A 72,089-nucleotide genomic window follows, 5' to 3' on the forward strand; every position below is an offset into this window, starting at 1 on the left:
TCACAGAAAGGTAAAAGCTGTCTTCGTGAAGGCGCCAGGGAGTGAGCAACCCTATGGGGTGGCTGGCTTATATTCATCTTGTTCAGAAAAAGCCTCCTCTGGAGACAAAAGACTGGTGAGTGTACATATCAACCCAGAGAGGTCTGGTGGTGTTTGCATCTCTGCTAATCGAAGGGAGGCAGCATTGAAAAAATCCACCAGTTCAACCACACCTATGTTTCCTCCTTTATGAAGATCTCTCTACACCGGAGCTCAGGAATAAAGTAGAGATCATCTGAAGGATAAAGCAAGCTCACTACGTTGCTAGATTCTCCTTGCTTGCCTTCACTTTATTCCTAGAGAATAGGCTGACTATAACACCTTGTTCCCTGCTCCACTTTTCCTCTCCTTGACCTGTTTTCTGGCAGCTGTTATGATTTCAGCAATGAGATGCTTCTAGCTGAATGTTTGTGCTTCAAAATGTAATGACTGAGATATTGCCAGACATCTACAGAATCCCAAGTCTAGACACACTGCTTAGTAACTGGATTGACGAAGAAAAAACAAAAAATTTGTGTTCTGTTCCTTCAACTTTCTAAAATAATAAAGCTTCACTTAAAGATTATGAATATTTGAAACTTAGCTAATGCTTTTTGAGTATCAAATATTTGTGTCTGTGTAGTCTATAGCGGTCTTTTTTGTTACTAAGGATATGGTGAAATATCATTGAATGATAAATAAAAGTGACCGATAAGAGGTTTTTTCACCTTTCATTGCAACTCAAGAATTAATCTCCAGTTGTTTCTATTGCCTGAACAAACAAGTTGGGCAGTTGCCAGTGACTGTTTTAATATTCTTAGAATTTTCAGTGCACGATTGTTTTAATATCTTTTGGTGTATATCTAGTATAACTGCTTTTATGGGTCTATTCTATTGATCACATGGATAACATTAGCATTTTTAGTGTTGTTGTTATGACAAAGCACTGCTGAATAAGCAATGAAGTCTTTTTTTAAGGTAGTATATTATTCTTTCTATTAAATTTTATTTCTTTTTCATGGATATTGTTGTGACCTGTAGTCATTCTGCATTTTATACTTTGTAGCAAGTTCTAAAATTAAATAAGGAAAAGGAAAGGGAAACTAATTGAAAAGTAGGGATATCTCAGAAGTACAGCTGATGAAATAGCACTGTAAAACTAAAGAGTATATAAAAGACTAGTAAGTATTATGGGAAAAAATATCAAAGATTATATGAATAGAGGAAATTTTTAAGTTGAGAATATTAATGTTTGATTAAACAAAAGTACTGTAGTATTGGTTATAGTAGCTCTTTTGGGATAGGTTGGAAAGGAAATGTGATTTTGAACTGAAATCTTCTCTGCCTAAATTATATTAACTTCAAACATTCTTCCTGCCACGAACATGCTGACTGGCTTAATTGCAACATTCCACATTTTTTTTATAGGTGCCAGACTTAGAAAGGAGTAAAGATAAAGGCTGTCAAAACTGTAATCTGTTTGCTATCTGGACTTCCAGATCTTAGGAGCTCTATCCTAGAATCAGTCTTAGAAAAAAAGGAGAATAATCTGTTCTTTTTCCCTCATTTCATTTTTTGAAAATCTGTTTATGAATTCTATACATGAGTGATAGTTCCTGTTTGCTAGCATATACTTCTTCAGATATGACTCGTAGTTTGCATAAAAAGCTGAGCATGCAAAGGTTTTGCTGCTCCCAGTGATGTTTAGCTGAAGAAAGGGGTAAAATCTCAGAAGTATGATGTGGGCATTAACAAAGTACTTCAACTGCATAGATATGATCACAACAAGACTACCAGTTTGCTACTTTAGAAACTTGAAAAGAAAATTTGAGTATTGCAAGTCCTCAGATATTTTTTTACACAGTAAAGAACTTGTATCTTAAGTTTGAAGGGGATTCTGGATGTAGTGCATGGGATCAGACTCGGGACTATTGTTTGCAGAGTAGCACTAGTTAGTGTAGTGACCATGACATGGACCCAAACCAACAGGGAATCTGAATCATCTGTTCAAAAGAAACGAGCTGGTTTTATGCACTTTGTCAAGGCACAATATTTCTTGATATTGTAATTCTCACTACGTGACCTATCCCATGTTACCACGTCAGCAACACGCGTTCTAAATGTCCTTCTGTGGGGTGATCATGCCCGGTTCACCCATCTGTCAGCTTCCAGCAGGCTCCTCTCTGCAGGGCTCTGCCACATGGCACCTCCTGCCCCTAAGGTCAGGCAGAGACAAGCCTCTCTGTGCTGCCATGTGCTTCTCTGTGCTGCCTGCCACAGTGATCTGCTGGTACATCCCACAGCCTGCAACTCAATTTTATCCTATCTCTTCCCACAGGTTAGGTAATCCCAGATGTAATTAAGAGCAGGTGGAATATTTTTAGACATAGGTAACTCATGTATTGAGCATAAAATCTCCACATTAGTTAGTCCTGACTGAAAAATACATTTGTTTTACTCTTCTGTAATGACTTAGCTTTTCTTTAGCCTTCATACTCTGAAGAATTGACACATTTGCACATTTTATTTCACTTTTTAAAAAGATTTATGGAAAAGTGTTATAATTTATGTATTTTTGTAAAAATGTAAATTTTCAAGGATTTTTGGCAAAAGCTGCAAAGCCCAGATAATCAAGGCTGTTCCTAAGGCTGTACCTGTAGGTTAAGTTCAAAGTGCTACTATATGACTACTGCTACAGCAGATACTACAGTAATTAAAATACTTGAATGACTACTACTGTGAATGCATTTCATAGGGCCCACAAAGTGCTAAATGCACACCACTAACTATTTATAAAAAACTACGCATTTGTTTTTGTCTGACTCAGTTTAGGACTCTCTGGACTTATTTGGAACCCAAGAAAAATGGATGACAGAGTTGCTCTTTTTATTTCCATCGATGCAGTGCAAGCAGATGGGAGTCAAGTTGATGATTTGTTTTAATGATTTAGTTGGCTAATTTGTCCCAGATTTGCTCATTTTGTTCACAGTTTGAAGAACCTGCAAGTATTTTTCCTTTGCAATACAGAGTACAGTAAATGCTAGCTGGGTCATCCTGGTAGTTCTCTGAATTTTATCTTTAATACCAGCAGAGAATTCAATCTCTCCTGTAGTCACATTTATAGAAATGGAGTTTAGCTGTCTGCTTTGTCTAATTGACATTATAATTCAAAGTCAGCCAGCACATTAGTGTTTCAGTTTCCTATTGAAAATCATGACAAAACACACATAAATGGGCTGAAAGTTTTATGTTTCAACAATTATATTTTGCAATGTGTAACCAGAAATTATTATTCTCTCAAAGAGATCATTTACATGGGAAGAAATTGCCAATATTAAGTTGGATATTTTCACATTAGAGAAAGAGGCCTTTGAAATTCATCCTTTCATCCAAAGTCTCAAACTGGTATTCTTTCTGTCTCTCCTTTGTGGCCACTCCTTTTTCTCTCACATTCGGTTCTCTTCCAGTCCATTCATTTTGTCAAAGACTAGCTGTTAGTACATCTTTTCTTCTGCTTTCCCTCCTGTTGCCTCTTTCTGCTGTCTCCATCCTTCACTGTCTAGTCCAAGCTGCTGCTTCACAATCAGAGTCTATATAACTCTGCACTGGTCTCTGTCTCTACTTTGGTAGATACTCTATTAGTCTTGCTCTCTAATTATACCTGTTCTTTTCTTTCTTCATTGGGTATAAGATATAGTTTTTCTTGAGCAGCTAATATGCTCGTGTACTAAAGTCCAGCCTGATTGTGAAGTGCTTCTGTTGAGACTTTTTTAGCACTGTGTCCACTTGCAGTGGTCTAGCAATGAATGTGTCTATAACTAAACATGAGACTTTATTTTCAAAAGTTGAAGAAAGGAGGTAAACTAAATAGGTATACAGGTTTCAAGCTTCAGTGTGCCTCATCATTAAGGGAAGAACATGTTTTAAGTCATTGTTAATGTGTGCAGATAAACCATTTTGAATTTGACTACACACTCATATTTCCATTCAAAACCAAACACAAGGAAACTTGTTAAGCTGAAGTGTGTGACCTGAAAAAAAAGGCAATAAGAGTTTTTCAAAATATTGTTCAACCCTTATGAAATGTATCAGGCTGACAGATGGAAAGGGAAATTTTCTATGAACATCTTTGATCTGAAGAGAGCAGTGGTTCATTCATCTTTGGCAAGAAGAAATGAGAGCTACTAGACCTCTATTCCCTGTACTAAGAAGGCTAATATTTTAAGTGGCGGACTGCACGCTCAGTAGGAAATCTGCAAGGCAGTGGCAGTCACATAAATCAGCCACCAGTTAAATCAGTAAACAGTTTTGCTTTTAAATAGGAAGGTGTGATATAGAACCACTTCCTTGTGCTCAATGAACAAGCCATGACAAAGCAGAAATAAATGTATTTTCAGTATAACTTGTCTACTACAAATTTTTCTTGATACCCAATGACATATTCAGGGTGTCAACATCTCTGCCTGGTGCTGTCAAGAAGAGAATGAAATTTATTCTGCGTGTTGTGTGAGAATGCTTTTCAGTTTTTCAAGTTAATGTCTTCTTAAAAATGAATCAGAATGAAATGGGGGGATAAAAAAGACTAAGCAAAGAGCAAGAGGCAGATATTAATTACATTTTTATCACTTCATACAGATGATCTTTTGGCTCATTTGAATAAGAAGAATTTCTCTAATTACTTTTTGTTTTAGCATCTCCTTGAAGCAAGAGCATTTATTGAAAGCTAAAGCATTTTGTAGGGATGTTTTTAGTAAAACTGATTATCATAATGTTTTTGTTTTTAAGTGATGAGTCAGATATTTCCCAGTGTTGCCCTTTTGTTAGCCTAAAATAATGAAAGAAGTTTTTTTCTCTGAACTGTGTAAGTGTATATGTTTCACTGGAGTATGCTGCAAACGTGATTTATTTTGGTAAATAATAGTTTTTACTTTTTAAAAACTTAATAGATTTACTTAAATATATTTTATTATTTATTTATATTTTCTCCTTTCTTCTTTCTTACAATTTTAACGAAAGAAAAAAAAAAAAAAGAAAATCCTCTGCTTAGTCACTTGGTTATTTTTGTCTCTTTCTCTTGTCTCTTGTTATAGTTGTCTCTTTCTGCTCTGACTAAAGTCATGGGGAAAGCATCAATTAATATCAGATGCCTAGGGTGTGAGGTATATGCTTCACCTGTCCTGAAATTTGTCTGACTCTTCATCTGCTACTACCAGGGCTGAGTGTAACCAAGAATTCCAAGATCTCATTTGGTTGCTGGCTCACAGTCTGTTACATTGATGTCTTACAACTCTGTTGTTGATGAGTGAAAGGCACCTCACGCAAAAAAGGCAAACAGAAATAAATTTTGTTGAGGCAATAGTTTGACACAGTTCAATATAATCAATGGAATTCAACAAAGATTAACAGTGGTTTAACATGATTAATAAAGTTTGATGGAAAAGTTCACTTTATTAATTACTGCATGGAAGAAACACAAAGGAACATTGAGTTAGAATGTGCAGTGAGGGTAAAGTGGATGTATCACACTCCCTCTCTGACTAGAGTCAACTTACTTCTTCATGTCATAGTGTCCTGATATTGGCACCTCTTGTCTTTATGCTATAAACACTATATATCCTGTTGACACACTTGAGTATCCATGGTAATAAAACAGCCTGTAGTGTGAAAAATAACTATGAATTTTATGGGTATTTTTTACATTATTGTGTGATATCACATGATGAATGCAGAATATTTGCTTTCTTAAGTACCAAAACTTTGCCTGGAAAGATTTTAAGTAAAAATCATCTTATTTTTAGAGCTAACAAATTCAAAATGGGATGAAGGCTCAGAATCAAATTTCTTGTTGCTGTTAGTGATCATCTGAATAAGTTATCCCACCAATTTTGTTTTCCATCATTTGCGGTCTTCAGAACATGACATATTTATTTTGCTTCATGACGAGCAGTAATACATGATCTTTGTCCATTTTCCTGAACTTTTTTCTGCAATGAGTAGAGATCATCATGCTGTAATAGCTTTCTTAACAATGCAAGTTTCATTCCAATGGAGTTAGATAGTAAATCTTGATACAATGAAGAGTTAGATTGTAATAATTGATGAGAAGTGTCAGGAGCTGAATAGTTTAAGTCACAGCCTATAATTTCAATAAAATTAAATCTACAAGCATTTGAGTGATTGCTTCTATCTACAGTGATATTGCCTAGAAATATAAAATCACAGAGGGTTCTCATAACAAACACATCCATTTCCAATATACACATGTACAGTTTCAGAGGTTGTGTCAGGATATATTTCAAAACGGAAAATACTTGTTCAGTGTCAAGACAAATGTCTTAGGCTTTAACAGCATTCATTGCATTCACAAATCCTTTCTTTTCTCACTCAACACATCTATCAGCATCAACAGTCACATCAACAATCACATCAACTTGTTTCCCTTTTGTTGAGCCCATATCCTGTGTTCTATTATACAGAGTGCAGTTCCATTATGATTTAATTTCAGCCCAATGATGTGGGATGTATATACCAAAGCATTTAATATTTATTCTAAAAGTTGTGGATTTACTGTCAGTACAGTCATAGGTAAAACTGACTAGACACCACCAGGATTTGAATTGCCTTTCAAACTCTGTTGCACTATCCCAGATTACCTTTTCACCTTTTCCTACAATTGCTGCCACAGTAGATTGTACCCACAACTGAGCCTGAAAAACAATGAAGAACGAGACAGACATTAACTTGGGTTGCATGTAGTGCACTTGCAATTAATTGGTAGTCCCTTTCCTTCTTTCCCATTGGGAAAATACATCACATAAAAGCCATTGGTTAGTTTCCAAAGCAATAGCAAAGATTGTTATGAATATTCTAACTTGTGTAAATAACTTGCTGCAGAGTTTATTTGTTGGCTAAAACTTCAGCATTCATGCTGTTTAATACCCCTAATCCTAGTTGCTAGATACCAGTCACATATCTTCTTGATTTTTTTTTGAGAGGTGAGTGTTGATCCATGCAACTACTCCAACTATCTTGCATGGGGACATACTTAAGAATAGTGAACAAATAGGTTTAATTGCCAAGATATTGATAGTTTCACTCATTTGAGGAATCATGATTAATTAAACAACACCCACTGTTGACCTGTGTATTTAATTGAACAAGGTCTAATTTCTGTAATTTGTGGGAATAAGGTTTGGTTGTTTCTGGGATTAATATAGTAGGAACTAGGTTGATAGGCAGTAGGTGTATTGTAGTAGTGTTGTGGGAATAAGAGAAATAAGAGAAATAAGAGAAAGTAGTGTTGTGGGAATAAGAGAAATATTAAACTTCCCAGTGCTCAGTGTGGCACCTGAACCATGATCTTGACAGTAAATTGGCACACAAACTCCAATAATGAATCCAAATGTCTCCATTCCTCTTGGGCATTGCCATGCCTTGTTGGGTTTACCTTGCTATTGTTCCCCATGTGCAGTTGTATAAAAAGACAAATTTAATATGTCCTTCAGCAGAATCATGATCATATTGTAGGGCAGTTTCTCCATCTATAATGCAAATGTGAATGTCTACAACCCATGTCCATATTCGTGGATACAGAAGATAAACAGGCAAAATGTAAGTTTGATTTGTGTGATCAGATTGATGTCTTCATTCTTGCTGACCGCTTTTCAATTTTGGATATGTTTGGCTTCACTAGACTTGTTAAGGCAGAGGTTACCATGTCCTGTGGGTTTGTTTCATGTCCTGGGGTGATTTGATGATGCTTTTATTCCCAGTCTTCTGTTTATGCTGGATACTAAGTTTTGCACCTTTAAGACTACTTCCAAGAGTGCAGGGGTTGAGAAGAAGCACACGGTTTGTTTTCAGAAATGGCACTCACTCCCCTGCATGCTTCTCTTGTCTTCTGTCCTTGTCTTCTTTCATCACTTGTTTGCCAGTGGTAATGTTCAGTGCAGCAGCCTTGTTTAACCTTTTTGCAAGGTCCCAGGGAACCAAATGTCTTCTGTTCCCTCACTGAAATTGCTAAGGTGAAGTTTCCCTCACTGATCTGGAAATTGGTGAGATTTCAAAGCTTGTATAATATTAATGGATCTGCATTTAAAAGAATCTTTAGTTTGGAAACTTTAGTGTGTCCCTTGATTACCTGCATTCCTCTCCAATTCTTGTCAAATAAGCCAACTATTTTCTGCCTGTGTGTTTTGGTGAAACTCCTTCTCAATGAGCAGTCCTCTCTAGAACTGCTTCTAGCAAGTTAAATGGTCCTCTGCTTTGTACAGTCTATCTTTGGTATATTTTCTCAACTTGTCTCACTACTTTGAGTAAAGAAAAAAGGTCCTTTTCCTATGCAGAGTATCTAAGTCCATCTATTTAAGCACAGCAAAACTGGACAATAAAAGTGTCTTTTGTCTCTCAGAACCAGTTTGAAATAAGTAAGTACCATACTCAGTAAAACCCTATTCAGTTCTTATAAGGTTATGAAGGTGCACTGATCTAAATTACTAAAGTGTTTTTAATTCTTCAGTCAGAGTTTTTACCTCCTCCTTATATTCTAATTTCCACATCCAGGGTTTGCCCTTATTTAAAACTTAATATAATGGATGAACAATTGTAACAAGTCTGGCTATATGCCTTCTCAAATATTCTTAAATTCCCATTAACTGTAGTAACTCTGTCTTAGATTGGGGTATTTTCAGCTGTTCCATTTTTTTTCAGATAGCTAGAGGAAACACTGCAGTGACCACTATTCCCCAAGTACTTAAATACTTTGCTTTCTATTGGTTCCTGATATTTATCAGATGGGATCGCAACTTCTGCATTATGCAGTTCTCGCCATGCTGATGCTGCTGCTTCGCTCACATTTCCAGGGAAAGAACCTCTGACTAGAATATCATCTATATGTTGGTGCAGTTCCACATCTTGAGAGAGTGAGACTCTAAAACTTTAACAAGTGCAGCATGGGCAATTGTAGGTGAACGTTCATATCCTTGGACTTTGTTAAAGATATCTCCTCCAAAGTAAAAGCAAATTCTTCTTTATCTTCTTTTTGTAAGCAAAAAGAAAAGATGTTTCTTTCACATCTAGCAGTGCTGTCCATGACTGTGGGGCTGTTTATAGTGTGGCTGCTGAAATTGCGATGCTGAGTACTAAAGTCATTAGCAGCATTCAAGCACTGATAATCAATTGTTAAATTCTACTTCCTATCTGGTTTTCAGACTGGCCAAACCAGTGAATTGTACAGGGTGTAAGTTTTTGGAAATAATATGCAGTTTTTCCAAGACCATTCTTACCTCAGAAAACCTTATTTGTGCTTCAGCAAAAATCAGGTATTGTAGTACATTAGTAATCTTTGAATCAGGTAGTGCAGGGGCTGGATGTCACATCTAGCCCCTCAAGGTTTGAGACAAATTTTACCATGAAGTTTTAGTTGTTAATCACTAGCTGTGGCTGTGGTGTTATAATTAAGCAATTGCACTGTGAATGTTTTTGTTTTAAGGAAAAGGGAAGAAAATACCAAGATGAAAGGGTTGTCTGGATGATATCCACCAGGAGTCAGCAGAACTGAGCAGTAACTTAGGCAAAAGTAATTCCAGCAGAGGAAAATCTCAATGAATGATTCATTGGTTGTGTTCACCACCATCTAAGGGTCTTGGGTCTGTTTTTCAGCTTTGCCCTGCCCTATTTCATAAGCATGTGTCTTGGTTTCATAAGCATGTGTTTGAAAAGACAGGTGTCTGCTATGGAAGGCAGAAACCTGCATTGATGTAAGAAAATGTAAACCAGCCCCCTCTGAATTATTATAATCTTGAAACCAAGGGGCTTTCAGGCAAAGATATGGCAATATGAATAGCAGTTCTTTATTTGGAAAATTAAAATAAAAATGCAGTAGTAAAAAACCCCCAAAAAACCCCAAAAAACCCCAGTGTCAGAGTCAGACTAGAACCTGGCACCCTGTTGGTCAGGGTGCTGGTAGCAGCCTGATTAAATGGTGGCTGCAGTCCTCCTGGAGTGACAGATGTGGTTCTGTTGAAGCAATGATCCTGAAGAAGAGTACATTTTTCCTCTGGAGGTCCAGTGGTGGTGTAGATGCGTCTGGTCTTCCTCTGGGAATCCAGTGGAGAAAGGCTGCCTATGGTGCTCCAAGTCTTTGATTGTATCCCAGTAGGAAATCTTAGCTCCTCCCCCTGGGTGGAGCGTCTCACAATGGGATGATGTAATTTTATCAGTCATGCAGTGAGACTCAATGGCCCATTAACAGAAGATATGCCCCTGGAGGGAGGATGGGTCATGGAAGAGACAAAGAACATTACCCCACTTGGTTTCAACAGATGGTAATAGAATACATGCTTTCAGTTATGTCTTACATTGCAACCCAAGACAGCATGGTTTGCAATGCCATGCATTAATTCTTCCCAGGTAGGGAGTGGCTTGCTGGGATCATTATCATATAACCCCTCATTGTTTTCTGAGTCTCTTTTAATGTCATGCTATTTTGCAAATAAGTAGGTTTAAGAACTGCTAGGACTCCTCTAAATAGTAGTTTCAGTATCACATAATCAATTGCAGGAGATAATAGCATATCACTGGATTCTTGTTTATGCACGTCTTGTATGCAGGCAAATTTTGTGATGGCTGTAGGAGAGCTCATTGAGACATCTTATGGGTTCACCTTGCTCCATACCATCTATTTTCCCAGGTCAGCAAGCTGCTCTGCTGGTGCATTAGCATGGCACCCCATATGCAGGTTTGGGTCCTATATTTAAGAGAGGTCCTGGATCCCAAATCTTGTTTGATTCATGTCAACTCAGCATTATTCAGTGAGGGATATTCAGAAACCTTGCCACAAATATGTTTCAATTTCACCTTCTTTGCCATATTTTTTCTTGTAAATTTGTCAACAATAACAGATCCTGGAGTGATTCACACTGTTTCACAGAGCACCACCCTGAGGTCTGTCAGACTGTTCTGTTTTAATGATGGTTCTGGCTTTGGAAAACAAAGAATGATCGTCTCCTTGGTTGCTATCATTGCTGTCACTCTATATGTTCCCATCCCATAGTTCAGAGAATTAATTTCTTAATCTGCACAGTCTCAGGTTGATAAGGAGCCTCCATAAGCATAATCTTGATCTTTTCTTCTGAATTTTATTCTTTCCACATTTCTTCCTGTAACAGTTTCAGCAGCTGTTCAATTTTCAAGTACAGTATTAACTCAGCTGCCTTTTTGTCTTCTATTTCTTTCTTTAGGTCTTACTTATTTTTATTATTATTCCTCCTATCCTGATAAGCAACTTCTTAGCAGATACCTGGCATTTTACAAATAATTCCTTTCCCTTTTCCATCCTTTATATGCCCCCTGGCCACTTTTGGCTGCTCTTCCACAGCTTCCCAATCATGCCACTTATCACAAGTACATTTTTCTGAGAAGTTGGGACTCAGGTTTATTTCATGACTCCATAAATAATCTTTGATACTACTTGCCATACTTTTGACAATCCCAATTTTTTGCAGATGAATGAAGGCTCATTACCCAAAAGAGAGAAGCAGAAATATGTTTTATAAAGGTAAAATAATAATTTGCCAGAATTCAATATGTCTGACAGCTTTCAATACATTCAATGGAATCTAACAAAGTTTATTACTGTTTTATCAAGGTTCAATTAAGTTTCACAGTGAGGTCCACCTTATTAATTACTGCATGGAAGACACACACAAAGTCACATTGAGTTAGAATTGAGTTTCACATAGAGACCAGAGATACAAAGGATAAGGAAAACCATTCTTTTGAGTCATGAGGGTCAGAATGGAACCCATTGTTTTCTCAACTTCTTAGACAGCCTAGTTTTGGCTAGGTCCAATCTTAGTCACGGATTAATGGTTTATATCTCATGAAAATATCTGTACAAAGTTTATGTTGGAGTCTGGAATACAGAGTGTGTGCCCTTGTTTCTGATACTTAGTTATAAGATCCAGAAAAACACTGAATTTCATATAAAATGAAATTCATGAGCATGTTTTCATGGTGATGAATGAAAACAAATGTTAAAGTTAGATAGAAAAAGCTAAAAATGTAAGTGTGTAGATTAGAAAGTTTTTTTAAATCACTGGGTGAAAAAGTTAGTTTAGAGAACAGGAGACAAGATGGAAGATTTAGGGCTGTCTCTTGTTCCTTCTTCTTTCTTTTTCATGTTCTTCTAGAGGTTTTTGGGTAATAGTAAGTGATTGGATAAAGAATGCCGCAGTGCATCATAGAGGTGATGGGTCATTGGGTCATTAAGAAAAATAGACATGTCTTTTGTTAATTGGGTAAAAATAGGTATAAATATAAAAGAACCGCATATTTCAGGGCCATTTTGTGCATCAGACACGAAGTGTGCCACAAGGCCTCGTTTGTACCATCAGAAGAAAGAAATGTACCAGATTGCAAAGATTAACCTTGTGTAACCAGCCTGGAGAGACCTGTTAAGTTTTGTGATGACCTTTTAATAAACATGAGAAACAAGATTCTAACGAGCTCAGGAGTTTTCTTCGAATAATAAGAACTGAGATAAGCAGGGCTCCCCACGAGGGAGGATCCCAAAAGAATTCAGTCCCAAGGAGGCTGAGAAATCCAAGAATAAAAACAAAAATACAGAAGAGATGCAGCAGAAATAGAGAAACAGAAAAAGGAATTTTTTAGAGAAAAGTTACAGTTTATGGTAATTAATTAATATTGAGTTGATACATGGATTGGTAATGTTTCATTAGCTCTATTTCAGTGTCATCAGTCACTTACCAAAGATCTGTTGTGAGTAAAGGTATATTTCCATCTTGGACAAGGAAAAACTCTTAGTTTCAGGTAAGGGATCTCAAACCTCGTGAGTCGTCCCTACTCAATGGGAGAGTAATTGGCATGCTGTACTTCAAGGGGAGCTCAGAACCATGCTCATCCTGATGGGAATATTTATAGAACGAAGTAGTTGGCTGCTAGTCAGTGATATAGAGACGTTAAATGTCTTTATTTTAGCTCTACACTCTAGTTTTGTACTTTGGTTATCTTGCATTTTTGAGGCTTCAAAGCCTGGTTACAAAATGTTTTTCTGAAGCACCTTGACTTCTTTTACATGAGACAGAAACTTTCCAGCTCAAAGGTTTACCACAGGATGTGAGGTTTGTTGCTCCTTAGTCAGCCTGAACAAAAATACAGCATGGGGTTAAGTGCATCTGTCACAAACTCTCACACTGTTTATGGACTAAAGGATTTGCACTGATTAATCACTGAAGTGCCTGGGCATCCCGTGGGTCATGCCACTGTTCAAATCAAGATAAATATCAACAAGAAAAGTGAAACTCAAGGAGAAGGTGGCTAACTGAGCAACAGGAAACTAGCAGGAGCCTGTATGCATGGTTGGTTCTTCAATGGCTGCTGAGAGATCTACTCTGAAATGATTAGCTTCAGGTAGGAATAATGTTTCTCTGGTGTGCTCAGCTGCTGCACTTACTGCTCAGAAACTTGTTCAGGGGAACTGAGACAAGCCTGCTTTCTCAGTATTCTGAGACTTTCTTGTTTCACATGCATAGAATTAAGTCAGAAAATGTATTCTTCATTTTCATAACATATAATCCTGATCTACTTTCTTTTGCTACTATTCCTCTGCAGGACATATCAGACCACCAGTACTTCTAAGTTCACAATGAAGATGATGTTCATATTTCTGTTGGCATTTTAGAGTTGAGTTAATTAACATTTTTATAGGAGCAATAATTAACATTTTATGAGCTGGATTCCCTTATCCCTTGAACCCACTTTGGCTTCACTTCATACTGGAACATATAAGAAACTAATGTTGCAAAATGCTAATGTTCAATTTGGGTTTAAGGGCAAAATGCACTTCATAAATGCTGCTGAATTGCAGTAATAGCAAGAGCTCCATTTGAAGAAAAAGAAATGGCAGGAAGCCCTGAGCACCAGTCCAAAATGCTAAACTAACACTGAATGATAATTATTCTATAAAAGTTATTCTGTTTGCTGTTGTGCTGGCTAATATTGTCTTAGTGACCGTCCCTCAACTATCTGAATCAGCATCATTTTATATTTAGATAGTAAGCAAATAGGGGCAGGCTTTTGTGCTCTCCTGACACTTCTAGCAAAATGGATTTGGAGTAAAGTGCTGAAGTGCTATGCCAGGTCAAAATGATAATCATAATAATTGATCTGTCAAATTTTTTGAGGAGATGTCTAGGAAAGCAGCAAGTTTTAATGCCATAAGTTTTACTCAATAGCACTCTAAAGTTTATCCTCTCAGTCTGCAATAGCACTGTTGGCTACTGCAGACACATAGATCCAGATTTCAAGAAATAATAGCAAAATGTACATCAGTGCCTTTTCAGACAGTTACTTGCATTGTAGAGAAAATGCAATTAATTTGGTGTATGTTATATTTTCATCAGTTTCTGCAGTGTCTGTGGTGTATTTCTGTGTAAGGTGTCCCATTAATTTAAAAAGAACAATGATTGTCATTAATTTGTCACAGTCAGCTCGCTGTGACTCTGGGTCTGGTCTGGCTGGGCGGGTGTAGCAAAATAGAAGGATGGGAATGTTGGAGTTACCCAAAATACTTTAATGGTGGTAAAATAACAAACCATAGAAACCACACCTTCTGGGGGCAAGCTCCAAAGCCCAAGGGCGTGGTGAACTTAACAATATATATGGGTACCTGAGGGCAGGGATCCAATCACAAACACAGACCAGGGACATGACCATGTGACAGCTCCTGAACCAACTGAGAGCCAGAACCAGAACCATGGCCTATTATGGAATGACCCACTAGCATCCTAATTTCTATCCTCTCAGTATCCCTCCTCCCAGGTCTCAGGTTTATGCCTTCTGTTCAAGTCACCTGATCTAAGCCACTCTCCATCCCAGCCAGTTCAGTTCCTATATTAGCTCTCTTAATAAAGAATGTAACTCAGACAAAATACTATACTACACAAGTGCAACCATACTGTGTTCTTGTCCTAGTTTTGGCTAAGACAGAGTTAATTTTGTCATAGTTGCTGAGGGGAGTGTAGAGCCTGGATCCATGTAGGCATGTCTAGGTTATTTATTCTATATCATGCACATCATCACTGGGGGACATGGCTTCTGGTGGAAGAAAAAGGGAATGTGATGCAGAACCACTACCATTTTTGTTCCTTTTTTGTCCTGGGAGCAAAGTGCAGTACAGAGTAGTGGGGTGGCATCATGAAGATGGTCCAGCTTGGAGGGTTTGTCCACAGGTTTTCCTTGTTTTGGGCTTGGGGGAGAAGTGTGAGTATGGATGATTTTTCTGACATTGTTCTTCATTGTCTAGAGGGAGTAAAACACTGGCTGTGGTAACTTCCACCATTTTCTTCTTTGTCTTGGGAACCCATGTGTTGCTGGCTGCGGTAGCATTGAGTCAGTTGAGCATCAGCAATTTTCCATGGAATCACTCTCTTTTAAACACTGTTTTTATTAGTATTCTTGCTGCTAGTGTTTGTTTCCTTATCTTATTACTGTTTTTCTAACAAAACATTATCCCTGACCTTTTGTCTCTTTCTTATTTGAGGGACAGGGGTAGGCAAACATCCACCTGGAGCTTAATTTCTAGCTGGTTTTAAAAAAACAACTGTTCTTAATGGTTTTGTGAACCAAATAACATATTTTATTAAAATTTCAGTTCACAGAGATGTGTACTGATAGCTATGATCTATCAAATGTTCTTCTTTATAAATACAGTATTCCAGTACCAGTGTTTTTAGCTCTGTGGATCTCAGTTTACTTGTGATGAGTGATCTGATCTATGTGCTGCACAATATACCTTTCCTTGCTGCATGAAAGAAGTATCTCATTAAGGAAAAATCTTATTTTTTCAGCTTTGAGATTTTAAAAATAATTGAAGTTAAACTGTTGAGAATTCTACCTGTTAAAGATTTATCTACCAAAGATTTAAGTCCTTGCTCTTACATTGTGCAGAAAACCTAGAGTAGTACTGGAGGTTGCTCAGATACGCCAAGTTTTGCATCAGATGTCTCTTGCAATCTGTTTTACCTGTCTCCTGATACTCTTTGAAGTAGTAGGAAGACTGTGTGCATAGAAAAATGTGCAGACTGCAGCACAGTGGAAAACAAGTGTTGTCTGGAGAGATCACATAGAATGGAACATTATGTCATTTAATGTGTGTGGTTTACGACACTTTCTTGGCTCCAGCTGGCTAGGACAAATGTTCTCTTTCAAAATCCCCTTTATCTAAGAAACCCCAAGGGGGCTAGATGGCACAGCAAAGAAAGGCAAATGCAATATATGTCCTTATTTCTATTCAAAATGTTGCAGAATAAAAATCAATGTAGTTTCTGCAGCATTACTTCATGTGAAAACATTGGATATTTCTTCAGCTGAAAAATAAAATAGTTAACAGGTGTGATTGCTGGTGACACTGGGGAAAATTACTGACTCACAGACTTTGATGAGTAATTGAATATTTCAAAAGTCAAGCTCTTTAATCTTCACCTGAGTTGTAATGCTATCTTAAGAGGTAACTTTTTAATGCTACACCTTTGACAGACAACATAGCATCAGAAGCAAATGCATGAATGCTGATAAAACAGAAAAGCACACATTTTGAAAAGAAATTTAAACCACTTTGGACGCTAGAGAGAAAATACTATAGATCACAAGTAATTTGTGACTATAAAAGTTCAAGGAGGTAAAAGTCACCCATTTCTAATAGTCATATGAGGTCTAATAAATACTTTAGCTGTCTTTTTGTAGCTTAAGATAACAAACTTAATGACGTTCCAGTAAGTAGTGATAAAAATGGAAATGTAGTAATTTTTCTACATATTCTTATGACAGAAAAGAGAAGTAATGCTATGTTTATGGAGGTTGAAGGTATCAAAACACACCTATTTTAAGATATTGAACTGTAAAATTCAGGAGCAGTTGAAAAAATATGCTATATGTAGTTTCTTATTCTGATTTAATATTTTAACACTGTTGCAATACCTAGGACAAACAAAGTAAATTTGCTTATCATTAAAATCTTGATAGACTTTCTCTGGGAAGGTAACTATTCTTTCAGGAGAGTAAACACTAATGCTAGAACTGGCCTAAATGCCCAGCTGTTCACAATCTGATATTTATAATGGCTCTAGAAAGATATATTTTGTCTCCTGTAAGTTGCCTAACAGATTACAGAAGGTATGATATATAAAATTTTCAGCATTTTGGCTGGGCAAATAGGCTTTCTCCTCTTCCATCTCCAGCTGGTGATTATATTTTGAGCATTTGCTGCATATGTAGTGATTGTTGTGAGATCATCCTTTCCTTAAATATTTCTGTGCCAATTTAATGCTGGTACAAGAGGGCTGGGCAGCCAGTTGTTATTTTGACTGCTATACAAGTTGGCCAAATTTAAATGGCCCATAGAATGTAGAGATAGGTGGATCTATTAAACATGTTTGAAAGTGCACCATCCATGTGAAATCAGTTCTGTTGTCTTTCACCACAGAGAAGGACTACATCTAGGATACCTGGCAATGGAAGAAGCCAACTCAAAGTATCTTCAGGTGGAATGTCTTGAGGCATGACTTAAATAATGTATAAATTAGGTAGAAAGTCTGTAATGGATATGGGCCTTAATCTCTTATTTCCCCCATTTCAAGTTAGATCTCTTAAGAGTGTAGAATGGCAGTCTTGTTATTGTTCTTATTACATCTGTGGATTAATTACTAATCTCAACATTGCAGGAGCTGTAAATTGATTAATGATGTCCCTTTGAATCAGCAGAATAATAAAGTCTACTGCAAGAAGTGTATAACCTGCCGAACTTATTACTGTGTTTTCACTCTGTCTAAATAGATCAAGAATATGGTCATCACACAGTTTTCAGAGAACCATAAAAAGATCCTCTGGAAGTCATCTAGTCCAAACTCCTTTCCAGCTTTCCAATGTTAGATTAGTTCAGCTGTAACTACATCCCTCCAAGTCTTGGCAATCTGCAGGATGGACATTCTTCACCTCTGAAACTTGTTCAGTGCTATATTATGCTGCTAGTAAGGAAACTTTTACCTGTGTTCTACTTTAACATGCCAATGTGCTGCTTATGGCCACTGCTACTTGCAGACTGGCTTGGAGAGAAAAAAGCTGTAATGTGCATACTCTGTGGTGAATGATTTTCCATAATCTGTGGTGTGTGAACTGTCAACTGAGGGTCTTTGTCCTTGGTCAGGACGGATGCTGTGCTGAGCTGAACAGAATATCAAGTTGCAACATCCAATTTTGTTAATCAAAAATGTGGTAAGATCTGGAGAAGCTCACCAGATATACAGGTTGACTGGTTAGCAGTGGATTTCATTACAATATATCCTGTTGGCCCCAGTGGTGTTTCTGTTACGAAACTAAAGATCAGATAGGAATGTGATTTTCTCTCTAACCAAAGAATATGTCATGAGTTTCCTTCATACCATATTTTCATCTCTTTAGTGCACCGAATCATAAGCTGAGAGGAGTGCAAAGCACAAATACAATATAGACACGTAGCAGAGACATTGTGAAAGATTAACCTTTGAACAGACAGGCTTAGATTTTAGATTGATGGGGATCAGTTTGAAGTGTCCTGTAGAACACTTGTGTTATATTTTGTGGGACTCAAGCTTAAGACATTCCTACAGACAATGGGGAAAATATTGTGTTTGTTCATAATTGTTATATTTTATGGCGTAGAATTTAGTTTAGCTGGTATTGTGAAGCTCTACTAACTTTGAAAAAAGAAACTGCATTTTTGTAAATATAAAAATACATGCACATATGTGTATGTACAGTGTCAGCAGTTTTCATTGCCAAACTTCATTTTCTAGATTTATTGTGCATCTTGGTGTTTACATAAGAAATATATATATATATGTGTGTGTGTGTGTTTGTGTGTGTGTGTGTGTATTTGTAGTATGTTTCTTCACCTATGAATCTGACCATCTGTCTGTCATTTCACTGTAGTATTCTGTGTATTGCAAAGATTAGCTGGTAATAGCTGTGCCTTTTTAATTCTACCCCATGGCACGTCTGTAAACAGAATGCACTTTAATGTAAAAATTACATCTAAAATTTAGGTGAGAAGCCACATTACCTTGGTTTTATAGATCTATTTTTGAATGTGTCCAGGACTTAGTATTCTAAATGGAGTGTGTATTCAGTAAGAGCACCTTTATTATGTAGTTGGCTATTGCCTTGGCAGGTAACAAAGCTTTCCCTTTCGTCTCTTTATGGGTGCTAGACTAATACCAGAAACACTTTTTCTCAGTTCATTAAATCTAGATAGATCTAAATGGTTTTTAAAGCCATGCCCCTAGTAATAGTAATAATATTACACTGAATTTTTTACCTTATTGCTAGCTAACTGTAAAATAAACTTACTGCTCTTACCTTATATAAAATTATGTTTTTTAATTTGAATGTAATCTTTAGATGAATTCCCTGATAAAATTAAATTAAAGTAAATCATGCCAGAAACACAGAAAAAAAAAGCGCAACTTAATTGCTATAATGTGTTTTTGGGATTTGTTTTGGTTATTCCTTGGAAAAGAAATGGCGAGAGTTTACTGTATTTGCTGAGAATATTGTACATTACCAAAGGATAATATTATTAGGAAAGAAGACACGAAGCCATGTTAGTTATTTCGTTTTTAAAGAGGAAAAGCCCTCACTTTTTCTTCTGCTGATAATGGTAATATTTGAAGCACTTGGATTAAGAAGAAATAATGAATGTATTCTTCAACAATGCCTTCCTGAAGGGTATTGTGGATATAATACAAGGACCACTATCACATAAGCCGTTATAAAAATAACTAAATAAAATCATGTTTAGTAATCTCCAGATAACTGAAAATTAACTCTGGCTTATTTCTTTCATAGTGTTTGCAGACTGGTAGGCTTGTGTAAATTACATGAATATTCAGGATGTGAGATCTTGAATCACAGAGCAAAGCATTAGGAAAATTATTCTTGTGGTATTATATGCACCTATTTATGCTTCAAAATAATCCAAGTACCTATTGCTTTGAAGGCAATAACTGTCTTACACGATCAATGAAATAATTGCTGAAATAAGGGAAGGTGTGGTCCTAATTGGACACCGAAAAATTCACTTGTTGAATTGAACTTTTCTGTAGGTGATCCCTTAAACTAAGAAGTAACCTTTTAGGACTGACATGAAAAACCTGACACAAAATTATTTGTATTTGTTAAGTTGCTCATTTAGATAAATTAAATATGTCCTTAGAAACTGGGTTTTTTTTAAGTCTTTGACTAATCATTACTATGTGTAATATTTCTAGTGCAACAGACAATTTAAAATACTGCTGCATACATAGGAATCTTGTTTTTCATTAATAACTCAGAATCTCTCTGACTGTTACAGAGATGAGTCCAAAGTAGCCAGCTACTTGTGCAGTGGGTTGTTTTTTTTTTTTAAATATGCTCTTGCAATTGCAGTGTTTTGTTTGCAGGTATAGAAGTTGATGCTTTTCCTTATTTCTAATAGCATTTTAGCATAAACTGAGATAGCCCAATCCCAAATACAAATTATGATGAAAGTAAATGGACTGCATAGACTACACCATTCCCCTACCTTTCTGCAGAATATGTAGAGCATTGGGGTAATAAACAACCAAATTTGTTTTTCTTTCCCTTGTGAGGTAACTGAGCAACTTTGGTATGATCCCCGGTATGATATCAAAGTGCCATAAATGGGAGTGACTTCCCTGGCACACACTGAACAAACTCCTGGACTTATGTGAAAATCATATAAACTGTTCTGTTATCTCTGTTCAACCATCCAAGAGCACAGACATTTATCAGGACATTGAATCTTCAAGAAATATTGTAGTAGTGGTTAAAAAAAAAAAAGTAATAAAACCATAAATTCTGCTGACAATTGTAGCATGTCTATGACATCAAAATTGTAGGGTGGCAAGAAATAGTGCATAATTTTTAATGACTTTATTTAAAAGAGCTAAATTTTTAATCCATGCATCTCCAAAAATCTCAACCCAAACTCTCAATAAACTTTAGCTCTTGTTTTCTTATTATTCTTCTGAAATTGTTCTTGTTTATTTGCTGAGCAGTACAACTTTTATACTACTTTCCATCAATAACAGCATAGAAAGCAAGCCAAGATTGCAGTCCTATTAACCTACTAAGACTATAATAATCAATATGACTTATGTATGTAAATTCTTGGGTTTTGCCCTGAAAAACCTCTCTACATTAATTCATCTCCTTGCTTTCATGACACAATTTGATGGTTACTGCTGTTATTTTAAAAAAAATGTTAGAAGACTTTTGCTATTGCTTAGAAACAGTGATAATTTAGGAAAAAAATTAAAATTCAATGCAGAAGAAACAAATCTTAAAAAAATGGATACCAGTACCATGCCTTTGTTGGATCCCTGAAACCTTCTGTCTTCAAATGTAGTTAGCATGCTGTTATCTACTGCTTTTTACCAATGTAGTGCCCTTTTAACTGCATTTCATGCTCTGCCTTCATGTTTCTTTTTTCAACATTTATAATTTATGAGCCATTAAAGATGTTGTTTGATGTAGGTGCAGGACTGAACAGATTAACTGCAGCTGTAAAACATGAGTTTTGCCAGTGTCAATCAGATTATGCCTTCTGCATAGTAATGTGAGTTTTAGTGGTATCTATGAAAAATTGTTTAACTCATTACCCTTGTGAATGCCAAATAACACTATAACTAAGATACAGGTAATTGTGGTGAAAATCAGAACTTTGATTCTCATCAGTTGTCAACACAATGGCTCTGACTGTATAGGTTATGCGTATTTGGTGAGAAAAGTATTTTCAAACTCCAGCTATTTTCTTGATACTGAAAATATTCAGAGCTACCAGAACACTTCCTCAATGATGGACAGCAGCAGCTCATGAAAATCAAGACCATTTGCTACCCACAAATAGTTTATAATAGGGGACTTCTTAAGCTAAAAGTGTGTTGATAGAGGAAAGAGTGGAACAGAAGACAGTGGAAGTGGACAGTTACCACTTCAGGATGACCTTGACTGCATCTCTTCCTGAACAGGAGCAGTAACTTGCATCTAAACAAACTGGTTCCCAAGTAACCACTTGTTAGACCAGGCTTGATCTATTACATTTTCACTGACCTTGTTGAAAAGCAGACACTTTTGTCAATCATGTCAATCATGTTGTAGTTCAGTGAGTAACATTTAGAGCTGATCAGGTTAAACCACGTACCTCAAGGACTGCTGTCTTTTTCCTCTGTTCTGTGTGCACTTATCCAGCATATCACTGAAGACATTACCATTTTAGTCTTTAGAATCTCATTTTCCTTGTTTTCTGATGTGTCAGACAGTATATGTCTTTTTTTTCCTTACCCTCAAAAGAAATAAACTAAAACATATACCATAACTAAATGGTAGAGTATTTGGAGAAGTAAGGAGGAGGTTCAGCAGAAGTGCCACACTGGATTTACAGAGGACAGAATTTGGCCTTTTTAGGAGACTGGTCCCTTGGGAGGCAGTCCTGAAGGACAAAAGAGTCCCAGAACACTAGATATGCCTCACAAAGGTACAGGACATACCTTTAAGGTACAGAAACAGGTTGTCCCCATGTGCTGAAAGGTGAATTGTAGAGGAAGAAGACTAGCCTGGCTGAACAGAGATCTTTGGCTGGGACTTGGGGTTAAAAGACAAGAAGTGAGGAAGGGGCAGGCAACTCAGGAGGGTTATAAGGTTATCATGAGGTTATGCAGAGAGAAAGTTAGAATGGTCAAAACCAAAGTAGAACTTTATCCTGATACTGCAGTAAAAGACACCATAAACTTTTGTAAATTCATCAGGAACAAAATGAGTGATAAAGAGAACCTTCATCTTCTACTGGATGCAAGGGGAAATGTAGAAAATGGCTGAGGAATAGGCTGAGATATTTAGGGCCTTCTTTACCTCAGTCTTCATAAGACCAGTTCTCAGAGTATTCAGTATCCTGAGCTGGAAGGCAAGGACAAGGAGCAAATGAAGCTGCCATAATCCAAGGGAAACAGCTTTGGGACCTGCTACACCTCTTGGACACACGCAAGCCTATGGGACTGCATGGGATCCACCCAAGGGTACTGAGGGAACTGATGGAAGTGCTCATTGATCCACTTTCATCATTTACCATCATTTGGCTAGCCAGGGAGGTCCCAGATGGTGGAAGTCTAGCCAATGTGTCACTCATTTACAAGAAGGGTCAGAAGGAAAGTCCAGGGAGCTAGGCAGTCTGACCTCAGTGCTGGGGAAAGTCACAGAGCAGGTTGAGCGCCATTACTCATCTTGAGTGCCATCATACAGCCCATACAGGACAACAAGAGGATCAGACCCAGAGAGCACGGGCCTGAAAGAGAGGTCCTGCTTGACCAATCTGATCTCCTATTGCAAGCTAATCTGCTCAGTAGATGAGGGAAGGGTGGTGGATGTCTACTTGGACTTCAGTAATGCCTTTCACACTTTCCCACAGCATTCTCCTAGAGAAACTGGCTGCTCAGGGGTTGGACAGCATACTGTTTGCTGGGTTAAAAACTGGTTGGATGGCCAGGCCCAGAGAGCAGTGGTGAATGGGGAGACATTCACCTGATGTCTCACCAGTAGTGGTGTTCTCCAGGGCTCAGTACTGGGGCCAGCCCTGTTTAATATATTTGGCAAACATCTGGATGAGTGGATCAAGTGCACTCTCAGTAAGTTTGCAGCCAACACCAAATTGGGTGTGAGTGTTGATCTACTGGAGGGTTGCAAGGCTCTACAGATCTGGACAGATGGATTAATGGCCGAGGCCAGTTGAATGAGATTCAACAAGGCCAAGTGGCAGATCCTGCCCTTTGGTCACCGCAGCCCCATGCAGTGCTTCAGGCTGGGGACAGAGTGGCTGAAAATCAGCCCATTGGAAAAGGACCTTCGGACGTTTGTTGAAAACTGTCTGAACATGAACCAGGGTGTGCCCAGGTGGCCAATAAGGCCAATTGCATCCCAGTTTGTATCAAAAACAGTGTGGCCATCACAAGGATAGTGATTGTTCTCCTGTGCTGAGCATTGGTGAGGCTGCAGCTCAAAACCTGTGTTCAGTTTTGAGCCCTCCATTGCAAGAAAAGCATCGAGGTTCTGGAGCATGTCCTGAGAAGGACAATGGAGCTGGTGAAGGGCTGGAGCATAGGTCTTGTGAGGAGGGGCTGAAGGAGCTGGGGTTGCTTCACCTCTAGAACAGGAGGCTCAGAGGACATTATTAATCTCTACAACTGCCTGAAAGAAAGCTGTACCCAGGTGGGGATCAGTCTCTTCTCCCAGGTAACAAGTGATGGGGACCTGTGGAAATGGCCACATTCTGCACAATAGGAGGTTTAGATTGGAGATTTGCTGAAAAGTTCCTGTTCACTAAAAAAAAAAAAAATTAGTGAAAAATGTTGTCAGGCATTAGCGCAGACTGCTCAGGGCAGTGATGAAGAAACCATCCCCAGAGGTATTTAAGTGACATGGTATAGAGGTAGACTTAGAAGTACTGGCTTAACAATTGAACTCAATGTTCTTAAGGGTCTTTTCCTACCTAAACGATTCTATGATTCTATTCATAACTAATGTGTCAAGTTTTTAAATATAGGCTTGGGGGAAGCAAAGGCCCATGAGTTTCAAGCAAGAAGAAAAGATTTTTCCTTTTTTTAATGATTATATTATGACACACTGTTAAAAAATGTATAAAGAGATTCAGATTAAAACCTGCTTGTGCCAATCCAGTCCTATCTGCAAAAATTGCTATCGATAAAAATATTTCTTAAGAGGGACCTCTCAATATTTCTCTTTTATGTCCTTGTAAGTGTAGATACTTTCATTGTACCATCTAAAAATACAATAAATATCTCTAATTTATTTTTCATGTCCCTTTCCTCTTTTGCATATTTCTTCTTTAAAAATTACTTCCTGAGTCATAATACTAGGGGAAAAAAACCCAAAAAACTGTCAACAGTTTAAGTGGTGGCTAAATATGCCAAAGCAAAATATTCCTTTTATCAATGTCCCATGAAGTTCATATTGTACTTCAAGTAAAAGCAAAAATAACAAATAATTATAAATCACTCCTTAGCAGACTATCAGTGGGAAGGGGGCCTATCTGTATTCTGCCAGCTGTGCACTCTCTAAATGTATATCTTGAGTCATTACAGAGGTGATGAAGATTCCTGTTTCTATCTTTATACAGTGCCCACTCTTCAAAAGTCCAACAGAGATGAGACTAGAACAGGGCTGGGGCTCTGTGATCCACCTGGCCTTGGTCCCTGTAGAGGGACACAAATGTCACAGTCTCAGCCCTACCAAATTAATGCAGCCAAGGCATTGAGCTGATGTTGTCAGTGGCCATTGTCATAATCCAGAAAGGAAAGTTGTCAGAAATCTCAAGTGCAAAAATGTGGAGCAGCCTATTCACAAGGACAGTTTTTCTTACCTCTTTTGGTAAAAGGATGAAAAGTGAGATATAGTCCTTCGAATTTATTTTTTACTAAGTGTTCTCATCTCTCTCTGGTTCAATGCTTTCCTGAATCTTTCTAAAGTTTTACATAACTTCCGCATTTCCTTCTTTTCAGCTGCAGAGTATATTCTTTGGCATGTAAATATATCTCTAAAAATTCAAGCACAGAGAATCATGCATCAGCTGGTCCATGAATTGTGCATTAGCCTTGTGCATGCTGAAGTTGATGGCAAATTGTTGATTTATTATTTATTGAAGTAATAATGGCCACCAGTTTAAAATAGACCTTCAATTTGCATTGCTTCATGTGTCTTGGAAAAAAATCTTTGCCATCTAAATTGCTGTAATGTATTTTAAACATGTCTTCCTATATATCCTGTGTTTCATGTGGAAAAAAAAAGAATAATACAGATGTGCATAAAGTAGTTACAGTATATTCCAGTTTGCTTGATGAGAGGCTAGTTCCTTTATAATTGCTGTGAAGGACTCCATTCTAATTGTATTTATTTTCATTAAATTGATCTTTTCTACTAATTTTATATTTTTCTGATCCTTCAGCATACTAATTATCCTTTCCTGCTAATAGAAGTTTATTTTCTTTTTTTATGCTGTCTTTTTCATCCTATGTAATTTTTTATTACTTTAGAACAAACTCTAGCACACACAGTTTTCCATCTGTTATATTTTTTTGAAATGCAATTTTTTTTTACAATGTGCTAAGTGGTCTTGCTTTCTGCTGTGAATAGTCCCTTATTTTACGTATCTGCTTCAAGCCTGAGAAAAAAGGCTGGTTGATACTCTATCTCTCCTTTTTGCTCCCCTCTCTCCTCTCTTCTTTCTCCTTATTGCTCTCCTCCCTCCTCTCTCCTTTCCTCTTTGCCTTCACCTCCACTTTTGTTTTATTTCATTTTATTTTGTATCTTATTATGGTTTATATTTCAGTTATTAATCTGTCCATAGTTCAACCCCATATTTTCTTACTTTTATCCTTCTAATTCTCAGCCCCATCCAGTTGAGGGGTGGGGTGGGAACTGAATGAAAGGCTATGTAGTGCTTAGTTGTTGGCTGGGGTTGGACACCAGCATGTAGAAATTTTGCTCCCTTTTCAGCTATTCAGCTAAACTATACTGTGCCATGTTTTCAACTCTCTTGAGAACCTGGAATATGAGGAAGAACAAGGCTAGTGAGCAAAATCTTGAAATTCTTTTTGTCCATCCAGTATTTTTCATTCTTTGAATGGGATTAGAAGCTGACCTGTAGTGATATTTATTAGGAAAAAGACAAAAGAAAAACTCAAGCCCAAAACATTTCCAAGATAAAAACTTGAGTGGCAGATGTAGCTTTTTCTCCTACTACAGATCTTTTTCCAGGGTGTCCACTTTCACTAATTCAGGGAAAGATTTGAAATGTCACACCTAATTTTCCATTTTTCATTATATTAAATATATATGCTTTTGTATGTCTTTATTCCAAATTCATGTATGCCAAAGAATACAGGACTGAGTTGTGTATGCAAGCCAATGATCAGTGCCTGTAATGCTACCCTCAAGGATTATAATCTCTCTTCTATTGCAAGTTAGGGAGTAGTGGAACTTTGAAAATAGGAAATTTAGTGGTGTCTCAAGTAAGAAAACATTGCCTTGCCTTTACTCAAGACAGTTGTCTAAGTAACATAGCAGTTGTAGCCAGATGACTTACACAAATGTTTGGATACAACACGCAACCATAAAAAGGAGCTTGTGAGATGGGTTTGTAACTATTCTTGGCTCACTAGAAGGTTTTAAGCAATAGAGAATGAGGAAATTGGTCATTTTTTGTTGTTGATAATCTAACTTCTATGGACAACTAATACTAATTTTTGGTAGATTTTTACTGGATATGCCAGCAGACCAACGATAGCATCCACTCAGGTGGTAGTGAACTACAGCTATTGGGAAATGTATCGTTTATTATCCATATTTCACATATGAGAAAGCTAAAATGTGGAGTGCCAACAGCAAATGTCTCTTTCAGTGCTGTAGCCAAGGACAGAGCCCAGACCTTCTTAGTCACATCTGTGCTTTCATCTGGCCACAGAGTGATGGGAATGTCAAGTTCTTGTCACTGATTTAAGCAACAATATGTTTTTAAATATTGGTCACAGTGGACCTCAGCCTCTCTGTACTGATTAAATAGGTTCTTTGAAATATCATCTAGAAACACTGAAAGTGAGAAACTGGACAAAAGACATGGATATATTCACTCTTGTGAGAATGTTCACAGCTGTCAAAACTTTTTGAGACTTTCCAGGAAACATTTAAATTAGAGTTTTTCTGAGTGCTTGGCATTATGATTATCAATCACTTTGTCTTTTAAAGTTGATCAGTAAAGGAGCTGCTTCCTTGAACTTGCCCCTTAATAGAGACTCGGGTTATAAAAAATTCCTCCTTTATTTCTCTCATTTGATCATGAGGGATATTATCCACCAAGTCAAATCTTTGGTGAGCAAATTCCAGTGTGCAATCACAAGGTGGCATGAATCAATTTATGGGTACTTCAATATTTCAGTTTATTCCATCTGTTCAGTACACGAATTACAAATTCAGTCACAAACACTGTTTAGAGGCATATCATAAAAAGTTAGCTGAACGTGATTTGTATCAGCGTATACTATATGTGCTTTATTCTGCACACCATGCAGCTGTTACATTTCATGATTGTTCCAGATTCAAAATGCAGCCAAGTGGTGAGTTTTATGTAGCTGTTTATTGTAATAAGTGCTGTAATAATTTTGATGTCTTTTGTGGTTATACAAAGACATTTGGGGCACCCTTTGAAGGACAGAGCTATAAAGTGGGACTACATTTACTACATTTACATTTACATTTTTACAAACAGACACAACACAAAATATTTGATAATATCTATTTCTTTACTCTGCTTCTTTTATATATTTATATCTATTTCTTTACTCTACTTCTTTTACCCTCTGCTCCTCCTGTACACAGTCATACCTGTGCCCTTTAACAAAGCAAAGGGCTGGACACATTTTTCAAGGTAAGGATTGGGACATTGAATCCCATAGGGAGGGGTTCACTTTTCGGTAGCCTGCATGAAGTACCTTCACTCTCTAGAGAGGCTGGATTTGTAAACCATGTGTTTTGCTTTTCAGTAGCCATTCTGGATCACATTCAGATGCATTAACACCTTCCTGCAACCACTGCAGGGGCTCCAGGTACCCAATGCAAGACTGCGCTGTAGGGCACAAGCACTGAAGAGCCTGACAGAGACAGCATTTTTTTACTTACTGGTGGATGTCTAAGTTGGCTTACATTTACACTGGAAAGTCCATGATGGGGGTAATTTCTCATGCACAAGCGATGTGTTGTTGTTGCCCTGAGAATCAAACCTTTCAATATTGTTTTCATAATTTCTAGCCACTTTCAACGGAAAGTAACTATAAACATAGGTGTTTATACATTCCATTAAAGATATGGCTTTTGATGGAAGTCTCTCATGGCCAGTGTGATTGGGAAGGTGGTAACTTGACTATCCAATCCCTGGTCGTGGTCAAAAACCTGTAAATACTGAAAGAACAAATAAATGTTTCTTCTTTCACCACACCTTGAGCTACGTCCGTGTGAATAATTTCGTGTCCAACAGTAACATGCTGTGCTCATTTTATTTCTGCCTAGCCCTGCACTAGGCTTTCAAATATAGGCTTTCTATCTGTTGAGTGAAAGTCTCTAATTCTAGCCTATTACATATTTCACAATGGAGTTTGTTAGATATTTCTCAACTGGAAGGCATTCCCAGGCCCAGTAAATATTGAAATGTTCTGCATCTAAACTGAAAATCCTAACTTCAGAGGATGGAAGTGGTACAGCTACTTCATATTACTCTTTTAAAAGTTAGCAAGCAAGTCAAATGTTGAACTTGTCACTTCCCATTTTCTGCCTCAGAAATAAGCTGTAATTGGTGTGTCCCTTCAAAAAATTGGAGGATTTTTTTAAGAGCACTAAACTCCAGCTTGTATTGCATCCCCTACTTTTTTTTCTAAAACTTGCTTATGAGAAGATAGTGTTTTGTGATTCATTATTTAATCAGTTATAAAACATATTATATTTTTAGTTCGTGGTATCACTGCAAAGAATTTCAAATATCAATTTAAAATATGCTTGTCATATTATGGGTACATATTTTTACAAGTCTACATGTTGGCCTATTATATGGTCATCCAAGTGTGCAATAAATATATCTGATTGTAAGAAATTTCTTTTTATCTTGGAAAGAAAAAAAAATAAATAGTTAATTGCCTTCCTGTATTTGGATTAGCTAAATTATCTAGAAGTATCCCAAACATTAAAACAGATTTTCATATGAAATGAGATGATTTCTGTTGTAAACCTTCAAAGTTCAATTTCCAGTTTGTTAGTATTTGTAATTAATTGAAATAATCTCTGTATCAATTATGAGGAGCTGGTATACAAGATACTTTGATAATGAGCATTTATCTGGAGTTATGTGTCAAAATGCAAAACAACAAAAAAATGCTTGATGTAGATAGAAATAAGATGAAAAATGCCTTATTATGTTGGAAAGGTTTTATAGAGATTAAGAAAAAGAGAAATTATCTAAATGAGAACATACTGAAATATGGCTGGCAAACAAAAACGAGTATGTATGAACTTCAGAGAAGTACCTAATGCTTTTTTTATTTGCATTTTCTTCACTGGCAGCTCTATAGATAACCTGAATTTCCAAAGAGCCAGAGAACTTCAGCAGGAAATACTCAGTGTTTAGAGCTGTAAAAAGTCATATAAGAATGGTACATCTTGAATTATTCATATCCTTTGCTCTTTTGCAAAATGTAGCCAACTGTTGACTTCACACTTGTGTTTTATACAGAATTCTTCAACCCTCATGCTCTAAACAACAGAAAATGCAAAAATGTTTAGAAATGGAGAAAAAGGGCAGAACAATTTCTGGAAACCTTCAGGGCAAAAACGTTTGCTTAATTTCTAATATTATTCTGTTCATAGCTTAAAGATGCTGAATCAAAAGTCACATAAAAAACTGGTTCATCCCAACTAAGTGTGGTCGTTTATTCTCAAAGGACTAAAATTTCTGAATAAAGTAAAACGAGTGAAATTGAACCTGTGCCCAAAATCCCCAAACATACATTGTGGAAAAGCTTGTGAAGTTTGTTATCTTCAACTTCAAGTTGAAGATACAGCTGCAGTTGGCTGTGAGGACTGGGATCAGGTGTCTATGCAGTGTGCATTGTCATAATTTCCTAGGGTAGGCCAGATGTTTGCCAGCTGTTCTCCACACCAATGAAACAATGGGCTGACTTGAGACAGGGTCACAGATTGAATTTCTGACTGGCTTACTGAGGAACTATGGTTAAAGGGGACTCTTGAAGTGGGAATTTTAAGCAGTCCTGTAGATTCCCCATGGCATCTCCTGCTGTCCATAAGCTGAATGATAGGTATGATTTGTACACTTAAACATGCTGATTAACATCCTGGCTTGAGGACCTGGCTGTTGCAGAGACTTCCCCAGGCAGTTCCTACTGTAGAATTACCCAGAGAGTACACAGGAAAGCTGCTTCTCAAGACTTTGCAGAAACTGTTTTTGTATTTGCACACATGCTCACATAGAACAGTCTTTTTGCACCCAGAAAATTAAAATATTTTGGTTATAGTTTAAGTTAATCAATATAAATGAATCATGCATTCCCTGGAGTGGTCACATAGGATCACAGTGCAGCTTGCTTATAAAAATTTAGTAGAACTAGCAGTTTGAGAAGTCTCTACTGGTATGGCTAAGGACCCTTAAAATTGACTCCCATCACCACCTGGACAGACACTGACCAACTACTTGGAGATAAAATTCTCCATTTGAGTACCATCTCATCCTAAATATCCCAACAAAATAGTTGGATTTTTTTTTTTCTTGTTGTTTGGTTGGGTTTAGTTCTTTTGTGGTTTCGTGAAGTTTTTTTGGAGGTGATGGATTTTATTTGAACAGTCTGTGTGTAGTTGCCTGTGCCATAGTATATTCCTCTGACCTTCCGAATTCTGATCGGGATAAATCATAATCATTCATCATAATCATTCATCATAATCATTTGCTTATGCTTTTATATCTATAGGGAAGAGATCTATACTTAAAGGTAGCAGTTGTGGTGGTCTGCAATGAGTACTGATGTGATGGACATGGAGAGAGGAAGATGAAACACCTGCACAGGGTGGCTCAGACAGGTGGTTGTACAGCTCACTTAATAAGACTACTACAGAAAGGTTCCTACCCTCAAGAGAACAGTTCACATATTTGGGACAGGGATGAGCTGATGGGAGAAATTGCAACTTTGATAATGAGTGGAAAAAACCCAAAATTGTCCATCTCCTTGGGTCAGCAAAATTTGGTTTTGCCTCCTGCCAGCAGAGCATGGAGCATGGACTAGCAGCGTCTGAATCAGAGTGCCTCATCAAAGTGGCTGAAATTATGTGAGTTGTGCCAATGCCTTAATGAACCTAAGGTCGTATTCCATCCTAAAGCAAATCTTCCCTCCCTTGTAATCTAGCAATTTATGGCAGGGAAATCTGAAGATCGTCTGCCTACATAATATTAATAGAAATATTCAGAGAAATATTCAGATACCAAAAGAGGACATTTTGTGTAGGAAAGAACTAGTCAAATTAAATAAGAGCTTCACAAACATTTTTCAAAGAGTAATGCAAGTGCTGTGGGTATTTTTTATGCATTGTCCAAGAATTATCAACATTTCTAGGATTCCAAAGTGTAAAGAAGTCTGGAGCAAACATTAATCTAGTAAGAAGCTCAGTAGAAGACGTGCTTGAATGTTTGCAGTTTAATTTGTCAGTGCACATCATCCTACTCAAATATTTAAAAATTTCAAGATCGGAGAAAAACGAATTCATGTGACCAAAAGCAGTCAGTAGTGAACTATTAAAGCTGACTTTCATGGACTATCATAAGATGGTATTTATATTAATAAACTACTTGGAAGATGTTTACTTGTCAAAAATATCCACAGAAATCAGAACTTATTAATTAATCATATGCAAATAGAAGATAAGTGCTACATTTACACTGTAATATAGTTTGACTAGCTCTAAAATAAAGCCTGATATCTAGGGGGTTTTGGAAGAGGTTAATTATGAAAAAAAAATAAAAAATAAAGAGAAAAAACAAGGAATAAAAATCTCTTAGAGAAACTGAATTATTGTAGGCAAAAGAAAAATAGAGCTCCAGGTTAAATATTGTACTAATGCCCAGTCTGGCCCCAATGCCATAATTTCAGTAATCAAATACTCTTTATCTGTACCGTGTCTCTTTTGCATTAGTCTCATGCATACTAAATATTTATAATTCAGTTTTCAATTTATAGCTTTACATTGGCAACAGCTTTTTAAAATATTTAATAAACTCCTCTACTTAGCACTTTATATATCATCTGGGGAAAATGCAACAGAATTGCTGGCAAATTACACCACCTCCTAGGGTGCTTCTTCATTGCAGAACAAACCAGACTGTTATTACTCTAATCAGTATTATAATCTTATATGACATCTGAGAGCACATTGAACCGTGTTGGTCATATCAGTAGATTCCCTATTCTGATATACTTGTGAGTGGTATGGAAAATGGCTGTCAGATTAATATTATTTTTTTCCTTAAGCAAATATAGACCCTGTTTTTATTAGAATAGATAAGATTCAGACTTACACCTGGACAGTATCTTTAAAATAAGATTCAGCAATATTTCAGTGTAGATTCTCTTGAGTGTTAGTTTTGTATGCAGAACCTTGAGCTTTAAAAATTGTATAGACATTATTAATTGAGCAATTGCAATAATAAATTTTAACTAGAAGGAAGCACTTGCTAAACTCTTGAATTCTGTTAGATTGCTCGTTCTTAATGGTTTCTTTTCTAGAGCTGCAGCATGAATTGAAACATGGAAAGTGACAGAGCACCATATGCAGTAATTTAACAATGTAAAGGCACCTGTCTTATGCCTTGCTGTGGGGAACAGCTGAATTTTAAAAGCAGAAAATCATCCAGCTCTCAATACTTGCTAATTGACTGAGCATTTGACTGCTGGTCCACAGGAAGAAAGGAAAAAAAAAAAAAGGTGCAGTGGGAAAGACTATTCAGAAAAGACATATGCAAATCAACTACAGCCTTTAATTTGTTGGAAGCAGAAATTTTAATGCTCATGAAGTATCAGCTCTACAGTATTCTAACAGATCTTGCAGCTGTAAATTGCTTTTGCCATGAAATCATTTCAGAGCTCAATATTTTACTTGGAAAAGGCCAAATCACTGCAAAGCTTTGTTGTCCTCTGCTTACTTGGGAGGGGAGGGCCTGAGACTGCAGATATTTTGTGCCTACCAGGCTGTGGAGGAAGTAGAGTAATAATGAAAACCAGAATCACAGACTTTAAAAAAGTAAATTTAGCCATTATTTAAAAGCTTTAAGAAGCTTGATTTAGCCATTCTTGCACATGTTGAAAACTGGAAATCTTTTGCATCTGAAATATTATTTTGGTTCAGGCTCCTTTTAATAAGTAATGATGAATGTTTAATGATGTTTCTTAAAAATATCCACATTAACTAACCACGACCCTTTATCTAGGGCAAGAAAAGAGAACACTTAAGTTAATGACCCAGTGCCTGGGGAACCCTACATTCTTTAAAGTACAGAACAAGTAAGGACATTTATAGATCTGGTGGGACATAATAAAAAGTGCACAATTTACATTGAAAGTCAACAGGAGTCCTCTTCAGTCCTCTAAAAACCTCTCCATTTATCAAGTAATGGGAGTGCACACAGGTTATGTCATAAAGTTAAGTGCACAGATAAAGGCATTTGGGAGGAGAAAACGTATCCTACACTCTTCATAGACAAATTTTGACTTAGATGAATTTTCTGCTTCTCTATATAAATATATATATATATAATAATATATATATATTATTATATATATTATATATAATATATAATATATAATATATATATTCTCTATATAAAATGCCCCATCAGGTGTCAGCAGAGTAATTTAAAATTGCTCCGTTTGTGTTCTGAGAACACATGTAGCATGGTTGATTACTCCTGCATTTCCCAGAAGTTTTAGCTTCTCAGTCTTCTCTTTGTGCAAAACAAAAGCTGGTACTTTTGTGGGGAGTAATCATAATTATTTATTATTATTCCAATTTCAAATAATTATTCTAATACTATTACTATTACTATTACTATTACTATTATTCCAATTGTGGAATCATAAAAACATGATTCTTTGGGGTTACAGGCAGCCTTTCCTATCCTGAGACACTGTTGTCCCCCCGCCTGTATTCCTCACACTTGTCTTCAGGCACTTTGTGACGAGGTCCAAGCTAGGAGCCTGGTTGCCCCACCTAGCTGTTGTCCACTGGGGAGAGAGAGAGGCTCCTCAGTGGGCGCTGCAGCCCATGGGCGAGTTGTAACAGCTTTTGTGCATGTCTATCACTCTGGCTTGTTGATGGAGGACTATTGTGGCAATGGCCATGGGAATAAGTAAGTTGCATGTATGTATGATGTGGGATGATCCTGGGCCTGCAGTTCCTCTCCTGGATGACTATGGGGAAAGGTACGAGTGACTGATTCAACTTCCTGCTGAACTTTGGGCTTTTACATGTTCAAAACAAGGGTTTAATGGAAATTTACTTTAGAGAACAATACTGTAACTCTGCTTCTTGTTGTAAAGCACTGAATAAAACTAATGTTTTATTCATCAAAGTAACAGCAACCTTTTGTATTTTTTGTCATAGAAAACATCTTTTCTGCTTATAGCTTATGAAACAATTGGAGATTCTGTGATTTTAAACTCGTTGCATTATTTATTTTGAAGACATGCATATTATTGCTAGTTCCCTTTCCAATAACTTTATTTTTAGGTATTGTTATTTCTTACTGATAAATTTTAAGATTGTGGTTAACTTATTCAGGAAGTTCATTGTGATTTCTAAATGCTTTTGAACTTTTTGGGAGATATCAATACCCCATAAAAAGATCAAACCCACAAAATACGGTCAAGAGTATTTAACCTATCTCACAATAACTTTGCTCATGAAGGGCAATGAGAAATATACGTAAAGCAATTGAGGGATTTCTCTTCATCTTTATGATCTTGACAAGGTCTATAAATCCATTAGTGTACAAGTTCAACAGCCTCTTTTGGTCACAATGCATTGAATGGTAATTTAGCAGGACAGAATCGTTTCTTTAAGAGATATATAAAAGGTTTTTAGGTTTTTTTCTCATTCAGAAAACAGATGTTTCCAGACAGAAACAGAATGTTAAATTTCATTAGAGACCTATGTAATAACTAAGCTCTTTCAAATAGGTGATTCATAGCCAAATAGACCGTGTGTCTCTTGTCTTGGCAATGAGACATTTGGGGGTATAATTTCAGAAATATCTTTAAAAACAGAACAAAAAAAGTCAGCACAGGCTGCTTTGTCAGGGCAGTTACTCCCTTTCTAATAGTTCATTAGAAGTCAATTATGGGTGCACTATTCTGATCAAATGGGATTCATTGAAAACTTTGTCAAAGCATTTTCTTCTTAATGATAAGACATACAGCTTATTTTTCATAAACATGAAATTTCAAAGCCAGATCTCAAAAATATTTACTGCTTTTATTCTAGCAATTGACATCAATGCATTATGCATGCACACACTTGCTGGTATATGTTAGCATATATGCTAACACACATGTATGTTATATATCTCTGTCCAAATATATGTAGCACATGGGGACCCTCTTCAGGGTTTAGAGCTAGCGTTATACTCAATAATTTAATGCTCTGTTTTTGAATGAGTTAAAACAGTGCAACATGATATTTTGTTTTCTACATAGAAAATACACATGGACAGCTGCATCCAGCTCTGAGGTCCCCAGTACAGGAAGGACATGGACCTGTTGGAGCAGGTACAGAGCAGGACCACAAAGGTGATCAGGGGACTGAAGCGCCTCTCCTATGAAGAAAGGCTGAGATAGTTGAGAATGTTCAGCTTGGGAAAGAGAAGGTTCTGGGAAGAACATAAAGCAGCCTTCCAGTACCTCAAGGGAAATGACAAGAAAGTTGGGGAGGGAAAATTAGCAGGGACACATAGTGATAGGGAAAGGGAGAATGGCTTTAAACTGAGGGTGGGTCAAGATTTAATATTAGGGAGAAATTCTTTACTATGAGGGTGAGGCACTGGAACAGGTTGCCCAGAGAAATTGTGGATGTCCTTTGCCTGGAAGTATTCAAGGCCAGATAGGATGGGGCTTTGAGCAACCTACTTTAGTGGAAGACATCCCTGCCTATGGCTAGGGATTTGGAAACAGGTAGTCTTTAAGGTCCCTTCCAACCCAAACCATTCTATGACTCTACAGTTCTGGATGGTTTTCACTTTCATTTAGGTCAGTTCACAGTTAAAAAAATTGTTTTAATGCTAACTGGTATCCATGGAATTTAGCATTCCTTTTAACAAGGCCTGTTTGAATTTTCAGGATTTTCTTCTCTGTCTCTTTCCTCTTTTCTATTCTGTTGAAGAGAACATGGATATGATGATATATGCAGCTTGAATAGTGCAAAGATGAAAAATCTGTGAGAGAAGCTCTGGTGAGTCAGACTAAAACCTCATTTGTTTTCTTTGGTATTTCATCTCTGACCATGGCTATACATAGATGACCAAAAAAGAGTAAAAAGAAGAAGGCAACTATATAGCAAAATTTTTTTCTAAATGCTTTCTCAGCCTCCATGTACATGTATCCATATGGTCATATATTTAATAATTCCCAATGATTATAATTTTTCTGAATCCACCTATCTGCCTGCTACCCATGCACAAAGTTAGCAATTATTATATTGGTGTGAAAAGACTACCAGATTCATTTCACATTAAGTTATAAATATTTTGAGGGCATGTTCATCCCTTCCCTGTAGACAGTCTGTAATTTCCTTCTCAAGGGAAACCAGATAGAATGTCACATTCTTGCAAGTCTAATATACTGTGTAGATAATCAACATGTCCTTTAGAAAGCAGCCAGAGCTAAGGCAAGAGCTTTAGTTAAGGTATTGTGAGGTAATCAATTACAAGGTCATTTTCTGAAATGTAATGGGTTTGAAATTTTTCAACTGTTTTAATGTATTTATATGGCTTACAAAATTCAGTTACTAGATTTCTATTCATTTAGAGGTCGTTAGCATAATTTCATCCATTCCATTTACTAACATTTAAAAGAATACATATGGAAGTTGCCAGTACACTTAGAAACTAGTACAAATTCAATTAGATGATGCATAATGTAATTATATCATTTACCTATTGCTTTTTTGTTCCTTTGGGTCCCTTTTCCTGCTCCTCTACTTTTCAGCCTAGAAATTAAACACATTCTCGCTCTTTTTTATGTGAATAGACTAGACAAAGTTAAAGAGTGGGATATAACATATTGATAAATTTATGGAAATGAGAGGAAAAAATTATAGAATTGCCTGGGGAAATCTAAAGAGAATATAAAGGGAGTTTAGATTAGTGCAATATGCATATTAATAAGTCAGAATAAGGTATCCATTTATATAATTCCAATGCCTTCAATCCATTTCTGAAGTCGGTCCCTGGTGAGGAGGCTTAATTTAAAACACAAAAATGCTCTCCAAGTTCCTGAACGCAAAGAGAATGCAATTAACATCACTTGCCAAATGAGTCCATTGCTATTTTTGAGACTTTTGGCAGAAACACAGGTGCCTATGCTGAATCTTTGAGATCAGAACACACTGAAAAGCATTCTGTCCACTGCTCTTTTCTCAGTTACTGAATATGTTTTGTGGTCAACAGCTTTTACATGCAAAATATGAAGTACATAACATACTTATTTCTATGTAAAATATTAAGAAATAACACTAACTCTTTTATTTAAACAAAAATTACACACACCATAATATGCAGTGACAACTACTATTATAAAGTAATGGCCTACAGTGTAACCAATGGTGTTTCCATAACAATTTCCCATGCTAATGAGAGATGAAAACATTGTTTCTTGTTTAAAGAAAACTATTGGAAAATTTTGACATTGCAGTATTGACTTCCATGGCTACATTATCAAGACTTTGCATTTAAATTAGAGACATAATTCCTCATATTGGGAAATGAGTAATGGAATAAATTTTCCTTTTCATCTCTCTGTTCCCACTTCCAATAATGGTAATTCATACCATTAGTAAGTTCTGAGATGTTAATGCCCTGTTTAAAAGAAGTCTACAGCAGTTACTTTAAAGCTAGTGCAAAAAATTGAGAATGCTTTTTTTTCATTTAATCACTTTCATATTGTTTGTTTTTCTAGAATGTTTCTGACAGAAGTGCTGCTGGCTTGAATGGAAGATGAGTTGTTATTCAGAACATTTTTGTGAGTAAAGTTTAAGCTAACTCCAAATGAGAGCAATCATTTTCACTCTGTGATATCATTTTTGTTTCTCCAGTTTATCTGAGATTTCAGTCATTTGGTTGAGTAGCAGAAATAGTACTCTCATTTAGTTAGGTGGTGACCTAGGTTTGGATAATCTCCAGTTTAGCCATCTATCATGCAATATCTCCACAGCAGCTGTTTCTATTCAGTTTCCTTTAAAATTAGAGGAAAAATATATTTAATTTTAATAGAGACATCAACATGAGATCAAGGTAAAAATGTTAACTAGCCTAAGTATAATAAATAGATATCTGTATAGACCTGCATTTATTCATCCAGGCATATTATTACAAGAAATATTGAAATGGTTTGTTTGTAATGCTTACCAAATAGAAATCTTATTTGCATAATGTGTTTAAAAAGTTATACTCAATATTTGCAATGATGTCAATATTTTTTGCAGGATGATTTGCACAAATTAAATAAGATTAAATTGGTTAAAATGCTTGCTATCCTATAGCATAAAGCTTCTGCACATCCTTAGCTATACCATGTGAACTGGTAATAATCAAGAATCTCAGAGCAAGTGTCAAGGACAGTATAGATATAGATTAAAGCTTACCCATTTTCTGTAACAGTGATTCCTTTTCTTCAAGCTTAATACATACTGGAGGATTAAGGGTGTTTGCAGACTGTCTTTGCATTAATTATGTTGATGTCCTTCATGTCATTATGAATCCTCATGTAATTTTTCCTGTGCAGTACTGTCTCTTTTCTAAAATCTTCTCTTTTGTCTTAAGGCAACATCTTGAAATTTGGTTTTATTTTTTCACAGAAGACAGAATGGGTAAATTTTGAAATTATCAATTTCTCTGCTAGGGCAGTGTCATCCTACAGCACATTTCAAAGGATCATATCCAGTCAGTTCTTGAAGATATCCAGTGAGGGAGATCTCACAACCTCCCTGAGCATCCTATGCCAGTGCTTGGTCACCTGCACAGTAAAGAGGTTCTTCCTCATATTATAGTGGAACTTCCATGCATCAATTTCTGCCAGTTGTTTCTTGTCTTACTGCTTGGCACCACCAACTTTCACCGAGTTTACCACCTTTGTTATGTCTGAGGTGAGAAAATTCTTTCTGTCCCCAGCTGTTTACATTGAAGACTCTGACTTCCACTTCACATTTGACTCAATTCCTAGAAATATTTGTAAACAACACTTTTGCCAACATATTTATTTATTTATTTTCACCAACCAGAATAATTTAATCAAACTGTTGGAGGAAGTGACTTTGAAACAAAGAACACCCAAGAAATGTAAAAGTTTGTCTGATGCCCTCAAATACTAGTGAAATGAAATGAAATTCAGTGTCGTCCTTGAAAATACATACAGGTACTTCCTTCCCATTTAGCTTTTTTATTTTTATTTTTTTTTTGGTTGGTTGGTTGGTTGGTTTTTTGTGTTTTGTTCTTTGCTTTTGTTAATCTTAAAATAGTAAATTTTAAGGCAGATAGATTTTGCTTTTTCTTTTTTAACACTGTAAAATTAATTTTGCTTTCTTATTTTTCTGTATAATTTCAAAATTCTGCTTTCTGTCTTTGAAAACATGGAACAAGCTTATTGTTTTATCACGGTCCAAATGCCAACCTTTTTTGGCTGCCATGTCTTTACCTTTCTCATGTTATTAAAATCTATCAATTGCATTAGGCTTTTGTGAGAGGAGTCATGTAAATAATTTTACACAGTCATTTGCTGCATTTAAAATGTGTTCCTGTTGCATGTCAAAATGTTGATTTCTATCCATATTTATAAAGAAATTATAATAAAAATTGTAGAAACAATCCCAGCATTAACAGTAATAGATTGCTTTCTTAGGGAATTATTTCAGGATTCCTGGAACTAGATCTTATCTTCCTCATTGGTACAGTGGGGCTTTGCCACATCCTGAAATCTGATAGCTCTTATTTCTTGCCGAAGTGTTGGATGGTGCTGTGCTTTGAGTCATGCAGTGGTCTTGAGGGGAGAACACAGCCTTTATTGCTCAGACCTACACATTAACAGAAGAGAATGTTAATTAGGCATCTTTCTGCTGTTTCTAGGCAAGCTTTCTTGTTTGTTTTTTTTGGGTTTTTTTGGGGTTTTTTTTGGTAGGGAACAAGTAGGTATTGTTTGTCTGAACTGAAATTAATATAATTTTAAGTTGTCAAAACACACTGAAGGCATTTATAAAGGTCCTTTTATTATGAAGCACACACCCACCCACCTCAAAGGTGCTTTCAAAAGCTCCTGATAAGTTGTAGTAGCACAGGGTTTGGAAGGATGATTTAAAATGACAGATCTAATAAGGTTCTTAGTGCTGAAGGGAATGATTATTTTGATGGCTAAACTTGAAAACATAGCACAGTAATAGTGTCTGTGTAAGAAACTCTCAGTGAAAATCAGTTCTATCCTTTGAACTGAGTAGTTTGCAGATGAAGACTGAATCCACCAGTGATGTTGCTGTGACATGAAGCTGTACCATTACTACACTTTAATGAGCTAGCTCAGGTTCTTGAAAAAAATAAGGTCACGTTAGGATAACTCTCCCCAGGCTGTTTTGTCCTGCTGAGAGGCAGGATTTATCGCATGGACAGGGCATGATTACTGCTTCCATGACTTCATTTATCTCCTTCAGCTTCACTGAAATGTGCCAAATAAATGTCCAGCTGTCCAACTCAACGAGAAAACTGACCATATCCTTAAAAAAGGAATTTTAAATTTACTTAGTGTAATTCACTGTTTAAAAATATCCCCAAATATGTGTACGTGAGCCACAGCTGGTTGAGATCATGTAGGATTTAGTTTTGAAAACACTGATTTATGAAAAAGATCTGGTTAGGGTTAAAGGGGAAGAAAATATTCAAGATTCAAGATTCTTTTCACTTATTCTGGGAGCTTCTTTTCTGTTTCTATGCAGCTTGAAGACCTTATTTTCATTGATCCCTGAAAAGCTATCAGATAAATTGTGTTCTTTATTCTCATTGCATCAATGCTGAGAACCTGGAGCTAACCAAGAGAAATGAAATTATTTATTTGGGATTTCTGGCAGATAAACCACGAAATGCTACTACACCTTTTCTGGTAAGAGCACTTGGTGATGAATGCAAACAAGGTCTGTTACAATGAACTGCTGTCCAACAGGAGGCAACAGAATTTAATATTAAGACTTATGACTTCTTAAGCATATGGTGCTAAATGAGTATCTTTCAGAGCCCAACTAGTAATGAGAACTATCTAAAATGAGCTAGCAACAAAAGATGAAATAGGAGAGTCATATTCCAAACTTTCAGTGTAGAGTTAATCACAATTTTAAAATTTAAAGTACATTGCTTACATTTCAAGAGGTGGATACAAACCGGGGGAATATCATAAAACCACAAAAGCCAGGAGAGTCAAACAGTAGACGGTTTTGGCATAATAAAGATTACCATTATGCTTTTGTATATATCACACTTTACTTGTACTCATTCATATCATGACCATTGCAGCCTAATCAAAAATCTGTTTCTAATATGTTCAGGAAGCCTTTAAAACATTTTTATCTTGCATTTATCTTGCATATTCTACCACTGAGACTCAAATGTGAAAGCTGAATGGAATAAGTTAATGTCCTGATCTTAGATGAATATTTAAACCCCGGCACATACAGAGAGAAAGAAATGATGAAGGAAAGAGAAAAAAGGAATTAATTGCTATATATACAAAAGCTGAGTAAATTCCACATCCTTGAAACTGTTTCAAAAAAGTAGGAATGCCTGACACCTAAATTGCATGGATAGCATATTTTAACCCAAGTACTGTTGACACAGATTCTTGTCACAACATTGTTCAAAGGGAAGACCCGGCATATAGTCAAAATTGATACCATAAAGTACTGGATAATTAGGAAAATCCATCTTGACATTAAATTAAATATTTTGTAGACATACAGTATAAAATACTAAATATTTTCAGGAACATATTCTTGGTCATTGTTGCAGACCAGGTACGGTACTGCCTTCTGCACTGACTGCTAACTGCAGCTGCAAACCCTGCTCTTAAAATATGTTATGTTGGTCATTATGAGGAATAGAAGTATTTCTTGTATGCCAGGATTGCAAGAACATCGTAGAACCAATAAAGTCATACTTAGGCAAACCACAGATGTGACAGCACTTGCATAAATACAGTGACTGTCGCTGTAGGACATGGAACGATTCGCACGGACATGGTTCAATATATGATGAGGAAAAGGATGATTTTATTTTGTGACTCCAGTGTTTATAGATTCTTGACAATGACCAGGGATTGAATAGTTAGGTTACCACCTTCCCAATCACACTGGTCATGTGAAACATCCATCAAAAGACGTTTCTTAGAAAGAATGTGTACACATCTATGTTTATAGTTACTTTCCTGGGAAAGTGGCTAGAAACTATGAAAACAAGATCAGAAGGTTTAATTTCCAGGGTGGCATAGTGACAATCTAGATATATTTGCATGGCAAACACCTAATGCTTTGGGAAAGAGGGAGAAATACACACACATGTATATTTTATAAATATATAATTTTTTTTTTCCAGATAGGTTCTACTCTTTGTGTCTTCCTACTTGAACTTAAATTATTTCTAGCTTCTGGCTAAAATAATTTCTGGGTTTACTGTGGTTTGTTGTTTGTTTTTTTTTCATCGTTGACAGACTTTGAAAAAGGAGATTGAGGTATAGTAATTTTGCATTTTATGAACTTGCATGATAAAACAAATTAATAAGTATTTTCAGCAACTTGCTTTCTAAAATGCAGGCCCAACTACATTTACTTAGATTATTTCATGCCAATGAGATAAAATAGAAAATAAGGAAAGATTAACACTGGTGATACATGCTAGATGAAAACAAAGGGATGACAGGTATGTATCATATTATGCCTGTCTCCATAGAAATCTTATGTTCTTTGTATTTAAAAATATATGTGCAAATGATTTATGTAACACACTGTTTAGCTAGTTACTTGAGAAGTGTAACATTTAGGTGGCAAAAATTCCTTACTTGCTTTGCATTTTTTTTTTTACTCTCTGGTTTAGGTTCTTTGAGTTTACTTGGCCAGTATGTGATATTACACTTAAAAAAAATAAAATATAATTAAAAATTAACCTTGCTTAAACCATAGGAATATCTGTGCTCCTGTAAGTAGCTGAACTACACATAGGGCTTAAATATGGTGAATACCTTCCCTGGCACAACTCAAGGCCATTTCCTCTTGTTTTGTTGTTGGTTGCTGGGAAAAGAAGTAGATCCCTACCTGGCTACAAACCCCTTTGAAGTGGTTGTAGAGAGTGATAAGATCATTCATGGCCCTTCTCCTCCAGGCTAAACAACCCCATTTCCCACAGCTGCTTGTCATAGGATTTGTGCTCCATTGCCATGACTTGCTTCAGCACCTCAATGTCCTTCTTACAGGTCCAAACCTAAACACAGGATTTGAGGTCCCAATTGAATGAGGTCCTCTGACCTTAATCAAATAGAATGGGGTTGTTCTGTTGTCCATAAGAGGTTTCTCTTATCATTTTTATCCATGCAAACATATTATAATTTGGATGCATTCCAGGGAGGCAATTAAAGTACTGCATAGCTTTCGGTGTATTTTAATTTGTTCTTCAAAGCAGCACTTGCTGATGTGGACTAATCAGCTTTTATGTGCCAGCAAAAGCACAGAACATGATGACAGATGGTAAGCCAGAAAAATTCGTGTAGCTAAATACCCACTGTCATTGTTAACCTAGAGAGTGACAACTTTGGTGTAATTTTGCACAGGATATGTGAGTTTTCCTTTAGCTATAGCTAAGTGCTCAAGATTTACAGGCCTGCCTATAACATGGTGCATTTGAACATGAAACATCAAACTGACATATCAATGGGACAGTCCTGATGAATGCTACGAGTTCAGTTAAGCTGACATAAAGTTTGTGACAATGTCACTATGTGCTGGAATCTAAAATAAAATCCTCTCTGAGTCCCTCAGAGAGAGAAAAGAACTAAAATATATAAAATCACATAGATATGAAATAAGAGTGTTGGTTTTAGTAAAAATATAGCTTAAGTAAAAATATAGCTTAAGAGCCTTAAGAGACTGTGTTAGCTAGTGAAAAGCACTAAAGCCTAGTTTAAAGTTCAGTAATGATTCAACTTCACAGATTCAACTTTGTCCCAGACACAATGAAAACATAGTAAGAACATAGTTTACATTTCTAGATAAAACAGATAGGACTACATACATAAACAGATAATGCTCTGTATGTGGGATTTAGGTAAAATTAACACTGCTTTCATGAATTAAGAATTTAACTTAAAATGGTGTAGAAAAAATATTTTAGAAACATGTTTTTAGGTGGTTGAATGATTTATGAATTTAATCCCCTGTATTGAGAAGAGGAAAGCACACACACACACACACACACACACATGCACGCACACACATGAAGAAGAACAGGAGCACCATCATCATCATCACCCTAAGAAGAACTACTGCAACTGCTTCTGCTACCCAGATCAACAGAACTCTACTCTGGGAAGATGCTGCTCAGAATTCAGGACTTTATACCAAAAGCTTTTAGCAAGGACTTTAACTCTCTGAACCCTTTGCCTTCGAGACTGATGCATTCATACAATAAACAACTTTACAACAACCAACAACTGCTCTTGTCTCCTTAAAGATCTGGAAAGCCCGATGAACAGCTCGACAACAATGAATATATAATTTCTTAATTGGTGCATCTGTCTTTCCTTACCCTTTCATAATGCCCATCAGTAGCCATTTATTTACATTAAGCTTGTGGGGAGAAATTTCCAGTGTCTAATTTACAGTGTAAGGGGAAAAGAATCAAGTCATTTCTGCTGATATTTCTGCTCAATATTTTAAGGGACCTACAAAAAAACACAATATGTTTTGTTTAAACTAAGAAATCTATGCTTAAACATCCTTTCAAGCAATTGAGCCCTTGGTATCAGGAACATCAAAGGAGAAATGCACTTCAAATTAATGTTCCTCCATAAAACCAGAATTTAATGCAACTGTAGAGATTTTAAACTAAAATCTCTACAGTATAGCGATAATTTTAGTTTAAGAATTAAAATAACTGAAATTTTATTTTAAAAATACTACTTCTTTTATTGTGATGTTTTAATTGTGTTTTAGTTTATGGATTATGTAGCTTATCATGTCAGCAATAGGGAAACACTGACTTGTCAACATTTACTAGAAAGAAAGTATTAAAATTTTAGGGTAGGAGGGTGGGAAAGAGGAGGGTGGTATGATTTCAAAACAAAGCCAGTCTGAACACCCATCTTCCACTCAAATTACCAGCTATACTCTAGATATATGGTTCATAAACAGATGATCACATTTGATGCACTAAAATTGACAACAATTTTTGGTAACTGATGGTAAAATTTATTTTGAGGTTAAGTTTCTTATCTTGCATAAGTAGACATTTCATAGGGCATTGTAGGGAACTCTATCTCCCCTTAATGTGTTGAGATTATTTTATTATTAATGTCTATTTGATCTCTTTGGTGCTTTTTGACTAATTCTGTCTCAGATTCTGTTTTTCTAAATGCTTTCTTGCCTCAACCCACAAGACACAAAAGGTTTTTCAAAGAAATCACACATATAAGAAAGCCAGTTAAATAAATGAACAGCTTGCCATTGTTACAAGCTGAAAATTCTTCAATGAAAAATATTTTCATGTATCCTAATATCTTTTAAAGCCCAAAAAAGGTGGGGCAAAATTGGCACACAAATTATTTAGTCCATATTGAGGTAAGCAGAATTCATGCAACAGCTTAATCTTTTCTCCTTATTCTGAGCAGTTGATGAAAATACATGCAAGACCAACATCAGCTAAAGTCCTCTCCCAGTAATCCCAAATGGTTCTCTGATTTTCATATTGACTGATTTTTGTGCAGCAGTCTAGGGGAAATATATTTTATTTATGGTACTTAACTGCAGAATTGACTCCACAGGAGAAAAGAGAAAAGAAATAGAAAAGAGGCATTTTGAAGACTTTGTTTATAAGCTGTGTTCTTCCAGCTTAAGTGTACACAATAAGCTGTCTCTCATTTTAATTTAAAAAATACCTTAATGCATTCTTCACGGAGATATTCTTGACTTTTCCCTAAATATGGCTTGGATTGTGTCATCATAGGGCTCATACGGCTCAAATGGCAATCCTCTGTTTAACAATTTAGTGTCAGAAAATTTCCTGACTGGAAGATTTCCATCACTTGTGTGTTGACCTAAGAACAGCTGACTTATTCCTCATCACCTAGTTTGTTCTTTTCCTTTTTATTAAACTCCAGCTGACTGTTGTACTTCTGCACGATCAGCTATATCTGAAATATACATAGCAGCTCTAATTCTCACATTCAGGACTGAATGCCTATATTGCCCCATTCCCTAGACACTACTGGATTGCCACAGCATTTTTTATGCTTTGCTTAATGCATGTTTTGTTTGTTTTTAAATATGTGCAATCATCTGGAGAGTTATTTTTCACAGTTCACAGTAGAGTTCACACACAGTTCACACAGACACAAACCCAATGTAGCCAGTCAACAGTAAAAAGAGAAAAGCTACATGGTAATTACAAACTACAATAACAAGAAATTCCAATATATTTTAAACAAATTGTCTGAATGTATGAAACATTGTTGTCTCCCTCTTCATTCTGTGATGTATTACAGTATTGCAGTATTACAGTAATTATAGTAAATACAGTATCAAAAATACTGCATTGGACAGGAAAGAGAAGCCAGCCAAAAATTTGTACAGATGTCATACTTAGAAATTTCATTCTATGCCTTTAAGGGTCTTCACATTTTCCTGATAAAATGATACAAGGGTTCCAAATAATGCCTTACTTTTACTATGAGGACCATTTTATTTCTCCAAAATTACAAAGCTCACATGAAGGAAGACTCTGCAGAAATCCCAGCAAAAGAGGAAGAATCTCTGATGACAGAGCTGGGGGGAGAGGAAATACACACAATATAGGCTGTGTTTTGAAATGAAGACTGATTTGGTATTTCAAACAAGATATAGAACTGAACACCATTTTCACATGTTCAGCCTACTGTTGTGCTTACCAGAATGCTGCTTTCTGAGAAAGATCACATCCAAGTTTGTGTTTGATACCTCTTTCCTTGGAATAGCCAGTTCATTTCAGCTGCCAGTCCAGTAACAGTGCCAATAATCTCTTAGAGAAGATCAGTAACAACATCCAGATGAGGATGGATGTTTGACCCTAGTGAGTCTGGGGTTCTATTGCATGAGATCATTTTACTGATTATTCTTGCTTCTCAGCAAGGTTTTAGATTGTGTGTCAGTTCATTGAACCCACACGCCACATCCTCACTTCTGCTGCCCTTATGCATCTTTTACTTAACTTTACCTCCTCCTGATCTTAGGTTCTTCTGCATGATACATAATTCTTGACCATCAGCCCAACTCTAACTTCTTTTTTGTATTGATTTTGCAACTAGAACTGATAATTTTTTCTTTCATTTCAAACTGAGTGCAATTGTAAACTATTTTTACCCTCCATGTTTCTTCCTCTGAATTACATCCTACAGTCATATAATATAAAATATATCTCTGAAAGATTCATCTGCTGACTTCAGAGAGCTTTTAAATGTGCTAATCATTCCCACATTTGAAAATTGCAACAAGGTTCAACAAAATCTTGAAAACAACCTAAGATTTTATAAAATAAATATCCTTTGTTTTCCTTGCAAATTATTTCAGAATGCCATAAGTAAAAGAAGCAATTAGGGCATCAAAATATTGCCAGGTATTATATGCATCAAAATTTCACCTATATTATTACTGTCTAAATTATTGAGTAGTGATATGTCAGTTTGGAAGGTTAATCAAAGACTTGTTTTTGAAGTTCATCATAAGAGAAAAATGTCTTTTATTCATTCTTATGGTTCTTTCTGGATGGTTCTAAATTATCTCTGCTCAAGGCTGGCCTTTAAAAGCCACATGTCACAATAACATCATTCTGGGCCCCATTTCCCTGCTATTGCAAGCCAACAGAAAACATTTTTTATAAAAGTGCAAGAACAATGTTATAATATCATTGTCCTTGTGTTTACTGAGAATTCTGTTTTTGCTCTGCTATGGAAAGAATAATGGAGGAGTGACCATACCTAAGTAATATCAGAAACATCAGGCATAAGGATTTTTCTCAAGGACCAGTTTTTTAACCAATTGTATTTTGTGTTGAATATGTGGATACCATTTTCCTCAAAAACAGAAGGGTGCCAGGAACATTCCTCTCATTATATAGAAACAGTTGACTTTAGGTTTAGATTTAGTGGATCTTTTCGTACATGTTTGCTACAGTTCAGAAGAAGATATATTATCAACCACAAGCACTCCAGCTTTTACAGAGAGGCAATAAATACAGCCTTTTGAAGAAATAAAAATGTTTTCCTCTTTATCATCCAAAAATAACAAGTCAGATTGAAGACATGAGGGCACTTGACCTGCATCTTTTTTGCTCCTGATGACTTTTGGTTTTTACAGGTTACTTAATCTGCTACAATGTGAAAAATCAATATCGTCATATTTTACCTTAGCTACCTGGTGCTTGCCTCTATATATCTTCCTGTCAGATAGAGGGCTGTGAAGGTGATAAAGAATCTTGAACTTGGATTAGTACATTTCACAATGTAGATGTGTGATAAAAATATGTCACAATAGGTCAATCAGTCTCCTGCAGGCAAGTGAACTGCATTTAATTTTGGATTTGACAAGATCTTGATTTCAGTGTGGTGGGAGAATCTAGCCCATTTTCACATTTTTGTACTTGAATGAAAAAAGATGACATAAATAAGAAGATAGTGTTTACTGAACTTCATTGCAGCTAGACTTTTATTTTAGATAAGTGGGTAGAGATTGAAAAGTAATGAAATTCAATAAGTAATGAGAAAAATAATGATCATAGTATGTAACAGACTTGTAAGATTGTGTAAGTTTCCTGCATCTTTCCCTCTATCCTGCTGTATTACAATGGCAGTAGCAATGACCAGTAAAAAGAAAACATGCCAAAACATCTTCTCAGACTACTCTGTGCAGTTTATACAGTTGTGTACTTTTGTGTTCAGTTTTTATCTGTGTCTGGTAAACTAACAATAATCTGTGTTACATTGTGAAAGTATGAGTATTGTTTTTCAGGAAATATTTATAACTGCCACAAACTCAGGATCAATAAAATGACATCTAAATGTTTAAATTTACTTAATCTCAAAAAATCTGTCAGTTGAAAGGGATGAGGGAATTTATGTCCAGTGCTTAGCACATGAAACAATAGCCAGTATGGGTATCTGAGAAATATCATTGAATACATTAATATAGATGTATAACTAGAGCTATGTTGCTACAAATTGTTTTAAGGGCCATAAAAAACTAGTAATTTTTTTAGAGAGATAATTATTTAACTTGAGGTTGAGGTTTGATATAAATCCAAATTATTTGCTTGTGTCTTACTTTGCCAGTTTAAATATAATCTGCCAATAAGACTGTTAAATTATTTCCCAAAAGTATTTTCCTGCAAAAAAACTTTATTTTTGTTCTCATCACTGCAGTAAAACCTCCCTTATTCTGAATAGTGATTAGCAATCTTATCCAAACCATTCATCATTAAATGTGAGAGCCTTTTCATATCTCCACTATGGCTTTCCCAGGCTCTATGATTTGGTAAATACAGATCTCTTAGTAAACTAAGCACCTCTGAATAGTCAGTTTCAATCACAGGAATCACTATTTCTTTGTGGATATGTAAATTGTACATCTGTACATATGTAATTGTACATTGTACATATGTAATTGTACAGGGCTTACAGTAGAAGCCTGAAGTAGAGGCCAGATGTAATGCAGTATTTAAGATACTCATGCTTGGTTATCTTAAGCTCAATATTCACTGAAAGATTTGTTCATTCCTTCTAAAAACTGGTACTTTTATTAATTTCCTGACTAGTGATTTAGTTTGCAATAGATTTAGATAGATTTCAGTTGAACAAACACACCCTTCACTGGTTATTCGTACCAGCTGGCTTAAAGGTGACACGCTACCTGTGGCGTTATCATCAGATTTTACATTGACTGAAACTGCCTACAGCTGTAAATTTAAATCTGTAAATGTAGAGGTACTCACGTAAAAGGCACTTATTCACAGTGCTAATTTGGGACATGGTTGCTGCTAGGTTTCCTTCTCAGCTACCAAGAAAAACTAGATTTTCTTTAATTTTCAAAATAGTGAATATATAATTTTTTTTCCGTGAATATCCCAGATAAGTGGTTGACATCTCTCTTTTTCCTGTGTTAATATGTAGTGGTTGATAATTAGTTTTCAGAACTTGTAAAGAAGTTTCATGGAAGGAAAGAGAGGGAGAATCTATTCCTTTGCTGCATAATCAGAGATTTATTATTGATAGATGAACTCCACACATATGGTGCCACTTAAATATTGAGTTTTAATCATCCAGGTCCCATATACAGTCTCTTTTCCACAAATAGTCAGAAACTGGATCTCAACTGTAGTATTGTTTTGCTCATTAACATAACTGCAAATATTTTTTCCAATCTGGAATACATGTACAGAGTGATAGGATATTTCAGGATGAAAATATGCTTCTTGTATTAATACTGAAAAAGTGTCTCTTGAGGGATTTTATTGAATATGACCAACTGCTGAACTCTCAAAAAAATTTGTTGTTCTGTATATTTTTATGTCAGTATTGGTAGAGATCTTTAAAAAACCTATAAGATTTTAGTGATAAGTTTTAGAAGCAATGGAGAATTTTAGTCCTGTGAATCACAGAACTATAATTACTAAGTCTAATGTTTGTTGTTCAAAGCTTATTTTTCAAAAAAAGTGCAAGTACTCACCTTAAATTTCTGATAAATTTTCTGTCTCTACACTTTATATTCAAATATCATGAACTGGCTTATTTCTAAATCCCAGAACAAAAATTAGAATCAACTTTGTGGTCAGACCAAATAGCTAATAGCTTTACAGAGTCTTCTATCACATGAAAACCTTGAAACATATTTTTAAAACCATTCAGGTTGTATCATAAACCTGCTTTAACAGCATGTTCCTTTTTTAATACTTTTGCAAGAGATTGTTTTTCTTATCTAGAAAATTATTTTAGATGCAGTTCCACATTTTACAGATGTTGCACTTTTGTTTTCCTCTCAAATATACACTTGAGGGTTATTTATTTTTAACAGAGATTTTTTTAAGGAAAATGTCTTTTCCTAGCAAGCCACCAACAGGTATTACTGGAAGTGCAGCCAAATGAGGTTCCTGCTGTTTTAAAAAATATTTTTACAAGCGTATTGTGCCTTTCATGACTCAATCAGTTCTTCTAAATGACATTTTTATAGCTGTTTATTTATATTCCATATTTACATTTTCATGCATTTAAGTTTTTTCTGTATGTTTTATAATTTCAATTATAAATGATTACCATTTTAATATATTATAAGACAGAAAAATAGAAAAATATTAACATCTTTTATCTAATAATCTCAAACTATTGTATATCATTAATGAATGCTGGTTTACAGCATTTTTTTCTGATATAGATAATCCTTGTAATTTCAAAGCATTTAGCAGATAGGAAAATAGAAGTACAGTAGGATTAAGTAACTTCCCCAAAATTAAACAGTGAATTACACCACTATTTTCTTGCAAGCAGGAGAAACACAGCTAGATATATTTCCTCTGGTATTTGGAGGAGCAATTTATGTCTCATATGAGTACAGACTTGACAGACTGTGGTTTTTTTCCTCTACATTCTTTAATGGGTATTTGTAAACCATAGGTGATTGGTAGACTACAGCCTGGGATCCATGACTTCAGGGGTTTTTTTCACCACAGGCAGTGGAACTGAAGGTTGCAATTACTGATGGAAATTTGAATCTGCTGTCTATGACACTAAAGAACAGCCATGGAAACAGGCCTGGCTGTGCACCTGTTGAGCTGGTTATAGAGGGTGCTGAGTTCTGTCCTGTGGTGTGCGCACAAGTGGAAATGTGAGGATTTGACAAAAACTAATCCATGTGTATCTACACTGGGGATTGACTTGAATTGATTGACTTGAATCCAAGTCATTCCTTGGACTGAAGAGAAGAGGGAATTCTAGGAACTGTGACATCTTGCTCTGAGAACACCCAGATTGCTTATGAAACTCTCACTCACCATGCTCCAGTGAAATGCAACCAAACTACAACAAAGTCTTGTGATTTTTTAGTACATTTGCACCTCTCCCCAGCTTGACATCACCATGGGTGACCTTGTAAAGATGCTCCAGTGACCAAGTCCTAAATATACTGGCACAAAAAAACTCCAGTGCAAAACCACACCATACCTGCCCCAAAACCCACAAACAAACAAAGAAACAAAAGCTACAAATTACTTTTTGGATCCTTTTGTTGTCTTTCCTTCTATACGTAATTTTTTTTTCTTTGAGATATTCATTGTAATATTGCATAAATATTTATCTTTTTTTCTTTGTTATTTCAAAAGTATTTGAATCAAGGCAGAAGCTAAGTGAGAAAAATTATTTTTGCAGTATCTACTAGAAATGCACAATACATAGAAAAGAGAAGCATGTGGATGGATGCAGGTATGGACTGATGGATAGACATTTTGGTTTTATTTAGCTCTTATTATGACATCTGATGCTTGGCAAACTGTAATTATGGAGGACATGATAATTATTTTGATAGGAGGAATTATCTAATTTCTATTTATATATATTATAGTCTTTCCAAAGATTCATGGGCCAGCATTCTCCTATTGACTGAAAGCAAGATCCCACGTACTTCACCCTTGAAATCTTAACAGGTAGGGTTTTTTCTATTCATTTTTGCCATTGTTCTGAAAAAAGGAACATCAAAAGTAACAAATGTGTCAATACAGAAAGATTTTAATGAGGATACAGGTCATTAAGAAATTTTGTTTTGTGCATCAGGGAATTATTGTGATACTGATACTATCTTTCAGAAGTGGGTGGTGAAGAAAGCAAAAAAAAGAAACTTTCTAATGGCCGTAGGACAGAGAAATCATAGACTGAAATGGAGATGTCTGTCTTCCTGCACCTATTGTTTGGCAGAAGTGGCCAAGCTGCAGCACCCTTTGCTTAGTACAGGTATACAGTCAAGTGGACGTGTATGCTGCCTTCCCAAGCTCCTCACTTTATACTATTTTGCAGCCTCTAAAATGTGTGCCTGCTGTTAAAGAAAAAAAAAAAAATTGAACAAGTATCTTTCTTCTTATTAGTATTTGCATACTAATTCTGACTTCTACTCTTTACTTTCTTGTAAAAAGCAAGCTTGTATGTGACTTGGTACTTGATCAAAAGCATCTGGAGTAGCTATCAACAGATGCAAAACATAAGTAAGGATAACATTTGACATGCTTTTGTCATTACGCCTCTCTTAATTTTTGTGGTTTAAGAGAATCCTAAGCATCTTTATATGTGAGGGACTGCAAGTAAAGTCAAAAAAAGTGGTTTTACATGAGGATAAAAACCAGAGGTTTTTTTGAAAGAGAAGCTGAATTATTTCTGCCTTCTGGTGCTCAGGAAGGGGTGTTCAGGACTGAAAAGATGGATGACTAGACACAGGCATTGCAATGGACAGAATCCATTATGCAAACCAGGGAGATTTTGCTACAGAAAGGTAAGAATTTTTGGCATATTGCCATGAACCCCTTGAGCATTATGACTTGCCAGTGCAGGGAGAGTAGATCTGTGAAAATAAGTTATTTTTTAATCTATGAATCATCAAAATATTCTTATGCTAGTCGAAAGGACAGTATAAATGTTGCACATTTCTTAAATATACAGTGTATATTATATGAGTTGCTCAGTGAATTAAATCAGACGAAGCTGCTTCAGGCTTTATATAAATTCTGTTTAAAACATAACCCTTGGATATAGCCAATCTAACCTCAAGTATGAAGTACTTCATAGAGGATCCTCATCACCCTAAGCTATCCCTCTAATCAGTGCACTTCCACATTATGAGACTGATGGCCTGAATTACCTGGAGGATGTACTTTCTTCTCTCCTCTGACTCTAGAGAGACCCTGTGGAAGCCAGGCATCTCAATTAAATGCCTACAGTTAGATGAAAGCAACTGAAACTTGAATGCGCCAAAAATTTGCATATGCGTAATGGTGTGAAGTGTATAGCTGACTCCATCCTATCCAGACATTTTTTAAGATGGGGACTGGGTAGGTTTTGTGTACTTTAACATAGAGCAAAACAAGATGCTCTCAGATTTCACAGTGATAATCTATATTTGCCCATGGGTCAGTTCGTATCAGAAATTAAATTCTAAATGATGGAGGCAGCTGCTTTTTTGACCTTCATGATATGGTTTAGTACGGATTAAAACTGTGTTACGTATGTCTTTGGATTAAGTTCTTCACATGGCAGTATTTCCTCATTTAGTGTTTCTCAAACACTGCAGATCCAAAATTTTTATTCCAATACTTGTCTTTCCTTGAGGGGAGGATTTGTCATCTTCTACTACCAGTCTCTTCCACTCTACCAAGTAATTTCTCCCTTTGTCTTCAAGATGTCAAAGAACAGCTGTCTTATTTTCAGAGGGCTTACTCCATTTTGGAGAGTTTCTTGAAGAACTGTTAGCCACTTTCTTTGGTACTGGCCAGAAGTAAAAACTGTTTTTTTAATTATTATCTAATTCAGCACTTTGAGCTCCAGTTCAGCTCTAAAATTAGAAATCTGACAAAGCTTCAGATTTTTTTTTATTTCAGTTGATATCACTTAGTCTTTTCTGTATTCTAGTGCTACAACCTAAGGCAAAATGAAGCCATGATCTTATGGTCATGTAAGTTGTCCCTTTTACCCACCCCTGTTTTGGAAAAAATGTGAAGGTAGAGGATGATGAAGAGAAGGGAGACAGAGCAATAAAATCTACAGAAGCTACTATTAGACTCTTTTTGCAGATGCATGTTAATTGTTTCAAGAGCTACCTCAAGCATGTTAAACTAGAATATAAGTAGTTAAGTCTTAAAAAGGAATGATTCTTAATTTATGTGTAGAGACAAACCCTAATGAAATTAGGATCTAATTAGATCCTTAATTGTCATATTTCTTGAAATGACTTGAAAACGTGTGAATTCAAAAGGACTAAGACAAGAGGGATCAGTAACTGCAACTGTGTATGAGACTGGTCTTGTTTTGATATGAAAAATTGTAGTGTGGAGTGAAAGAAGAAGAGGGAATAAAGAAGAAAAAAGTATAAAAAATTATTCCTCAAATTTTATGTTTTTTAATAATTAAAATTATTCTTTCATCATATATTGATATTATTAATAATAGTTATTTTATAATATTTAAAATGTGTTATAAGACAACAATATATTATAATATAATAGCATTACATATTACTATATAATACTATAATGCTATCAGTATAATGTGTTATTATGCTATAAAAGTATATAATAATAAGACAATGTTGATAACATAAATAAAATTTGATTATTTTAAAAATTAAAGATATTATTAAACTTAATTTTAAAATAAAATTTAAAATATTTTCCAGACTATCAGATTGTTTTCTGAAAAAAACCTACATATTTGAAATAGACAGTTGAAGTTTTCCAGCAGAGAGCAATAAATATTCTTTACTTTCTGTGTGAACATCACTCAAAGCTTGTTCCCAGTCACATAAGTGGATAGTTCCCACAAAATTGTGCTTACCCTTTTTTGAATTACCTAGGGACCATCAGCCATTAAGACTTATTTAACTTCATTTTGAAGTTTATTTGTTTGCATTTAAATCAATTAGTTGGATTACTTCAAGATTTCCTAATTAGAAAAAAGACCTTGGAATTGTTTCTTTCTAAGCTGGTTTCATAGATATTGCTTGGATACCATTTAAAAGAACCTTTTAGCCTTAAAATAAATAAATAAATAAAATTGGGACAATAAAACCTCTGCAAGTGTTTATTCAAAGCAATAATTTAACTCCTGAATCAATTCAGCACACCGACAATGAGAATATCATGAAACACACTGGGGAGCACTGCTGCTAATAGTTTACTTATCTTGTAACACAATGAAAAAGGGCTGCTTGAGAAAATAACTGGATCATTGGCCATGAAGCAGGAGAAAAGAAAAACTACAATACATAAAACTGGAAGGGGAATTTCTTAATGTTTGCTTACCAAAATTTCAGAAATATGAGAAGAAAATATCTCCAGAAATCTAATATTTTTTCAGCATAGTATTATTTGATTCCCCTGCATATTTCCCTCACAGAGGCTTTTTTCCCACATGGGTTAGTTCACTGTTCTGCCTTTTTGACTCAAATGTCACTTTCACTTGGCCTTTAGACCATGCAGTAATTATACAGAGATTTTTAGGGACGTTGGCATATTACAGTTGTTTTCAAAATATGTAATTGAGACACTTAATAAGATCATAATTTTGTTACAGTAATATCAACATGTTGGATCAATTACTAGAAAAATCTGTAATTTTGGACATATTTATTATATACTGCATTGTATAAAAAGTAAAGAATTTTTTTTAATTTATTGAAATAAATATTTAAAGAATATTTCTCTTTGAAAGTATTATTGAAAGCTTCATCTTACTGAAATATGGATTTTATCAATCTTTTTCTGACAAATGAAAATATTTTACCCTTTTAAATCCTCTCATGCTGTTTTTGGATAGTTTTCATTTGTTTCAATATATCATAAGGCCTGATTTGCAGATGTTGCAGCCTGCTAAAATGAATGTTTTCTGTCTCAGCAAAGGAGTAAAAAAGGCACTGAAGAGCAATGGGAACTCTACCATGACAAAATGTTCAAGTCAGAAAGGTATGGATTAAACATAGCATTTTACAAGAACATCTTGACTACATAGCTGTCTGGGAGATACCTAAGTCATGCATCATAAATTTCTATTAAGTTTATAAATCTAGAGGCATTTAATCTCAGACACTTTCCTGTGGCTACTTTCAGAATTCTTCATTGACAATAGTTTAATTAGTGATGTGTTAAGCTTTTAGGATTGTCTGAGTTCAGGGCCATGTCGTACATTTCATCCGTAAACTTCACTGTCAGCACAGAATAAAATATGTGAGCCAAGACTTCTTTTCCTGACAGTGACAATAGTATAATCTTTCAACTTACAGAGAAAGCATTTGGACACATTTACCTTTAGTCAAAGTAATTACAGTGTTTATTGATAAAACATTTGAAACATTACAGCTCTTTCACTATATTAAATAAACATATATCTTTTGTGTTGTTTGTGCTTCCTGGTAAAGACATGATGTCCATGGCTAGGATCAGGCCAGAAAGAAACAGAAAAGTATTTGGACAGCAGCTGCAATTTAGACATTGCATATTCAAGCTTTGAAAAGACAACATTATGAATGTTATTGGTATACCTAATAAATGGTAAACTGCAGAAAAAAACATAGCACTAATTCTACTGATACAATCTTCCAGTAACAGATTTTTCATATTCATTTGTAACTGTGTGTGGAAATTTTGAGCAGGATAATGAGAAGTAAAATAATACCTTAAAAACACATTGTCCCCCACTCCTCCCTTCTTCCCAGCTCTGCTTCCTTCCCCAGCAGTTCAGGGAGTCAGGGAATAGGGGTTATGGTCAGTTCATCACAGGTTGTTTCCTCCACTGTTTTGGAAGAGGAGTCATTCCCCTGCTCCACTGCAGGGTCTTCCATGGGTGACAGCTCTCCATGAACTTCTCCTTGAGTCCATCCCATGGGTAACAGCTCCTCACAAACTGCTAAAGTGTGAGTCACTTGTCCATGGGGTGCAGTCCTTCAAGGTCTGTTACAGTGGATGTCCCTCTCTCCATGGGCCTCCCACAGGGTCACAGCCTCATCTCAGGCTCCAGCAAGGATGTCCTGTGTAGGTAAATTTCTACATCCCTGTTGTTCTCCAAGGGCTGCCGGGGCACAGCTGCCTCACCATGGTCTTCATCATGGGCTAGAGTGGAATCCCAGCTCAGGTGCCTGGAGCACTTCCTCCCCTGCCTTCTCCACTGACCTTGCTGTTTGCAAAGATGTTGCTCTCACATGTTGTCATCCTGATCTTCTCTGGCTGCAATTACAACTCTGCAAAAATTCTGTTATTTCTTTCTTCTTAAACCTGTTATCACAAAGGTGTTGCCACCATTTCTAACTGGCCCTGCCTTACCTAGTGGCACATCCATCTTAGGTCCTTCCACAGATTAGCTCTGTCAGAAGCTTCTGGCAGCTTCTCAGAGAACCTACCCCTGTAACCCCTGCTACCAAAACTCAGGCCATGGAAACCCAATACACAATCCAAACTTAATTTAAGCTTGGATGAAACATTTTCAGCTCTAATTTTTTTTTTTTTTTCATAATCAATATTTTGCATGGGAAATATGTCATCTATTAATAGAACATGAAATGCAGCAATGCTTATGAAATCCATGCAAAGTCTGATTAATGCATTTACCATGTAAACAAAAAGCTGACAAGAGAAGGGAAGATAATAAATGTGTGACAAAAATCCTCAGCTCCAACAATCAGTGTGATTCTTTCAATTTCATTAGGTTTTTGGGTTTCATTCTATACTTAATACCCAAACACCCAAATAAGTGCAAATTATGTTTCTGATAAATTAGGGAAATCTTTAAAATAACTTAAAATATATTCTTTCCTTATGTCTTTTGAAAAGAAGGAAGAATGAAAGAGAGCCCATCTGGAAGAACGTATTTTTCCTTTTAGAGAAACTTGTAACATGTCGAATTCTACTTGTAACACTTGAATTTTGATAGAAGAGAAAACTCTTGGATAAAGAAAAAAGTCCTGCACTATGTGAACTGTGGAAAATTAACATGCGTATTCAATGTCTGTTATTAACAGTGCAGCTCTTGACATAGACAAATCTCTTGGCTGGATTTTGCCTAATAAATTCTGCTTCAGAAAATAACATGTGCATTTGACCCATACTGAATATTCTTGGTTTTTATTAGCTAAACAATGTTAAGGCCCCCCCAAGGTTTGCTTTGCAGCAGCAGGTACTTGTATTCACAGTCTCATTAGAGGCAAGGCATAATTTAGCTTCAGAATAGCTGGTGCAATGGGTGATGTTGCACCTTAAATTGTTGTGATTGCAGTCTAATATAAACTCACAGAAAACAACAAGGATTGTAGCTTTCATTCTATAATCAAGATATTTGACACATCTCGTGCTGATTATTATATCAGCAAATATAATTATATTTTCTTGAAGTTAAGTGAAAAACTGTGCCAGAATTACAATGCCACAGTCATAAAAATGTATTTTTCTGTTTTCTTAATGGAAGTCACCTTGTACAGGGTAAGAATAGGAGTAAATTACCAATTGATATTTTGAGTTGTTTCTATGAAAAAGAGACTCATCCTGTAAAATCATCTGCTGGGACCCACATAATAGAGTAGCAGTACTTACAATATTATTTCTGAAATGAAAGATCTTGCACTTTTGAGAAATATTTCCTTAATTCTTTCAACTTGCCAAGACCCAAATTGTGGAGCAGAATGTGCAATAAAAATGAAAATTAGATCTATAAAATAATTGCAAGCACAAAAACCATAAAACAGTGAGAATTGTTAGTTTTGCACAAATAGGTCCATTCTTTTCACCTCCATTTCATGAACATTTATTAATTCTGTGAGGAATTCTCTTCAGTGAATGCTAAAAGACAACAAATTGGCCAAGACCAGAATAATTGTAAGAATGCAATGAGGAATGTGATGTATATGGGAACTGTTTAAGTTGGAAAAAAAAAATAGATATAACTCATCAGACCAGGAAATTCAAGAACCTGTCCCCTTTGAAAAAAAATCTCTCATTTCCATCAGATTCCTTCCAAAAACAGCAGTTCACCCTCCTTTCATGGCTAAATAAGACAAATGCTGGGCAGCTATTAAAAGGCTCTACTGTTTGAGGACAAAGCCTTGTTTAAATAATGTGCTACCATGTGTCAGCCACAGAAAATTCTTTGATGTGTGTCCTGGGTGACAATATAATTTTAAATATTAAGATTATTCAGAGCTTCTGTTTGTGCTCACATTCTTGGCTCTGATGGATGAGTGCAGAGCTACAAATAAAAGACATCTGTCTAAAAAGTATAACATTAATGAATTTTAATAAAAACCTCTAGAAAGTTATCAAGGAAGCATTCTGAAGAGGTTGTGAAAAGTATGTATCTAATTAGATTAACTTGAACAGTTTAAAAGTATTGTCAAATGTTCAGGCTAGTAGCTCAGAGCAGTGAAAAGTGGGAGAGGCAGTGTCAAAGCATGGCTTAAGTGCTAGCAGTTTAGATCTACTAGCAGGATTGGACCACTAGGCTGGTTTGCTTTTCATTTTAATCCCAATCCAGTGAGAAGGCACACGTGGTGTACTGAATGGACCTGCTCATTTTTCAAGAGAGATTCTTTCCACATCCTCAGTTCATCCAAGAATACATTGTAGGGCAGGACTAACATGTTTGTGTTTTAGACCAGGTAGAACTTGTGAATCTAACTTGGCCAAATTTTTGGAGAGTTTCATGTTCTCAAGAGGTCCCTTGTAGAGAGGGCCCACAGTGTGCTGGAGGTCAGATGAAACAGCCGAAAAAAGAAGCCAGCTGGATTCCTGTGTGTCCATGAGAAGAAGAGAAAGAAGATGAAGGTAGAAGAAAACAAAGAACATCTGTGCTGTGAAAAGCACCATAGAAAAACAGGATTTATCTGTATTTTAGATTTTTAGAGATATTTTCTCAAAACAGTGCTCCCACCAATAAACTTAAGAAGTAGTATAATAATAGTCAATGAGATGGAGTGCACTGTAAGGTCAGAAAAGTATAAAAAATGCTAGGTATATAATATGTAAAATTATATGTATAAAAACACATAATACATGTATTATATAAAAAAACTTAAATAAAGTTGCTTAAAGATCTGCTTTTTGTCATGTCTGCTCCAACAGCAATAGTCCCTGGAAAACCAATAGAGGCTTTCATTCAGAAGTATGTCATTATAGTTCATAAAGCAGTCTAATTGGTATAGCTTATTTTGACTTTGAAATGGCAATGAAGGAACAGGGAAACTAACTCTTTCTGTAGTAAATGAAGCTCACCCTTATCAATAGTTGATCACTCCATTACAGGAAAGGGAATATTTCTACTCAAGGAAATAAAAATTTTTGGTTTTGATAACCATTTCATTTGTCTAAAAGGAGAGCACTACATGAGATAGCTCATGTACCCTGAGCTACTCTGTCCATTTTGTGAAGTAAATGCATCCACATTGGATTTAATTATGTAAATGTATGAGAAAATAGAAACAGAAGAAAATACCTTTAACAAGCATGAGAGATCTCAATTTGGACATTCACAATAAGGGTTTATTAAGTCTTAAAAGCTGAGTAAGGAAATAATGTATGTGACCATAGGGACACCTCAAATAGCTTGCAGGAAATGTCCTTAATTTCTAGTGCTGAAGACAGTTATAACCCAAATATTCTGACATTCTTTCATTTTGATGTAGAAGAATTTTGACTGTTGGAAATTTTTTGGCCTTGACTTTAAATGTATAGTGATTTTATGACAACAGTTTTGTTTTTTTCTCTTGATGTAGTAAAAATAAGACCTGTTTGAGCTGTCCAAAATACTTCTCAACAGTTCTGTTTACTTCATTCTATGAAGATCATGAAATCATAGAATCATAGAATGGTTTGGGTTGGAAGAGACTTTAGAGACTACCTAATTCCTCTCCCTCAGAACTTGGTCTTCAACACTTTCAGGGACTGGACATTCACAGCTTCTCTGGGAAACATTTCAGTGCCCAGTGCCCTCACAATAAAGCATTTATATCTAATATCTAGTCTAAGCCTACCCATGTTCATTTTAAAACAATTCCCCCCTTGTTCTATCACCCCCTTGTAAAAAGTCTTTATCTGGCTCTCCTGCAGGCCCCTCTTCAGATACTGAAAGGCTCCTACAATGCCCTCCTTAAGCCTTCTCTTCTCCAGGCTGAATAACCCCAAGTCTAAATCTGCTTTCATAGGAGAGGCATTCCAGCCCTCTCTGATCATCAACATGGTCCCTATGCATGGATGTGTATGGATACAGAAATATATGCCCAAATAAAAACTCATGCAGTTTTTTGCTGGAAAAACAGATGTCATATAAACTTGGAAAGTGTGTTTGTGTTATGACAAAGGAAAAAGCTTCAAAGTTGATTGATGCCTAAGATAAAGAGAAAATAGCAGAACATGCTGTGAGTAGGCACAATGTATCCTTACACATATGTTTAGGCAAACAGTAAATATCAGAACAGCTTGCAATAACTAAAAAAAAATCTGAGTACTTCAGTGCTTAATCTTCCTTCACATGTAGTTTTTTACTGTGGTCTGTGCATGCTGTGTGGTAACTTTAGTCTCCAGTGATATATTTTTCAACCTATGCCACATGAAGGTTCCAATAATGGACTTCCTCAGTGTGCCTTTACCGTTCCTAATTTCTGACTTTATTGTGAGCCGTAAAATGTATATGATGCCTCTTCAGAGATGCCAGCTGTGTAGCCATGGGACTTCTTTCAGTAAAAACAACTTTTCATCTCTCCAGAAAATGGAGTTTCTGTATCCTCTGAATGTGTTGTATAAATGTGTGAAAATGCCAATCAACTAAGAAACCCAAAGAAATACATTTTCTTTTTCATAGACTTTCTTGCCAATGGGAAAGTGTGAAGTGTGTATTTTCTGACCATTACAGATTTTAGAAGATTATCGATAACCATGCCAATAAGGATTTCCCTGTTCGTTAGACAGCATTAATGATGTGAATTCAGGACACTTTGTAGTGCCTTCTCTGACATTTGCTTTCCTATCAGAACCTCAAATGATCAGAACATCAAGAGTAAACTCTGGAACAAAGGTTATGTTGCTATGAAAAATCTATCTGCATGCATCTTGGGGCGTGTCATCCGTATGAGAACCATGTGTCTCTCACCCTGCCAACGTACCACCTCAGTGCATATACTTCTCTTTGTCATCCCACAGGCATTGTCTACTTAGAAAAAAAGTATTTGGAAAGTTTACATTAGGGATCAAAATATCAATAAGCAGCAACCCTTAATTTTGTTGGGATACTTTCTGTTGCATATTCATAGTTGCCATTTATTCACTAATTAGAGAACATTTTCAGTTGCTAAGGAATTCTAGAGAACTGCAATACTGCTGATGATGGAGTTTTCTATGCTTTGATCCTGATGTTGATATTTAGTCAATGAAGTCTTATAAGCTTTTCATGCACCAAATGCTGTTCGTGCTCTTCGGATTTCTTATGACATTTTACCATTTCACTGATTTACAGAAAATCATTTTGTCAAGCCCTCCACCTGTATGCAGGTAACATCCAATATATCTTGAGTTTTCTGGGTGAGAATGCATCCTTCCACACTCTTTTTTTTGGACAACTGTATCATGTATCATCATGTAAATTGTTTACTTGGACTAAAATATGATATAAAACTATACTTCATGCTGGTCTATCAGAAAGAAATACTGACACACAAATATTTTTTCTGCTTTGCATCATGCTATGAAAGACAAAAGGATGATGTCCTTATTTCACTTTTTTTACATCCCCCATTTCAACATCAAAACACTAGTCCAAAGGAACAGGAATAGGAAAAAGTATAGAAAAGCTTTTAGTTCTTGACACCTTAAAGTGAGAGGATTAAGTGAATTTTCCCTTGCCACCTCATTATCATCACAACCTCTTTTAGACTCTGTCAACTGCTTATGATGTGCATAGGTTGTCCTACACTGGAGCCAGTCCTTATCTTCTAACAGTTTTAATTTTATCAGATGTTTGGGATTTCAGATCTCTCTTTGATCTCTAAAACAAGCTTTTTTGGAAGAGGTGATAAAACTAATGAATTGCAAATCACTTTTCATAGTTCTGAGATTTTAGTACAGGTATTAGGAAGAATAACACAATACACCACAGGAAGTTGAAGCATTTTGAAAACCACTGTGAAGCTTCTTATTAAGAATAATGTACCTAGAGAAGACCTAATTGTCTGGGAAATTACTGCTTACATTCAGATGCACTTGAAAAGTTATGAAAAGATTTATTTCTAACATTGGAGTGATTCTTTACAATGTTTCTGTACAATGAATGTGTAGTTATAGACCATAAGGATGCTGTAGGACCTACTGTCCTTGATCCTTAGGGCTCCCTAATCCTGCCCACAGCCCAGGATCCCATTTCACCCCTCTCAGGACATGAGCTCTTGCCTCAGTGGCACCACATCAGGCCAGTTTCCAGCTCCCCACAGCTCTGACCTTCCTGGCCACAGGCTCCACTGAGGCAGGACTACTTCTGGGCCCCATCCCAGCCTACCCTGACTGGTTCTCATCCCAGTGACATGCTCAGTGTCTGGGGCTGAAGCTGCTCCAGTTCCCCGTTACTGCCCTGCTTGTGTCCAGGCTGGAATGTTGGTAGCTGGCCCCTGTGGAACCCTGACCATAACTTTTCTTTGGCTTTAAAATTTTTCACTCAGTCAACTTTTTAGATGAGTAGCTGGAAAGGTTTTAAGAAAAGAATGAAAAAAACAGAGATAACATGTTCAAGGGAAGAGAAGAAAACATTTTTAATTCTTCCATTGTTAACAGACCTACAAAAACATCTTGGGAATATGAATATCAAAAGCTGAGCTTTCATATGGAAGGGAATATAAGTGCTACTCTACCTGTTAGTCTCAGATTGGGTTTTACTGAGTTAGAATAGGTTTGGCTGCCAGATTTATTTGGTCAAGGAACTGGGTTTGTGACTTGGTTCTAATACAGCATTTAAACACGGTTTTGGTGAAGTTTCAGAGGGTAAAGATCTACACTTTATCTGTGGGAGAGTATCTTAAACAATTTAACCAGCACATATCCTGATGAGATGACTAAATAAAGAAGACCTAGCTCCTAATTTACCTGCCTAAACAAGTAAATTAGGCAAGTGGAGGTGAAATGTACTCTTTAAAGTTATATTGGACTGATTAAGTCAATTAATTATGATGAGATTATATAGCCTCCTAAGACGTTGGGAACATTTTCTCCAAATTGGTCTCTTGGTAATTAATAGAAAGTTATGTTTACCAGAATATATATATATCACAGCTGAAGATTAATTTTTTCCTAAGACTTTTTCAAAGTCTGACCTTCATGCCTTCCACATATGGAAGAAATGAAGAGCCAACTAACTTGTATTCCAATCAGAAAGACAAAAATAGAAACTTCTCTTAGGTTGTGTCCCTAAAGTACAACCAAAGTGTGGTTGATTTTAAATAAATAAATAAACAAATAAATAAATAAAAGAGACAAAAGCAAGCAGTTGGACTTACGGTATTAAGTTTTTTTTTTATTTTCTTTAGGTTTCCTTAGGTGAACCAAACTAGTTAAATAATTTCACTACAGGGAATTGTCTTATTGATGAACTGCTAACTAATGTGTTTGAAATATAAAACGTTGTGGATTTGAATGGTAAAAGCTCACTCTTCCAGCATAGTTTGGGCATTTGTTAAAATTTCTGTGAACGTCATTTTACACTCAAAAGTTTAACAATATCTTTTTTTTTTCTTTATTCCCATCTATTTTTTTACTCTTCCATTATTTTGCCAATTTTTGCACACATATTTTGTGGGTTTTCATCAATGGCCTGTCATTTAAATATCTATAGATATCTATTTCTTACCTTTAAGACGACGATTTGCTGAAAGAAAATAATAACTTATCTAACCATCTGACAACTTTTATTTTTTTTATTCAAATCCCATATCTTGACTGATCTGAATCTTACTGTTGGGGTTCATTACTTTACCCAGGGAGGTGAGATTGTGACCTCTCAAACATGAGACAGCAATTTAAGCCTTTGATGAAGAAATTTCTCAACATACAACTTCATCACTCATTTAGGGATGATCCAAATCACTTCTGAATTTACTTTAGATAGAAAGCTTGTGTACATGTTTGTTCCTTTAAAAGATAGATGTAGTACTAGGAGTTCATCAGTGGATGATGCTTGAATACGACTGCGTGCCAAAGTACGACTACCAAATGCCGAATACACACTTCACATACAATTTTTCTGATAATCTGTAACAAAACAATATACTATTTTGTTGAACTAAAAAAATTGCATTGCAAAAAGACATCGTTATTGAAGTGACATTCAGGTCTATCACATGATTTCAAAGACAAGTCTAACTGGAGGTTATATTTGACTGTACAGTAAGGAAAAACAGATATGGTAAAATAAACAGGCCTTGTCACATTACATTTTCCACAAATTAATCACAGCAGTGAGGGCTTGTCTTTCCTGTTCTCACAGCCAGGAAAATGTTCACTTAGAGATGTAGTCATCAACGGTGAATACATAAATAAATATAAAATGCATAATAATTTTCTTTTTGATCTGTGTAAGATCAAGGACGATTTTCCATACCTGCTGTAGTCTCTTTCACTGTTAATAAAACTCATTCTGACTCACTGACTCAGTGGAAAGAATAAACGTTAAGGATATGATTTCAGCTAATGTGCTTAGAAAGTGTCCTGGTTTTCTGATAAAATAGAGCCAGATGATACCAGTAGTTTTGTACTTATGCAACAATAAATAAGCTCTACAAGAGTTGCTAAGGGATCTTTGCTGTAAGCTGACAGAGATGAATTTATATTTACATGTTTTCCCTTATTTTTAAAATGCAATTCTCAGCAAATCATTAAACTTACATTGTGTTCCTTCTACTTTTCCTAACTGCAAATCCACTTGCATATTCTTTTAAAAGCCAATTTTCATAGGGCAGTTAAGTCATAGATGTACTGCAGTTGACTAATTCTGATCTTACCCACACCACTGTTAAACCATTGAAACAAAAGAGTTTCAGTATTTTAAGTGGTTTGTTTCTCAATAATATTTCATTCATGAAGATCAGTTAATAAGTCAATGATATCTTCTATAATGGGATCCATGAGATAAGCTTATTACTTATTTTCTGCATGACCCAAGGTAAAAATGCTCTTTTTTTTGACACATATCTCTTAATTCAATCAAGATGGAGAGACATCACAGGACTCACTATCACAGAATCACTGAAAACTCAGAGTTGGAAGGGACCCACAAAGATTTGAGTTGAATTCTCAAAGTTGTTGAAGTGAAATACTCATCAATTAATCTAATTTTCCATAGATGGCATGATGCCTTTTCCCTGAAGGCATGCACCATACCAACAGAGGTAGCTGGTCCTCACTTTCCAGCCACAAGCACAGCCAAAGGAGGTGGGAGTTGAAGGGAGATATTTTGAATGATAGATATAATTGCTTCAGGAGTATTAAAATCTGTATAAGGTACTTCCCCACATGAGCAAATACAATTACATCAGCTGCTTTTTTTGACTTATTCTCTCAGAAATCTCCTTTTACTCTCAGAAAACAGAAATCTTTGAAAAATATCCACTTTCACTTTCTTTTATTGTAGTGTTTTCCTAATTTTGTCCTGATCCAGATGAGAATAAAAAGTGTATGTCTCCTTTTTCAGGCTGACAAAGCAAAGTCAGTCAGATTCCAGAAAAGCTGCAGATGCTTGAACTTGAAAAAAATAAAATAAAATAAAAAAATAACAGTAATGATGTGCTGTTTCTTGGTTTGGTTGTTTTTAATTTTGATGTAGATGATGCACCTTGTGGGGTTGTTTAAATGGAAGAAACCACAGCTGAATTGTTTACTTAGTATAAAGTATAATTTCTTGAGTGGTCCAGTATAATTTGGTCAATATTATTGTCTCCTTGATAGAGCTCTGGAAACTAGGAACTTGCAAATATTTTCTGATCTATGTTGCCGTTTATCTGTACTAATTGTCAGCATTCTGGATGATGGTTTAGAAATAGGCATCTTTACAGCTTACATAGATTCTATTTATTCAGTGTCTGAAGAAGGGATTGAAATGTAAATGGAAGTGATGTACTTTAGTGGAAGAGGTAAAGAAAGATCAGGACATAACAGTGTGGACATCAATATGCAAGTCACAGAACTGTGCTGCCCGAGAGTAAGACCATAATAGTTAACAATGAACAGAGCAGTAAGCTAAGTTCCACTTCATGACATATTTACAGTTAGGAATAGTTCTTCTTTCAGCTTTCCTCCAACACATCTAAACAATCCAAACCCATCTGGTCTCTTCCTGCATGAGTCAATTAATAATACATATAAACTTATAGGTCCTATAGAAATAAAAGTAGAGATTCCTGAGCTCTCTTCATCTTTGTAAATTGCAATGAGTTAATGTTATAGTTTTCTGCTTTGGAATATGAAAAAGAAAGTTTATTATGTTCTCTTTTAGCTTTTTGGTTTTTTTAGGAATTCAATATGCCTTTATCCTGGTGATTCAGGCAATGCTATAAAACAGATAAAGAAAATTAATTTTTTAAAAAGATTGAAATTTAAACAAATGTACATGGATGATATCTATTGGAGAAGAGGAAAACAATTTGTTGTGCATGAGTTACCAACCTAGTATAGGTCTTTTGCTATTATTTGTATATCTTATGATGCAAAAACTGTTCATTTATTTTCTTTTCAAACTGATGTAATAAAATTATCCTTGAAGGTTGCCTGGGGCTTTTACATTCCTAGCACAATGTTTGTCCAGCTAGGGCTGTAATAAAAAGGAAAGCTTATTAGTATTTTTCTTGCAAATGATGATCAACTGCAAATTACTAAAGGTTACACTATCATGTGCTTTAATTGCTAGACTGATTTTTTGAAAGATACTTAATAAGAAAGGTAAATGTATAGGTTATCTAAATAAGGGTTTGTATTCCCAAACCAAAAATTCCCAGATGCTGGTGTCTACTAATTGTAAACATTAATCTAAATTGCCTATGAAATCACCACAGTAATAAGATTAATTTTAACTGTCTCAAAAAGGATGAAGTACACTAAACAACAGCACACTAAAAATTACTTTTATTCCTAATATTTAAAAGCACTCTTATTTTTGGTTCGGAAAATGCATTAGATGTTACTGACTCCTATTTTCAGATCTGCACACTGGATTAGAAATAGCTAATACTTGCTAGAAGTAGGACAACACCTGTGTTCTTCCACAGAATTTGATTTACTTATTATCTGTGGAGTAGGGTAGCTCAGCCTAACCATCCCAATCTGCTTTCAAATACAGAATTCAGATGAAAACGGGTTTTTTTTAAGTCCTTAATCTACTTTGATAGAGGAATATTCACGGTTTTGAAGTAGCATCTTTCTTCTCACATGTCAGAAGGAAAGTACTTACATTGGAAAGTGATCCCTTCAAATTTCTTTTAGGAAGGGAGGTAGTTCTTGAGGCCCTAGTTTAAACTAGGGCATCACTAAACTAAATGATGAACAAAAAATCTAGCTAAAAGTGGCACTGTCCCAGGGAACTGACACTTTATGGTCCCTGTTGTATTTTTGTATCCTTAAAAAATTCTGCCTCTAAAGACTTCAGTACATTCAATGGATGTTCAATAAAATAATGAAGAGCAATAAAGAGTATATGATGGACTTCCCACTATTTCAGTGTTTCATATATAATTCAGTATAATTCAGATGAGTGAATGAGTTTTTGGCTCAATTTGTACTTATTGCAAGAGTATGGAATGATTAAACTTGAAAATGCATTTCAAGTTCTAGCTAAATTTTTGTCTTATTCTAAGATAAATATTTTCAAGTTTTAAAAAAAACAATTCAGTACTATACCCCCAAACCTCTAGTAACCACAGCACTGATATAACACAAATTTAATGATTCTAAAAATGGTGCAAACATTTGGAGCAATGTCGTTCCAGAAAATATTTTTGTCTTTCAAGAGAGGAAAATTCATTTTCTTGGCTTTTTTATATTACTGTGTAAGAAAACCATTTGCAAGGATGAATCTATCTCTATTTTCTTTGTGATTTAAGGTGTCTTTTAATATGCATTTAAAGAACTATGTAAGCAATTTTAGCCTGCAGTATATTTAAATTTAAACTATTAAAAAATAAGTAAGTATATTTTTTTTCCCAATAAGCCTTTGCTAAAAGAAAGGTTGTCTAACCATATGCTATGGTCAGATACTAATACTACTAATAACATAAGCAATATGAAAAAGAAAATTTTTTCACACCCCTTACTAACAAGCACCAGTCAAAATGTAGTCTCTTACCAGCAATGTGTCTAGGAGCTCAGATGCTCACTAAACCATATAAATATAGAGTAAGTTTGAAAAAAAATCCTCGCATAATATTAAAAAAAAAAAAAAAGAATAGATTTTTTAATGTAAAGATTTCAAACAGTTCTGCAAGTACTTAGATTTTTATGTGTTGTTGTAATATCCCACAGGGAGCTAAAGTTTGTGTTTCTTCTTCCCTATAGGCTTGGTTTCCATTAGTATATTTTCTGTGCTGTAGCACTTCTTTCTATAAAAAGAGGCAAAAAATAATTTCAAAAGCCATGTTATGAAAAATACGGATTTTACGCAGAGTAAAGATGGCAATATTGTCAGTGTAGTTCCTATCAAACAAATGAGAATACCTGCAAGTTTAGGATTTCAGGGTTATGAAAACTTTTCCATGGAAAGACAGTGATCAATTGTTAGAAAGGCAGCTTTTGTGTGGTGAAATGAAACACAAGGCCAAACCCAAAGAAAAGAGAGAAGGTTCATGAAAAATTTCAAGCAATCCTAGTAAACAACATTGACACTTAGCTGTTTCCTAGGTATTTCAGTTCTAAACACTATTTGATTTACCATGGAATAAAAATGTTAAGCCAAAAGCAGGATACTTAGAGGAATCATATTCTAGGCTGCACTAGGAAAGAAGCTGCTGAATTTCTGCATCAGGCCCATAATAGCTTTGGGGATGATTGAGGGGAAGCTGCCCAAAAATTCAGTCTTTGTGGTAGACAGGTAAAGAGATTCACAGGAAGAAAGTCAGTCAAATCAAAGACA

Source organism: Cyanistes caeruleus, chromosome 1, assembly GCF_971803275.1.
Source record: "Cyanistes caeruleus chromosome 1, bCyaCae1.hap1.1, whole genome shotgun sequence".
In the NCBI taxonomy this organism is placed as follows: Eukaryota; Metazoa; Chordata; class Aves; order Passeriformes; family Paridae; genus Cyanistes; species Cyanistes caeruleus.